This window comes from Echinops telfairi, unplaced genomic scaffold (genome assembly GCF_000313985.2).
Source record: "Echinops telfairi isolate 266 unplaced genomic scaffold, ASM31398v2 ScPeMD7_60;HRSCAF=208, whole genome shotgun sequence".
Classification (NCBI taxonomy): domain Eukaryota; kingdom Metazoa; phylum Chordata; class Mammalia; order Afrosoricida; family Tenrecidae; genus Echinops; species Echinops telfairi.
The window spans coordinates 14,284,516-14,356,604 of NW_022103958.1; the positions used below are offsets into that span (position 1 = coordinate 14,284,516).

General features: G+C 38.7%; 1 long non-coding RNA gene across 1 annotated transcript; it reads right to left on the minus strand.

Moving 5' to 3' along the window:
• Positions 1 to 9,277: 9,277 nt before the first annotated feature.
• LOC123521762 lies at positions 9,278 to 58,406 on the minus strand. Its single transcript, XR_006680111.1, has 2 exons — positions 58,338 to 58,406; positions 9,278 to 9,824 (listed from the first exon to the last, which is right to left on the minus strand). It is a non-coding gene; the product is annotated as an uncharacterized LOC123521762 (long non-coding RNA).
• Positions 58,407 to 72,089: the final 13,683 nt, after the last annotated feature.

The following is a 72,089-nucleotide window of genomic DNA, read 5'->3' on the forward strand; positions in this document are numbered from 1 at the left end:
TGTTTGCCCTCTTTCTCTGGTCGTCCTTTTATTGATCTCCAGCTTTATGGCATGGTTATACAAGCGGGACATCTGAGTAATCTCTATGTGTTTGTATTTACTCAAACTCAACTTCTGTCCCAGCATGTTATCTATTTTCTAGAATTGCCATATGCACATGAAAAGAAGGCTATTATTATTATTTTTTTTTTTTTTTGCATTAGGATGGAAAGCTCTACAAATGTCTATCAGGTCCAGTTGCCTAAATGTAGTACTTAGCTCTCTAGACTCCTTGCTGAGCTTCTTTCCAAGTGGTCTATCTTTGTCTGATAGCAGTGTATTAAAGTCACCTACTATGATTGTTGAAACTATTATTTTTTTTTTCATCTTTTGATGAATTTCACAGGTCTCTCATTAGGTGTGTATATATTTATTATGCTCACTGGTTCCTGGTCTACTGATTCTTTGAGTGTTATATAGTGCACCTCCTTGTCACTTGTTATGATTTGCACTTTGAGGTCAATTTTGTCAGAGATTAGGACTGCAATCCTTACATTTTTAAAGTGGCCATTTGCCTGGTAATTTTCCGCCAGCCTTTTAAACGTAGTCTATTTTTATCTGTGAGCTTAAAGTGTGTCTCCTGCAAGCAACAGATTGATGGTTTATGTATTCTGAAACAGTTTGCTAGCATTTGTCTTTTAATGGGTGAGTTGAGGCCATTGACATTCAGAGTTATCACCATCTATGAATTCATTGCTGTCATCTTGTACCTTTGGTGCTGGGTGTTTTCCTATCTCCCTTCATATCAGTGTGTTGTGTTTGTGTGTGGGGCTTCATTATTGCCTTTTGTTTCCCTTCTGAGCTAAGTTATCTTGTTCATTGTTTTCAGCACATTGACTTCTGGGTGGAGTTGGCCTATGGGGTGGTCTCCTGCTTTTGCTTGGTTGGCATTGGCCTTCTGACCATAGTGAGTTGGCAAGGATTTTCCTCAGAATTGGGTGTCTTATGGAGTATTCTTTGAGGTTTTCCTTTTCCTGGAAGACTCTTACCTCACAGTCTATCTTAATAAATAGTTTGGTAGTGTCGAGGATTCTCAGGCTGCAGTTTTTTTCTTTCATCTTTCTGAAGATGTTACTCCACTCTCTCCTCTTCATGCTATCTGGTGATAGGTATCAACATATTCTTACCTGAGCACCATTGTATGTGACTGCCTGTTTTTCTCTTGCTGCTCTTAAAATTTTCTCTTTTTTTCTCAAAGTTGGATAATTTAACTATTATGTGCCTGATGATTTCTTCAGGGGTTTATTATAAATGGTGCCCTCTCTGCTTTTTGTAGGGGTGTCTGATTCTCCTTAATTAAGGTAGGCAAGTTTGATTGCAGAAACTCCCTCACTAATTTAGCTATTGACTTCTTTGTCGTGTCTACTTCTATTAGACTAATTATTCAAATATTGTTCCTATTCATATAATCTGTCATTGATCCCAGGTTTCCTTCCGCCTCTTTAATGACTTGTTTGACTATCTTTCATGTTTGTTGTATTCTGCCTGATTGTCCTGGAGATCACTGGTATGAATCTCTGCCCCCTTTAACCTGTTCCTGAGATCTGTGATCTTGTGTTTAGCTTCTGTTACCTCAACCATTAGCTCCTGCATTTCTTTTTGGTGTGTGGACTTCATCCCCTCAATCGTGGACTTCATCTCCTCTATCATTGCATCCTTACTTTGTGTTGCTTCCCTCATTTTCTGTATTACTCCAAGAAATATTCTGAAAATTTCTTTTTGTGGAAGATCCACGTCTGATTCTTCTATGAGTGATGTTAGGTATATGACTTCCTCCACTGCTGAATTTTGTCTTTCTTGTTTTCTTGTTGAGGGTTTTCAGGTATGTTGCTGTTTGGGTGTCATTTTTGAAAGAGCTGGATGCCATGTGTCTGGCATGGCATTTTCTTTCTCTCTATGACTGGTAAGAGTGTTTTTGAGGACTACCTGTAACCTACTATGGTGGGAGGTTGGACTGCTATTTAGGCAGAGTACCTTGGTGATTTAGTGGCTGAGGGGGGGCTCAAATCTGGGCTGAGGCAGGCAACTTTAGGTTTGCCACTGGCTGGTTGGGGTGGGGCTGCAGTTTGGCATGGGCCTGGTCTGGAGTGTGAGGCCACAATTTGCTTCCTTTCAAAGATACTCTGTGGAGACCAAGGCCCAGAACCAGTTTTTGCCTTGGGCTGTTGGATTTTCCCATTTTATTTATGTTAAAATCCTAGAATGTGCTCTGGAGATTAGTGTTCTGGTTACCTTGCTATGTTAATGTTATGCTAATGGTTAGAGTTCTTCCAGTTTAAATCCAAAGTTACACAAAGGACCACAGCCTGTACTTGAAGGCATTTTTAATTTTTTATTGTTATCCTTTTTATATTGGCTATTTGAGGTGCCCTGGTTTCGGGGATGTGCCATACTGTCCCTCAGGGGAAGGAGATAAGCTTAGTGGAGTGTGTTTGGGGCCAACTGGATCTGTACTTGTCCCTGGCTGCACTTCTCTGTCACCCCTGGCTCTAACTGGTTGTGCTCTGGTGAATTGTTTCTTATCACAGGTAGGTATCCCAGTGACTCTTTAATTGCTGCAAATTATTTTCTAACTATCTATCATTACCTATGCTGGAAGGAATGAAGCTAGAGACAGCTGGGAAGGGGGTGCTAGATGTAGTCACTGTGTTGCTGGCTGGGGAGGGAGAGTTGAAAAGGTCTAGACTACAGGTTCAGGGTGGATGGCAGGTGGGGAAGTCTTGTGTGAGGTCCTATGGCTAGCTCTCAGAGGCACTCTGTGAGCCTGGTATTATGACCACTTTTAGACAGCAGCCAGGGGGAATGACTGCTCGATGCAGATTGAGGGTGATGGAAGATGTGGCAGACACTGTCCTGCTGGACCTGGCGAGGGGTTAGTGGAGCCTACATGCAGACACATTAAACATAGGGCATTTCAGCGAGTTCTAGAATCCCTTTGTGGGGGAAAGTCAAAGGGGGAAGTCTGAACCAGAGCCTAGTACATTGAAACTATTTTAGTGCCAGCCTTCCAGGACTGGCCTGCTTACTTATTAACTTTCTGGTCTAACAGCAGGAGCACTGGATAGGTGATTCTACCTCCACACCATCTTAACTCCCTCTGAAATCCATTTCTTCACCAACTTTTTGAAGCCCATTTTATACATTCTCCCTAGCTGTATAAGTGGGTGCTATTCACAGCTTACATATAAATAAATGGAGACTTGACAGACACTGTTAGTTGGCAACCACATAAGAATGCTAATCAAAGAAAACAATGGAATTCTTGATTGTAAATAAAGCCCAGCGAGTTTCTTATGCCAGTTGCCATGAGGTCAATTTAGAATCATGGCAACCTGAGTGGCACAAACAGTCTCCTGAGCAGAAAGGTTGCCAATCTGCTTCTGAACAACCTGGCTATGAAAATCCTGTGGTGTGCCACTCTATTGGGCAACACCAGCAGTTATCATCAATCATGATTAAATCAAAGATAATTGGTTTGGTTTGATTGCTAGTACATTCAAACTTAAATTTCTTTTTTTTTTTTTTTTATATTATTGAACTTTATGTACAAAATCATTTGATTTCAAATAAAACATTTAATGTAAAAACAAAAGTTCTTTTAAACTGAATTTTTTTTACAACTATTGTACCATTCAAATGCTTTATCATCTTACATGATTTCTTCAAAATCTCTTATCAAGGCTACATATAGAAAAGCATTTTTTTTTATAAATAGAAACAGATTTTTTTCCGTTTTTTTTATAAGATGACATAAAAAGTTTACTCAACAAAAGTAATTTCATTACTATTTGGGGGAGGGAATCACCAACTTTTTGTGCAAACAATGCTAGCCTTCTTTTAAGCATTAAGAGCATAACTGCTTAAGAAATGACATAAGCAATAATTCTACACCTACATCTCCCCTAAAAAAATCTATTTTTTGTTTGTTTTTTACAATATGTGCACAGCTTTAGCAAATTAAAGTCTGAAAGAAATTCTTGAGCTCTAATATCCAGAGACATAATTAGACTTTGCTGTAAGTCATCATTTGGAGAGCTTACCAATTCAAGGAGTCTGTAATGAAAGCTGCAGTTTCCCTCTTCCCTATTTTGAAACACAAAAATCAATGACTAGGAACTTAATACTGGATGACAAATCACATCCACATAATTAGTTAAATAGTCTCACAGTTAAACACATCTTAAAGACCAATCAGTATTTACATTTTATAAATTTCTGAAGACACCATTAGAAGGCTTATATATCCCTTCATTAAACAAAATAGGGAACTGCATCTGATGGTGATGGAATGAAATTAAAAAATTAAAAATACCTGTATTTACAGCAGCATTGATCCTTTATAAATAAAGAATATGAAAATGCAATATCTTTAAGGATAATAAAAAATTGAGGTGATTTTACTCAACCACAGTGCTTGGAGTTGGAATAAAAACCTATTGGTGGTGTGTTAATGTGCCAGTAGTGAAACCACTTTCTGTTGGAGAAAATCCAACTGCAAATATGTGCATTAAGCACATAGAACACAGGGCAAAATTGCTCAAAATTATTCAAGTCAGCTTATCTGTAATAGATATTAAATCGTAAAATACATTACAAAGACGTCCTTGCTAGAGAAAAGAAAAAACAAAAACAGGTGTGTGTGTGTGTGTGTGTGTGTGTGTATTTTCTGGTTATTTTTATTGAACATTTCCCCCTTGAAAGGGGCATCTTGAAAATCTAACTCATTCTCCTCTTGGTTTACAATCCTGTATAAAAGATGTGGACAGTTGAATTTTCCATGTGATTTACCAAATTAAAAAGAAAAGCCAGAAACAGAAACATGTTCAAGTTTAAAAGAGTATACTGGGTGAGCAATACACTATAATTATCCACATAAAAACAAATGGTCAGTAACTATATAAATCAATATGGGATTTCACTGTCAACAAATGTGAAAAATTAACATTTCAAACAGGCATACGACAAAGTGCTATTTTTAAATTGTAAAAAGAACTTATTTAATGTAAAATCATCTTACATTATAGTTTTTCAAACTTAAATTTCTAAGCATTTGTTTTGGGAAAAGTTGTGGTTGACAGTGGAAGCTCTAAATCCTTGTTGAGTCTTGACATAAATTCAGACATCATTTGGGTCCTCATTGTACCTCTCTTGTGTTTGATGCCCATTACAGCAGCAGCATGGTTATGTTTAGACAAGTTTGGGACAAGCCCAACAAGGGTATGATTGTTTATAGGCAGAGTGAGAGTTAAACTAAGTTAACCAGTTTGTAGACAGGGCTCTCAAGGAGAACTAGGGAATTTACCTGGACATTTACTGAAAGCAGCCAGTGAATGCATGTTTTCTAATTTTAGCTAAAAGCTGGAATCCCGCTGACTATGATGCAGGGTAGCCTAGTAATCAAAACTCCAGCATAAACCTTAGAATCTTCTTAATCCTGCAATTATTGACCTATCCCAATTAAGGTGTTAGTGTTAGGCTGAGTTTTTTTGAGAATCAAAATCACCACTGATACGCACACACACACACACACACAGTCATATACATATGAATGTGAAAGAGATTTATGTAAAGAAATATGTTTATGTCAAGGATGAGGTTAGTTCAGTCCAACTCAAGTCCATGGATCAGATACTCTCTGGAGTGTCACAGAGATTCACAAAGCTGCTAGTGGATGAAGCAGGAAAGGAATGTCAGAGCTGGGAGATCTCAGGCTGGTGGGTGCAGAGTCACGGGGATCCAACATCTATTACATATGGGAAGGAGTGGGCACCTTGGCACTCAGTAGGCCACATGGACTACTGTCCTAGATGTGAGATATGGGAACCTGTCAGGCAGGAAGGAAAGAGGCAAAAAAGAAAAAAGTTCTTCACAGCATGTCTAATAAAAAGGCCATATTCCCAAGGAGATGTCACCAGGCTGTGACCTGATTGGTAAGTTGGATTCCTCCCCTACCTTCATACAAGTACATCAAATTGACTTAAATCCTAGTCACTACACCAGTCATGGTCTTTTGTTCTTTGGTTCTTTGACAGTAATGAATTGACCTAACTCTATCATGATTTTCTGATGATTTCCTTTGTTCTTTATTGTATATAATGAAAACCATAGGTTACATTGACATATTCCTTTGGCTTCTGAAATTATATGCATATTGTTGCATATATTTGGGATGCCCTCATCTGGATGACTACATTTATTTTGTCTTTGTCCTATTCAAAGTACAAATTTATAGAAGAAATTTGAATCTGGGGTCTGTTTCCACTAGCCCAATAACTCCTCAGAACAACTGCAATACAGGCTATTCTCAGCATCATTGAGAAACAACTGGAAATCATAAAAGGAATATTCAATCAATCTAACCAAAAGACCAGTTAATTCAATCAATCCTCCTTAAACTAGAGCAAAGTCTATTTATTTAGTCTCTCATCTTGAATTATTAATCAGTCCTACCTAAAATGACAATTTGTGACACTGTATAACACAAGCACGGCATCATATTCTGACACAAGCAATATGGGGTTCAAGGTTTCTATAGTTAAAAAATAAAAGAGTCATGCCAGAGGATACTACAATATCACAATGAAAATTGTTAAATCAATAAGATAATAAATGAACAGCTGAGGTGATGAATAAAAGCAAAAAAATTAGCAGAAACTGGAATGTATAAGTGTATTGACAACATTTCTTTGAACACACAGGAATCTTGCAGTTTGAACTTCAAGGACCTACAGATAAAATTAACAGAAATGGAATTTGGAAGGTCATCAGTGTGTAAATAAGATCTCTAGTCACAGCACAAACTAAAATGACACCAAGCAGGATTGCCATTAGTTATGTAAATGTGGATGTCCAACCTGACAGCCTGATTGATGTAGGTTCAGAAGGGTAAACAAGAACCAATTCAAACATTGCAGACTCAGAAACAATAGCAGGTCTCAGTGCAGGTAGTCAGGAGCGGGGGACAAAGATAAATTATCATGTAGCAAATTAAACTCAGGAAATCCTGACTTTTGCTTCTCACAGGGTAACTCACAGGGAAATTAAGTTCCAGAAAACAGTACGTAGACCACCATAGTCTTTCAAGAGCCTGTGACTATAACTATAAACCATCTTATATATAATCTCTAAAACCTGTCTGTCAGTTTATCATACATTATATGGCTTACATATTGCTCAGATGCTAGAAATTAAGCCACTGGAATTTCAAATACTAACAATTCACCAATGGTGGTTTGATTTTAGTGGAGCTTCCAGAAAAAGGTAGACAAGGAGGAAAGACCTGGAGATGTACTTCTGACACCTCACCAGAGGAAATCTTATGGATCACAACAAAACCAGAAGGTTTGGGTAAAAGCATTTCACCAGAAGGGATTAATCCATGGAGGAGGACATCATGTTTGGGGAAGTCAAAGGTCAACAAGTGTTGGGGAGAGAATTGGCGTATTATCTAAGACAATGGACTTGAGCATGCCTGTGACTGTGAAGATGACATGGGTCTAGGGAGCATTGCAGATCTGATCACCTTGAGTCAGAGTTGATTCCATAGTGATAGGAGCCATCTATTTACCTCAGTATATGATCTAATTGATCAAACAGAAAAAAATTCAATCTTCAAATCAAGGCAAGCCCTCGTTTTAAATTGACCGGCAAACCCTGAAGCAGACTTTCTAAATGTATCAGCATAACATTAGTGAGAACAGAATGAGGAAAACTTCATATACATGAAATTCAGGTTTCTAAGGGACATTTAGGTCTGATTTGGCTGTTGAGCAGTTAAGCTGTTGAGCAGTAAGACTGTGAATAGAGAAAAGGGCAATTTAGAAACCCTTTGTTATGCCCAACAGGTCTACCTAGACCTTTACCAACTTGAAAATAAGTATAGAGAAATAAGCAGCAACATGGAGCCTGTTAAAATGCATATCAATACTCAAGGATAGCAGCCTTGCCTCAGAGCAAATACTAGAAAAAGGGCCTCCTTCAGTGCTCTCCATTTTCCTTTGTCATGTGATTTTCTCTTCCTATCACGAAGAGGAGGAGCATTTTCTTCTTCCCTTGAATCTAGACTGGTTCTGTGTCCTATTTTGATGCATAGAATATAGTTGGAGCAAGGCTTTGATAGTTCCAAGTCATAACTCAAAAATCATATCCACCAAACTGGAGACAATATTAGGACAAAGCAGAACTGCTCCATAGGGTTTCAGAGGAGGGGATGTTTACAGGATCAGACAGTCTGTCTCATCTGTCTCCTGTGGACCGAGTGACTGATGAATTTCCAACACTGATTTTGTGGATAGCAGCCAAGACTTAACCCACTTCATCACCAGGGTTCTTCTCAGTGAACTTGGCCAATGCAAAAATACCCCATGGAGAACAGGAGAAATTTCTGGCCTGTATTATTATGAGTTTAAATATTATTGTTTTTAATGATTACATTTTTAAGATTGTTTGTAGCATAGTTTAATTATACAAAAAAATTGACCATTTATAACAGAGTTTAAAAATTCTGCCACTTGAATGATGGCAGGTGCATTTGATAAAAGGGACCGTTCTTTGGGAACATTTCCTATCACTACAAATCATGCCTTGCATGGAGACAGTTGCCAGTAAACCCAACAAATTCCAATTCAGTTGAATCTATTCTAATTCACTGCAACTCTACAGGACAGAGTAGAATTGGTCCAATGGGAATGTTGTATACATTTTAAAGGAAGAAGATTGCTATGTTTTTGTCCTGTGTAATGACTCATGGGTTAGTACTGCCAACCTTTCAGTTAGCAGCCAAATACTTACCCACTGAGTCACCATTCTCCTCAGTTGTCATAGTTTGTCAAATCAGCCTGTAGGCATTTAACTAGTTTTATCTTTGGTGGATCTCAAAGTGGATCCTATAGATATCACATGTCTTCTACCCTGAATTTTGGACCAAAAGATATTTTATACAAAGGAATTATCATTTGTGGGAAACACATTTATTTACTAATAAGGATTATGTTAGATAAAATGACTTTTATGTATAGGAAAAGAAATTTCTCATAATTTATCCCAGGATTAATCAGATTTCCTGATAATCCTGGACCAGCATAGGACTGTCATAAAATTTTCTCGTCATAGGCTGGAATATATGATTGCTCCTAATAAAAGAGAGATGAAAGATAATGAGCATTTGTCCCATATTGGTATTTCTTTCCAAATTTATCAATTGTAAAAGTTACTACAAAGCTTTAGAAATGCACAGAAATAAAGAGAAGTTACACATTTTATTCCCTTAAGTTATAAGACAACCATTTATCCTCTTTAGAACATGGTTATTCTCCTCCAGAGGGGATCATCAGACTATTGAGACAGTCTTTATTCCATGTGCCTGCAACTACGAGTGTTCTTTTGGATATCATCATAGACCATGGACCAGTGAACTTCATTTTGGTGAGTTAGCATAGCCGATAACTGCTAAATGTCTCAATGTCTGAAGTCTTTGCTAAGGAGCTGGCATATATGCCTTGGACTGTTAATCTCAAAGTAAGCATTTCAAATCCATCAGGTGCTCCATGGGCAAAAACGAGGCTGTCTGTTCCGGAATAGTTTTTCAAAATGTTGGAAGAGGAACTATCAGTGAGAATTAACTCGATAGCAGTGGGTCTTATGTCTCTGCTGAATTTTGAGTTGTCCTAATTTCTTCTTCAAGCCTAAGAAACCCGATATCTTTTCTGAGGCAGGAGTGATTTCTCAGTATTGCTGAAGTCAGCTTCCCAGTCACTTAATTCTCACTGGCATGGGCAGCACTGTTTCTACAGAAAGAAAAAAAAAACAAACACATTAGCTGAGGACAAAACTTCTATAAGTTGTAATCAGGTCATCCATCAAGTTCAAAATACCCCAGGGCAAAATCCAAATCTCCTTTCTCAGCCTACAGTAATTAATAACAAACTTCACAACTATGAAATCCAAGTCTTGGTGGCCAATTAAAGCTTCCACAAGGACAAAGCAATAAATGATAAAATTCAAAAGCTAAATTAAGGTAGGTGGCCATACCAAAAGCCTCTATAGCATATATTTTCCTCCCCCAAATTCTCTTTCCCAATTATTTCTGAAGATTTGTCCCCCAGAATACATTATAATAACCCTAAATCAAGTTACTAGAATTTAATTTCACCAATTCGCAAGCCCTACCTTAACTTGGGATCAAGACCTACCTAAGTCAATATAAAACATGGAAAATAGATATATCCTGAAGATTAGCTGACTTCAAAACCAAAAAAGGAATATAGCTGTGCATATCTAATTTCTTCTCTTAAATCCAAGTAAATCACCATCACTCATCCCCACACAAGGAGACCCATAACACAGTTATTGGGTGATAAGGATATTACACTAATGAATATATATCCATGTGAGAAAAAATCTTGCTTTTCTCCTATTATTATTTTATATAATAGTTATTAAGTTAATCAGTCTAATTCCACACACCATGCTGTTTCATGCCTTTCAGTTTTGCCCATCCTGTTACATTTTTCTTCCCCGTTCTTGTCTCCATACCAGTGTTCATGGACACACTCTGACTCTTGACTCTTTCATAAGTAAGTTCTATTCATTATTCAAGACTTGGTTGTATATGAATATTTGAAGAAGCCTCAAATGCCCTCCAACTGAGCACTCTCATAGTTCTCTGGTCTGCTTGCTTTCCATACAATAACAACATGTATTAATGTCCATCCTTCAGAGCTAAAGCCAAAGCCCCTTTCTCAGCATGCAGTACTTAATAATATAAAGTCAAAGTTCTAATAAATCAATTGTTCTAGATTGATTAAAGTAAAAACTTGCAAGTGTATCTCTTCTGATCTCACAAATCACACTCACTAATTTTTAATTAAAATACGTGCTCTATTTTAAAAATTTGAACATTTTTATTGACATATGATTAACAAGTCATAAAATTCAAGGATTTAAGAATTTTAAAATGATTGTGCAATCAACATCACAACTATTTTTGAACATGTTCCTCATTATGGTACTAATTATTATTAGCTGCTTATTTCCCTATAACTTCCCTTGCCATAACCCTAAGAAACTATTAGTCCAATTACTGTCCTATAAGAACATCATACCCCAAAACCTACTTATAGTAATAAATAAAAAACACAAAATCATCACAGAAAACAATTAAAAATAGGCACAAATGTAAAATTAGTTAGAGAGGAAAAAACTATAAAGTGTATTTTAACTGTATTTGCATTAATCCACTTGTCAATGCACTCCATCTAATAGTAAGACTATTCACTACTCTGAACAATGATTAAAGGGAATTAACCAGAGACTTAATCCAGGTTATGGGGTCTCGGCAGAAGGATTTTAGTCTTTCACTGTCATCCATACCCTTATGAGAACCAGGTGCTCAGAATTTAAGCTCTAGTATAGTTCCCACCTCAAGTCTCAGATTTTTTAAAATTTACAATCTTTGTATCACACAGGTTATTGTGCTTCTTCCATGTGAATTTAGCTGACACCTCACTTGGCTGTTGTTTTAAGACATACTTTTAAAATTCTAAACTCTATATTGACAGCTGGGCAATTTGTAATTTCTTCCCCACACTTTTCTGTAGCACCCATATCTTCAGTGATATCTTTATAAGGGGAAGTATCAATTAGTGCCATGTATAAGAACTAATTATTCTTAGATTAGGGTTCATGATTATGCGCAAGGTCAAAATCCATTTTATATCAAGAGTTTATATATGTCCCTAATCCATTTCAGAAACATCATTATCATTTTAATCTAGAAAATTATAAATCATCCCGATAGTGCACTTTAGTTCTATTGATTTTATCATCAATTTAGCAGGTGGTATAGAATTTAAAATACTGTTGAGAAAGGTAAGTATACATGTATAAGATAGTACTTGATTACTGACTTGTACAGATTAAAACCTAAATGACTAGATAATATTTATGCAAATGAGAGATAGGGCAACAATTTTAAAATACACATCCACTAAGGCAGAACTATGCCCGCTGTATTTCTAGATATTTTGTCATTTCTTTTAAGTTATCAAACTAATTGGCGTATACTCTCTCATAGTAGTGTGTTCTTATTTCTATTTCATTTGGATATGTTTTGATGTCATCCTTTCCATCTGTAACCCTAGATATTTTCTTCTTGTTTCTTTTCTGTTGTTATGTTTGCCAGAGATTTGTCAATTGTGTTAATCCTTTCAAAGGAACAAGTTCTTGTCATGTTAATTTGTTTCTTCCTCTATTTTCTCATCTATTCCTGGTGCAATCTTTATGGTTTCTCCCGGTGGTTGAGGGCTCATCTGGTTACTCTTGTCCTAGCTGTTGGTGATGTTGTATTAATTTTGGATTTCTCCCCTTTTTTCATGTGTATATTGATTACTATTATTTGCCATTTAATAACAGCTTTTTCTGTGTTCAAAAACTTCTAGTATGTTGTGTTATGGTTACAATTTGCTTCACGGAATTTCTTAAGTTCATCCCCTTTTCCTCTATTATCTAGTAATATTTAAGTAAGGTGTTGCTCAGTTTCCATGTGTTTGGTTTTGTGTTTATGTTCTTCCTATGATTGATTTTTACTTTTATAGTATTTTGGTCTGAGAAAAAGGTTATAAGAGCTCAATTTTTGGTGGGGTTTTAGTTTTTTTGGTAGTTTTTTTTTTTAATTAAGGCTTGCCTTGTGGCCTAACATGTAATTTATTTTAGAGTGGGTACCATGTGCAAAGGAAGAGAATGTCCATTGGGAGAAGTGGTTGATTGTATTGTTTATATCTTCTACCTCTTTACTGAGTTTCTTTCCTGATGATCAGTCTTTTCTTGAGAATGATGTATAGAATTTTCCTATTATTGCAGAACTGTGTATTTCTCTCTTCAACTCTGGGAGAATTTGAATAATATGTTTTCAGGGTCTTTCATTGGGGTGGATATGTATTTGATATGGTTGTCTTCTTGTTTTATTGTTACTTTAACTACTATGCAGTGTGTACCATTGTTTTTCATTATGTCACTGCCTTGAGCCTATTTTGTCAAAGAATATATTGCCATTCCTACTTTTTTATGGTTGCCATTGGCTTGGAAAATTTTCACCATCGTCTGATTTTTAGTCTATTTTAGTCTTTGAGTTTAAGGTAGATCTCTTATAGATAGAGCATAGATGGATCTTGATTTCTCATCCAGTCTTGTACTCTGCCTCTTGATTGGCACATTTAATCCATTCCACGTGGTGAGTGATATGTAAGGATTCATTGTTGTCATTTTGCTGTGTGTGCATTTTTTATTTCTTTTTTGTGTTTTCCTTTCATTCTTTTCTGCACAGTTTCTGCAGAATAGACAGAGCCCATCCTTAACAGTTTTTCTTTGTAAGTGACTATTCTTTTTCCCTAGCTATTCTCATGAGTCTCTCATTTTCCTTGAAAATTGGAGAATTTGACTGCAATATGGCACAAAGTTTTCTTTTGAGATCTATCCTTTACTTATATGAAACATATCAGGAGCATGGATATTGTAATTTCAAAAACACAGAACACCCACATGTGTGTCAAATGTGTTATATAAGAGGTAATATTTTGGGAAGGATTCCATTTATATCCGTCAATAATGATTCACTAAGTAAATTGTTTTCAATTTTTGTGTGTTTCATATTCTCTTTGAAAGAATTTAACAATTGATACTGGGGAGATTCTGATTTGGTTGGTTCGGTGAAATATGAGAACATATTATATAAATTTATAATATGATTATTTTACATGTCAAATGAAAAAAGTCATTGAATAACCTTTGATTTAAAACACATTCATTTGTACACCAAGCCTGCTATTATTTATCAATTAACTTATAATAAAATGATGCTTAGAACTGAAGAAATCTCATTAGCAAACATCAAAGACTACAAATCAGAATGAAACACAAATCAGAAAAATAAAGTTTATTAAATAATGCAGCTATTTCTAAATACTCAAATTTATCTCCTCCCAAGGCAAAATTTGCAGATATGTAGCCTTGTTAATTAGACAGTAACAAACACTACCATTCCATTTATAATGAACAATCTCAAATATATTCTGGGCTTCATTTCTCTGGAGATCAAAAAGAATTCACCGTCCTTCTAAGTTCCTTATGCTGCTGTATCCAATTACCACAGACTTCATGGCTTAAGGTAGAAAATATTTATTCTTATAGAAATCTACAGGTCAAAAAATATAGGCATATAAATGCACAGCATATTGTTATTATTAATAAGTTTTAAAAGTTGAGCTTAATTGAATATTTCTTTTGTTTTTAATTTACTTTGGTGTGGGTGAAGGTTTACAGAGTCAAATATTTTTCTTTTTTTTTTTAACTATTGTGAGTTAGGCGAAGGTTTAAAAAGCAAATCAGAGACTTCTGGGAAGATCGAGACTGAGTAACACATAGTAGAGGGACTCCACAGAAATCAGCCCAGGAGAGTTTCTAAGAGGGAAATTCTACACTGCTGGATCGCAGAAGGAGCATCATAAAGATAAATAGGCACAGGTGCATTAGGTTTGAGGAGCTGGGGGACTCTGGCTTACCACAGTGGAGGCCAGATAGGGATTGACCGTAGCTCCACCACTGTCTCGGTCTGAACCAGGACCATTTGGAGCCCACACAGGGCTCTTTCTCAACACAGCCACAACTTGACACCTTCTAGGGGTAGGGATTAAACCCTTGTAGCCCCATGGGCAAGGCATGGGGCTTAGCTATATTGTTACTTTTGATTCCCTCTCTTTTCTCTATCCCCCACAGTCTCATCAGGCTTAGTTTTTCCCCCACCTATTTTCACTTCCCAGTTCTCTCAAACTCCACTGCCAACCTTCCAGATCTTAGCCTAGGGCATTTACGCTTGCCCCACACCCTGTTGGGTGAGCTCCACCCTCTTCAGTTAAGCCCAGTAGCCTATGGCTGTGGAAAGACAGGCTGACCTCCACCAGGGGTTACTCCTCCCAACGTATTACCAGGGAAATCCTTCCTGTGTGGCTGGGGGAGCTCCTATATTTCATCTGTTGACCCACGTGACTGAGGGAACTTCCTCCTGCCTACCTTAGTGCATTCACACAGCCAAAGGCAGCTCGGCCAACACTCGCCAACATTCCAAGCTGCTGCAGGAATCTATGACCAACCTCAGTGATGATCTACCTGGTCAAGGCAATTCTGCCCACCATTTGCGGTGTTCTACACCAAAGCAGGCAACCCACCAGCCTTGTGAGTCACAACCCTGAGAGGGAAGCCACAGGAGGATAAAGTGGTAGGCCAATTCCATAGTGAAATTAACTGTAGGTAGTTCAAAGAAGCATTCCTACAATTCTCCCTGAGAGAGGCAGTACTCTTCGACTCCCTATAAAATGGCACCTGGCTCCTATAAAACAACACCATGCAAACAGCCATCAGCCCCAACAACCTCAATGAAAAACAGAAGAAACAAAAGGCAATGTCAGAAGATGTCTTGAACCTAATGGCATGCATAGAAAAATCAGACATTCAGCTGCCACAGAAAGAAATTTTCAGAATGCTGTTTGGAGTCATACAGGATATGCGGAAACAAAACAGAAAAAGATGAAATGATAGAGTAGATAAAGTCCATATACCAAAGGAAATACAAGAGCTCAGGGAGGAGATAACAAAAACCAGTAGCAGACTCATGGACCTTGAGAATCAACTGGAGGAACAGAGAACTGCACCAGTGACTTTGAGGACAGCTAAGCAGACTTTAAAGAACGTGAACAAAAATCTAATTAGATAATCAGAGAAGCTAAAGAAAACCTAAGCGTTATGTTTGGTGCAATGAATAGGAACATCAGAATAATTGGATTACTGGAGGAAGACACAACAAAAAAGTCATCTGCAACAATTCTGAGAGAATTCTTGGAGGAAAACTTCCCTAGCTTAATAAAAAAAAAAAAAGGCAACCATCCAGGAGGCTTAAAAAACACCAGCTAAATTGAATCCAAAGAAGTCACCAAGCACATATAATATCCAACTTTGAGGAAAAGGAGAAAATCATGAGAGCAGCTAGGGAAAAACAAGCCATCACATAAAAAGGTTCCCAAATAAGAGTATGCTCAGACCTCTCAGCAGGAACAATGAAGAAGAGAACAGAGTGGAGTAATATATTCCAAAAATTGAAGGGAAACAATGCAAACCTCAGAATACTCTAGACAGCCAAATGATCAATCAAGATAGATGGAGAAGTAAGAGTCTTCCCAGACAAGGAAAAACTCAAAGAATACATTAGAAGAAACCTAACCTTACAAAAGGTCCTTGCCTACCCAGTATGTGTAGAAGAACTGCCCTCACAAAGCATAAATAAGAGATTGTCTGAGATAGTCTGGCCAACCTGGCCAATAAACACATGTGGGGTTAATGGAAGAGCGGAGGGATAAATGGTTCAGTGAGCCTCGCCTTTCTAGTTCTTGGGTTTCTTGATTTCTGACGGTAGGACCAGGGTGAAGTAGCCTTAGCCAGTTTCCTGTTTCAGCTGGCAAGGCTCATTTCCTGCAAGACATCCCTGAGGAGAAGCCACATGGACCTACCCCAATTCAGCCCTGGGTGCTGGAACAGCCGTGTGGGGACCACTGCCAGCACTGAGATGCTTACACATTAACTGACTCAGATTTCCTCCTGCATTTGGCATTATTGTGTCTGTTTTGTGAGTTAGAGAAGGATTTTATGGATTGGTGTTGGACATTTGTGCTAATGGGTTAATGTTGGACTTGTGGGTTTGGGCAGCATTGGGTTGGGATGTTTTCTTGATGAGCATTTAACCTTTATATAATACTCTCTCTTATACAAGAATTTCTGTGGATTTGCTTCTCTAATGTACCCAGACTAACATACTGCCAGATAATACAACCTCACCAAGAGGGTAGCAAAGAGAAAACAGACTCCAAGATAGCATTGGCTTAAGTGGAAAGAAGTCAAGAATGATAAACACACAGACACACACACACACACACGTACAACACACTAATAAGAGAGGAAGGTAGGAAAACATTCAACACAATAGGTATAAGATGACATCAGAGTCCTCAGATGGAGATAATAACCCTGAATATAAATGGCCTGAATGCAGACATTAAAAGATGGAGGATCCCAGACTGGCTTAGAAAACACAATCCATCAATCTGCTGCCTACAGCAGACACATCTCAGGACTACAAACAAAAATAGGCTGAGAATTAAAGGCTGGAGGAAGGCATACCAAGCAATCAGCAATTCAAAAAGGGCAGGGGTTGCAATCCTAATCTCAGATAAACTAAACCTCAAAGTGCAAACCACAAAAAGATAAGGAGAGACTCTATATAATTCTCAAGGGAACGCTAGACAAGGAACCACTAAGCATTGTAAACAAATATTCCCTGAATGAGAGACCTGCTGAACACTTCAACCAAACACTCCAAAAGATGAAATAAGAAATCATAGCCTCAACAATTATAGTGAGTGACTTCAATATACCACTCTCTGAGATAGATAGATCACAGGGAAAAAAACTCAAAAAGGAAGCTAGAGATCTAAATACTATAATTAGACAAATTGACCTGATAGATATTTACAGAGCTTTTCATCCAAATAAAAAGCAATTTACATTATTTTCAAGCCCGCATGGCACATATTCAAAGATAGACCACATGCTGGGGCACATCGCAAATCTACATACATTTAAGCACATTGATATAATACGGACCTCTGTTTTTGACCACTGTGACATAAGGCTGGAAATTAACCAATGGAAGATGAAGAAAATAAAAGCAAACAATTGGAGGACGAATAACTCTCTACTGCAAAAGGAGTGTATACTGGTACAGATCAGATATGAAATTATGAAATTTCTAGAAACCAATGAAAATGAGAACACGACATACAAAAACTGATGGGACACAGGAAAGGTAGTTACAGAGGAAGTTTCATGGCATTACATGCACCTGAGAAAGGAAGAGAGACTTATGACTGATATGCTGGCACAAAATTTACAACAACTAGATAAGAGTCAGAAGGACAATCCCACTCATAGCAAAAGTAAAGAAATAATAAAAATCAGGGCTGAGATTCAGGAGAGGGAAAATAAGAAAAATAGGGGAAAAATTAATGCTGCTAAAAGTTGGTTCTTTGAAAGGATAAACAGAATTGACAGACCGCTGGCAAACTTAACCAAAGAAAGGAGAGAAGCAATTTCAATAGCAAGAATAAGGGATGAAAGAGGGCACATTACAACAGACCCTAATGAAATCAAAAGGATAATTACACAGTACTACGAAGGATTGTACTCCAATGAATTCAACAACTTGGAAAACATGGACATATTCTTGGAAAAACAATCCCTCCCTAGACTATCCCCAAAGGACATAAAAAAAATCTCAACAGGCCATAACGATAGAAGAAATAACAAGGTTATCAAGGGATTACCAACAAAAAAGTCCCCTGGACCAGATGGCTTCACAGGAGAATTATATGAAGCATTTAGGAGAGAATTAACACCAATCCTACACAAACTCTTCCAGAGCATAGAAAAAGATGGCAAATTCCCAAATTTCTTCTATGAAGCTAATATAACTCTCATACCAAAACCGGCCAAGGATACCACAAGAATTGAGAACTACAGACCAATATACCTAATGAACATCGATGCAAAAATCCTTAAAAAATAATGGCCAATAGAATACAAAAGTATTTAAAACAAATAATTCACCATGACCAAGTGGGATTCATACCAGGGATGCAGGGATGGTTCAACATACGAAGGACCATTAGTATTATTCGTCACATTGACATGAAATACTATAAGAACCACATGATAATATCAATAGATGCAGAAAAAGCATTCAACAACATCCAACACCAATTCTTGTTTAAGACACTTGAGAAGATAGGAATGGAAGGAAAGTTCCTCAAGACAATACAAGCTATATATGAAAAACCAACAGCCAACGTGGTAGTCAATGGAGAAAAGACAAACACAGTCCCACTGAAAAATGGGGCCAGACAAGCATGCCCCCTGTCCCCACTATTATTTAACATCGTACTGGAGGTTTTAGCTAACAGCATAAGACAAAGAAAAGACATCAAAATATTCGTCTGGGGAAGGAAGAGGTGAAACTATCGTTATTTGCATATTATATGATTTTATATATGGAAACTCCCAAAAGCTCCACATGGGGAGTACTGGAAGCAATAGAGGAGTTTGGCAGAGTGGCAGGATACAAGATCAACAAACAGAAGTCCATCAGACTGCTGTACACATTGGATAAGATCACAGAAGAAGAGTCAAGAAGGCCATACCCTTTACAATAGCCAAGCACACATTGAAATATCTACGGATATACCTGACCAAAAGAACAAAAGATCTATATGAGGAAAACTACAGAACACTATTACAAGAAACCAAGAGTGACTTCAACAAATGGAAGAATAGACTATTCTCGTGGATTTGAAGACTCAATATAGTAAAGATGTCAGTTCTGCCCAAGGCACAATATAAATTTAATGCAATTCCAATACAATTACCCTCATCTTCTTCAAAGAAATGGAAAAACTGATTACCAACTTCATATGGAGAGAGAAAAAGCCCAGAATTAGCAGAGAACTCCTCAAGAAGAAGGACTCAGTGGGAGGGCTTGCTTTACCTTACTTGAGCATATATTTATACAGCTACAGTTGTCAAAACTTCATGATATTGGTATAAAGAGAGATATTCCAACCAGTGGAAAAGAAATCCAAGAAATAAAAGCATCAGCATACAAAATGGATATCTACCTGCAGAGAAATGAAGCAAGACCCTTACCTCACTCCATGTACAAGAATAAACTCAAGGTGGATCACAGACCTTGAAGTTAAACCCCAAACTATTAGGGCCATCAATGAGGGAATTGGGACCAACTTGAGAACTTTGGTACAGGAAATACATAGGCTATCAGAAATAGGGAAGGACACAAATATAGAGGAGGCACAAATTGACAAGTGGGATATACTGAAGATAAAACACCTGTGTATATTGAAAGAATTCACCAAGAGAGTAATAAGAGAGTCCATGGACTGGGAAAACATCTTTAGCAATCACACATCACACAAAGGCCTTATTACTAAAATCTACAATACTCTGCTAGCTTCCAAAAAGAAAAAAAGCTAATTGCCCCCTGAGGAGCTTGTCAAAGGATTTGAACAGAAGTTTCACAAGGATAGAAATCTGAGTGGCCCACAAACATATGAGAAAATGTTCCCAATCTTTAGCATAAGAGAAATGCAAATTAAAACAACAATGAGGCACTACCTAACACCCTCAAAGATAGCCCAATTAAAAAAATCAGAAAGCAACAAGTGTTGGAGGGGCTGTGGGGAGACAGGAACTCATCCACTGTTGGTGGACCTTTAAGCATGTACAGCCACTATGGAAATCGATCTGGCGATATCTAAAACAGATGGAAATTGAGCTAACATATGACCCAGCAATCCCCCTAATGGGCATATATCCAGAAGAGGCAAGAAACAAACCAATGCCAGACATCTGTAATCCAATGTTCATTGCAGCACAGTTCACAATTTCAAGGCGTTGGAAACAACCCAAATTTCCATCAAAAACTGTGGTACATACAAACAATGGAGTACTACGCATTGCTAAAAAGCAGTGATGAACGTATGAAGCACAATGCTGCATGGGAAGAACTGGAGGAATCATGCTAAGTGAAGTAAGTCAAGCACAAAAGGACAAGTACAACATAAGTCCACTGAGGTAAGCTTTAAAAAAAAATACAAAAGGGGCATAGGGAAAAAGCGACTGTATACAAACATTCCTGGGGTGAGGACCAGGTAGTATGGCAGGGGAGAGACTAAATCAAAGGAAGCATATGGTAGCCAACTAAAAAGCAGGGGGGAAGGGGGAAAATATAAATAAATAAACAAACAAACAAATAAATAAATAAATAAATGGGTCAGGGGTGGGGTGTGGGGTAGAAAGGGCACTAACCCACCTAAGGGGAGGGTATTGTTTATATCTCCACAGGGAAAGAAGGACCAGACTTCCACCCAGTGCTCCAAGATGTGAATGCCACATGCCAGCATGGAGTAGGGAACCAGTAGAGAGGTCTGAGGGGCTGGCCCCAATCCCAATTACATGGACCCCTGCCCCTCCCCCCAGAAGAATTTATTTCACAGAACAGCACTGAATCTGCAGCTCTGGGAGAGAGACATGTCTGATCAGAGCACACAGGAGCAAATGAAGTGGGGGAAGAGAGAGTGGAGCACATCCTGCCCAGCAAGCCCTGAGGGTTATATTACTGCTCACAGCAGCCAATCCACAGAGAAGACCACACGGCTCACCCCACTATGAGACACGAAATCCCTCATGGACCCTACAGGGGACAACACTGGAGACACAGCATGGGAATTCCGCCTGATCTGATCCCACCACACCGAGGCAAAACACTAAGGGCGTGGAACAGAACAGCAAGGGGAACAGAGCAACGACGTCCCAAGGGAATACCCAAAATAGACTTGGCGCCCAAACAGACTCGACTGGAAAATACTCCTAAAGGCCAACAAACAGTCCTTGAACTAATTATAAGCTTTTCTTTCTTGTTGTGTTTTGTGTTTTGTTATTTTTTTTGTCATTGGATTGCTGTTGTTGTTTTGTTTTATTATGTTGTTTGGTTTTTCTGTCTTGCTTTTGTGCATGTGATTATCTCCACAGGTCTGTCTAAATAAGATACGCTGGATGAACAATCTGGAGGAGAAAACAATGGGACTGACAGTTCCAGGGGGACATGGGAGAGGGGGAGGTGGGGGGAAAGAAGTGGTGTTAACAAACCCAGGGACAAGGAGACAAAAAGTGATCCTAATCAGTGGTGAGGATGGTGCAGGAGGCCTGGTAGGGCATGGCCAAGGGTAATGTAACTGAAACCCAAATGAAGGCTGATAATGAATATAATAATGGAACAAGACGAAAGTCACAGGAAACAGAGGAAAGAGCTAGGAGGCAAAGGGCATTAATAGAGGTCTAAATAAAGGCATGTACATATGTAAAGATATTTATATATGAGGATGTGGAAATAGATCTGTGTGCATATATGTATAGGTATAGTATTAAGGTAGCAGATGGACATTGGGCCTCCACTCATGTACTCCCTCAATGCAAGAATACTTTGTTCTATTAAACTGGCATTTCATGATGCTCACCTTCTCTACACGATCGCTGAAGACAAAGCAAGTGCCTAAGCAAATGTGGTGAAGAAAGCTGATGGTGCCTGGCTATCAAAATATATAGCATCTGATGTCTTAAAGGCTTGAAGGTAAACAAGCAGCCATCTAGCTCAGAAGCAACAAAGCCCACATGGAAGAAGCACACCAGCCTGTGCAATCACGAGGTGTCGAAGGGATCAGGTATCAGGCATTATCAGAACAAAAAATCACATCATTGTGAATAATGGGGAGTGTGGAGTGGAGACCCAAAGCCCATCTGTAGGCAGCAGGATATCCCCGTATGGAAGAGTCATGGGAAGGAGACGAGCCTGCCAGGGTGCAGTGCAGCAACGATGAAACATACAATTTTCCTCTAGTTCCTAAATGCTTCCTCCCCACCGACTATCATGATCCCAATTCTACCTTATAAATCTGGCTAGACCAGAGGATGTACACTGGTACAGATAGGAACTGGAAACACAGGGAATCCAGGACAGATGATCCCTTCAGGACCAGTGGTGAGAATGGCGATACTGGGAGAGTGGAGGTGGGTGGGGTGGAAAAGGAGAAATGATTACAAGGATCTACATAAAACCTTCTCCCTGGGGACAGACAACAGAAAAGTGTATGAAGGGAGACATCGGACAGTGTAGGATTTGACAAAATAATAATTTATAAATTATCAAGTGTTCAAGAGGGAGTGTGGAGCAGGGAGGAAGGAGAAAAATGAGAGCTGATGCCAGGGACTTAAGTGGAGAGCAAATGTTTTGAGAATGATGAGGGAAAAAATGTACCAATGTGCTTGACACAATTGATGTATGTATGGATTGTGATAAGTTGTATGAGCCCCTAATAAAATGATTTGTAAAACATGAAAGCAAGTCAATTTTCTAATCAATAATTCATAGACATTCATGCTATTGATTGTGATCCCTACAATGAAAGCTCACTTGTCTCACTTCCTCTTTGTGTCCCATTCCCATTCCTTCTTCTTCCTGAACCCCTCTGAACAAGGGTCTTGAGCAAATGCTGCTCTTTTGAGATGTGCGTCCTTCTCAAGTGTTTTCGTTCTTGTATCAGACCTTATTGTTTAGCTGAAAATTGAGATATGGAATTGAGTTCGTTTCCAGACCTGAAGGTTGACTGAGGTCAAAGATTTAGGCTTTCATCAGACTCTATTTGTCCAGATATAATTTTGATTTCTTCCACATTTTCCCCATTCCATGCAAGATCATGTTCTTTTTTTAATAACAAATTTTTACCATGAATCATCAACTTTGTTTAAACCAATACATCATTCAATAGTTTAAAATAGTAATCCCCTCTGAGAGTTTTCCATTCTTTGGCTCTTTGATTTTTCTCCACCCTGTTGTTAATTGACTCACTGTCAACAAGTCAATTCTGACTCCTAGTGACCCAATGGACAGTCAGGTGAGACCTGCTCCGGTGGGATGCTGACACTGTAACTTTTTATGGCAGTAAAGAGCATCACTTTTCTTCTGAGGAGTGGCTGCAGGTTTCAAACTTTTGACCTTGTGGTTTCAGTCACATGCATAACCCATTATACCACCAAGGCTCCATCGCTTGTGGACTACTATCATTCGTTTTACCTAACTTGACAATCATCAACAGTCTAGCCCATTGCTCTATCTTTCTTTCTTTATCTTCTGACCTGGAAATCCCCCAAATTTGTTTCCTTATATATGAAAGGTTTTATCTTATTTTTTATTTTTGTTTTCTTTTAATTTGATCCTTTTCAGAGCAGTGGTAGTGGTAGCCTATCACCATCTAGTAGTTATTTTGGTCTACCAGTCATAGAGGCCGTGGTTTGTGTAGTTCATTATTCCTTTAGATTGTTTCCTGAAGTCTATGATTTTATTCACTTTTTTAAATTCCAATTGGGGGGGGACCAACAGCTGCATCTTAGACGACTGCTTGCTAGTTTCTAAGATTTCAATCACTGTTCGCCACCATTGGATGTACAATATTATTATTATAAATAATACTATGACAGTTAATCTAGATTTTCCTTGGGACTGTCACCCTAAGTTCCCAATTCCAATGACTCATTTCCTCAAAGTGTTGGTTATGGCTAAGAAAATCCCATAACCTTGTTTTGTATTTGCTCTATTATTTACATAGGTGTACACTTACCTATATCTAAATATGCACATAGAAATGTCCTCTGCCATACCTGTATAGCTTTTATGTCTGACTACTTATCCACTTATAGATTGTTACTTGCCTTATCAATTATTGCAGGGCTGTGTACTTCATAGTACTTAATTATCACAAACTGGCTTCATGAAACAAATGCTTATTTTTGAACAATTCTAGAGGTCAGAATTCTAAAATCACAGTGTGGGTAGAGCTACATTGTTTGTCGAGACTACAGGGGGATTAACTTCCAACCTTTCATTCATCTCTGAGCTGAGTGTCACTTTCTATCATCCAGTGAGTCCAGACACATAGAGGACTCACCTTGCATCCAGGATAATGGTGAGGCAGACATCTTTCCTTCCATGAAGAAGCATACAGACAGACAGACACACAGAGCAAGTGCCTTCCAGGGATGATTTCCTTGTAGATTCGATCTGGGCATAGTTGTACTTCAGAAGTGCTTTCTTTCATGAACTGGTGTTTCTGTTCCTTTCTGTCTGTCTGTCTCTGAGAGTGGAGGCACATACACATATGCTTGCACATTTTACCCAGAGAAAGGGAAATTCCATTTGAGCCATAAACACACTCTGAATGACATTCAAGGAGTTTAAATTGCTCAAGCTTTCTTCTGTGCCTTCCTGCATGAGAGACTCTTACAGGGTAGATAATGAGATTTTCATCTTAAGGGTCAAAAGTTGCCTTGTTATTTGCTTCAGTGTGAAGAGAAAAGTGGTGTGTTCTGAGTGTAGCTAACACCTTTGGGAGGTGAGATGGCAGCACCCCCTCAGACACGGGAAAGGACCAGAACTTTCCCTGGTGGCTCACTGAATTTCAATGCTCCTTTAGAGTGCAGTTGCAAGCCAGGAGGCACAATGGGTCCCTGGAAGGAGATGCCCCATTTCTTGTTTACTTTGAATGACCACCATCCGGCAATATAGAGATATAAACATATCAGGCTAAATAAGAAGATCTGGAGCTGGGAAATGCATGGCAAAAGTAAGGTTCAAAATAGGCAGATGAAAATGAGGAAGACAAAAACAAAACAAAAAAAACAGAAAATGAGGAAGACAGGGGGTGTCCAGACCAGTAAAGCCAGTCAAAACATCGTAAGAATTTCAGAAACGACTGTTTACGTAAAAACCTTTAGTACTTCAAAGACTGCAGTATGATTAGCAGTTTCAATCATTTGTTTTGGTGATAAGATTTAAGTAAACAAAGGAATTGATTTAAATTTTATTTGTTTCTCATTCCTTTGTTTATTTTCATCTTATTGTCATGTTAAGGGAAAAAGAGAAACTCTGGCAATTTCTTTTTCCATGCCAGAAGGTCAATAAAACTTTTGAGTGTTGGATTCTTTATTCCAACGGAGAATTGGAAAGTCTTCGCCTCACTGAAATTAAGATAAGCTAAAGAAATATGCAGTTGCTGCCTGGGGCCTTACTTAGTGGTTGACTACTACCTGAAAAACTAGCAGTTTCCATACAAAAGAGATCCATAAGCAATGTGAAAATAATTCTGGTCCCAAATTACCAAAGCCTTAAAAATAATTCACTTATCTGAATCAAGGTAGTTTATCCTGGTGGGGTAGCAGTTATCCACTGGACTGCTAACCACGAAGTCCAAAGTTAGGAACTAACAGCTACTCCGAAGGAAAAAGAGGAGGCTTTCTACTGTCCCAGGGGGGCAGCCTTGGAAAACCACAGAGGCAGCCATTCCCTATCCTGCAGGGTTGCTATGAGTTGGAATTGACCCTATGGCAGTGAACTTTCTGCTATTTTAAGTCTGCTATTGGTTGGATCAGAAAGAAAAATGTACTGAGAAAGAGATGGCATTGACTCCTGCCTCCACTCCAAATAGCAGAAACAGTGCCAGGAAGAAAAACAAAGTGGGCTCTCTTCCTAATGTAGAGGAATCGATTTCCAGGGGAGTGGGTGCTCTAGAAAGAACAGAGCATGAAGTGGACAGGTGCCTCTCCAAAGAAGTGGGCAGGGAAGCCTGAGTGAATTCAAAACATATCTTTGCAGTAATTAAGTATTTATGAATCTCACCACTAATCTGAATGCTTAAAGTGTGACTTTGTTTAAAACACCTGAAGAGTGATCAGACACTAACATTGATTTAACTAACCATTGTCATTTTAAAGGACTTTTTAAAAAAGTTTTTCTTTTTGCTTGAGGTTTCACTCTGTTTCATTTTGCTATTGTTTGGGGGTTTGTTTTGGTAGATCTTTCTGCAGATGAAATGCAGGCTGCATCAATGGTGCTCTGCCGGAGCACTTGTGAGGATGGCACAGGACCAAAGATTGTTTCGTTCTGTGGCGCACAGGTTCACTGTGCATCTGAGCTGGCCCCACGTCACCTAACAACAGCAAATCTATAGAAAGAGTAACTGCAGTTCCTTAGGGGAATGGGAAGCGGGGGAGGGAAGGAGCTAGAATGGGGATCTAACAATAATGAGTACAAGAAGGAAGAAAATGTTCATCGTTTGATTTTGATGATGATTTCACAACTTCTTTTATGTTAAGACTGAAGTATTGAATTGTATGATATGTGCATTATATGTCAATGAAACTTTTTAAAAACTTTCCTTTTATTTTTTGATCTCTGACTGATTTACTTATGTTAAAATCTTTGTTGAATAAGTTGATTAGTTTTTTGACAACTAAAAGTTTAATCACTTTTCATGACCATTTTAAAGAATTTTTAAATAATTACCCTAGGTTGTTGGGTAAAGTAATTTATAGGGTTAAAATTATTGAAATTTGAAGTCCTTTATCCCCACACATAGTGTGGGCACTTAGAAAGCAAACTGTGTCTGCTTACAGAGCTTACATTTTTTAGTTTGGCGTTGTTACCAATTAATTTTGGTCTAAGGAAGGTGCCTTCTTTGTCAGGTGAAGAAGACACTGAAGTGAGGAAGATGAAGGCAGCTGCTACAGGGAGCATGTCGAGGCGAGCTTAGACAGGTCACTGTGAAGCCCAGAAATGGAATGTTTCTGTTAAAGGATAAGACAAGCCACTATTGGCAGAAAAATTATGAGGCTGTCTTGAATGGCATAAGATTTACAGCCTCAGAAATCCTATACAGAGTCACTATGAGTCAGAATCAATTTGATAGTAATGGATTTGTTTGCTTATTTGCTTTTGTTTTTTTTTAGGGTAGATTTATAGTTGTATGTGTTAGGATAGATGAACTAGAGAAACAAATTCATTTTGTTCCCTGAGCTCAAAATTTACATTCATCACATCTATTTTCACCATTTCAAAAAGGGATAACCAAAGACAACAATGAAGAAAAAGAATCAAAATTTTAACATCCCACGTTTTTTGCAGAAAATAAGCCAGTATACCGCATGGCTCTCAAAGAAGACAAACTGCCATAAAGCAGAGGTCAGACAAGCATCCATTCTCCATCTTCATGATTTGCACCATAATGTGTTAGGCCTGGTTGACTAGAGAAGCAAATCCAGAGGCACATACCTACGTGGAAGAAAGAGCTTTATGTCAAGAAGTAATTGTATATCAGGAGAATATCCCAGCCCAGTCCAGATCAAGGACGTAAGTCCAATGATAGTCCATAAGTCTGATACTAGTCCATAAGTCCCTCTTCAGACTCCCGCAGCCACACACAACGATGCAGAATGCAGGAACATCACCAGCAGATGGGTGAAAAGTCTTGAGGATCTACTGAGGGTGGTGGCATCACGGGGCTCTGCCTGTCATCAGTGTGGCTCAGAATGGCTCTTCAACAGGAATGTGAAGCAGAGAGAGAGAGAGAGAGAGAGAGAGAGAGAGAGAGAGAGAGAGAGAGAGAGAGAGAGAGAGAGAGAGAGAGAGAGAGAGAGAGAGAGGAGGTTCCCAGGATCTGCTTTATGAGAAGGCCACACCCACAAGGTGGTACCATCAGGCTATGATCTGATTGACAGGCTAGACTCCACCCCTACAAAATTTTAAATATCAAGTTGACATGAAACTGTCTAACCACTACAGACCATTCCTTGTCAACTTGACACTTTTAAAAAAATTCATTTTATTAGGGGCTCATACAACTCTTATCACAATCCATACATACATCAATTGTGTAAAGCACATTTGTACATTCATTGCCCTCATCATTCTCAAAACATTTGCTCTCCACTTAAGGCCCTGGCATCAGGTCCTCATTTTTCTGATTAATTTTAATTTTGATTACTTCAAGCAGTCCCCTAATGATAATTTATCAAACTGGCATATGCAAATTACCTAGCAGAGAATAGTACACAGCTAGTGACATTTTATCTTGGTTTCCCTCAAGTTTTCAGTACTCAGACCAGAACCATCCAGTCTCTTCTGAGTAGAACTGTTCTCCGTAGAGTTTTCAAAGACTCTTTTTTTTTTTTTTGCCCCAGAAGATTGCCAGGTCGGTCGTCCCAGAGCCTCTGAGTGAACTTGAGCCTCCAACTTTCTGTTGCCATGTGAACTGTTGGGGCCATCCATGGACTGTCATCCCCCTAATAATCTCCCCAACCAAAGCAAACCTGTCCCACCAAGTCATTCTGTCTCACAGTGATCCTACTTCAAAAGAAAAAAAAACCTCACTCAATAGAGCTATGTATTAAGTGACATACTTTATATTATGCTATGGTAATAAATGTCCCTAAACCTCAGTGACTTAAAATGACAAATGTTTACTCCTTACTCATATTGCATATCTATTTGGGGTTATCCTTCATATAGGGACCAAAGTTGATGAGGCAACCTCTAGAAAGAGCATTCCTGGTTACTGTGGCAGAACTTGATAATGCACACACTGGTGGTAAAAATTGCCATTCCCATTTTGTTAACGATGCCGGCCATCGGAGTAGTTTTTGTTTCATTTTCAGTGTTCTTTGTGTCAACTCATGTATGTGGCGTACAGTTGCACTCTATGGTGTTCTCAAGGCTGTGGCCTTTGGGAAGCAGATCAACAGGTCTTTGTTCTGAGATGCCTCTAAGTTTCACTTTAAATCTCCCGCTTAGCAGTCAAGCACAAAACCATGTGTGTCACTCAAGGGATACTTAGCAATAGGGCTGTTATTGTAGATTCCAACTCAGAGAAACCCAGCAGAATTATCCTGTGGTTTCCTAGAATAGGCTCTTTCTGTGAGCAGATAAACAGTAATTTCTCCTACCAGTTCACAGGAGACTTTGAATTACAAATTGTCCAGATGGCAGCCAAGGCTTTAACCATCACACCACCAGTGCTCTGCCTCAGTAGGGTGATCCAAACCTAAAGGCACTGACATCAAGTTCATTCCAACTCATGACAACCCTAGGCAGAATTTCCAGGACAGCAAACCAGCCTCATCTTTCTCCTTCAGAGCAATTGGTGGGTTTAAACTGTTGACAGCCCAGAGCCCAACCCACAGCACCTAGGCTATACTCCTTCCCCAGAAATAGAAAGTACATATTTGGGAACAAAAATGTGGTCTACCCAATACAGATATGACTTCTTGTCTGTAAATTGTTCCTAACAACCAAGTCCCATTGTTCCCATCCAGTCACAAAAGGATTTATTCTGTACAAGTGAATAATCCAGTTATGGCAATATGTAGTTAGCCTAGATGGGCCCCAAATCCCTCTCTCAACAATGTTTAGAAAAATTAGTACCAGGGGCTAATTGTGGTAGTTACATAATCTCTTGTCAACTGAGGGTATTAAGAGTGAATGGGGTGGAGTTTAACCTGTCAGTCAGGTAGCAGTTTGATTGGAGGCCAACCAAGATAAATGGCTCTCTGGAGGCTGGTCTCCCTCTCCCTCAGCCTTCACCTTCCTGGTGACAAGCCACAGGGAAACTTGCTGAGACCTAGGAGAACCACTCTTTGTCCTTCACCTTCCTGTTGAAGAGCCATGCTCAGAGAGCTGGAGGAGCCACTTGGAGACCTGTGCCAGCACTGAGATGCTTCCACTGCCATCAGATCCACAAGACTTCGTACCCACACTGACCTGTGATCTTCCTGCATTTTGCATCATCGAGTATGACTGTATAACTCTAAAGAGGAATTTAGGGACTAGTATAAAACTTGTGGGTGAATATCAGACTTCTGGACTTGATGTGGACTGGGCTGGGATGTTTATTTGATATATGATTACTCTTTGATATAAAGCTTTCTCTTACATATATGAGTGTCCCTGAATTTGTTTCTCTAGTCAACCTGGCCTAATACACTAATCAATGACAATATTAATGGAACATCTTTCTGCTCCAGGGAGATGATCAATAATGTTCTCTACCATAAATTAACCAGGAGGTCTCTTAAGGGAGCCAAAGACAGATAAAAACAAAACAAAAAAAACACATAGATCCAGGAGTGGATTGGGGGCTCCCTTTTGTGACTTGATTCCCACCCCCACCACTCCACCCTGATACACGGTGGGTCTAATTTAGTTTTCAGCATTTTCTGTGGGATTATTTTTCCATATTGGGGGTTATCCCTGATATATTTTGTCATTGGGGATAGCCCTCTTGAAGTTTTGTTATGTTTTTCTGTTCTTCGATAAATGAAACCCAGGGTTGATGAACTTATAGAAATGAGTCAAATAAGTGTTCCGGGGTGGTGGGGTGGGGGACAGTGAGGGAAGAGAGCTAAAGGGGAGCTGATATCAAGGAGCACCAGAAAGAAGAGAATGCTTTGAAACTGATTGTGGTAGCATTTCTACAATACAGCTTGATGTGATTGAACTAGGGAATGATATGGTATCTGTATTAGCTCCAGCAAAAATGTGTTTTTTTTAAATGACAGATATTTTAGAATACTGAAAGCCAAAAAGAAAGAGATGTGTTTTCATGGGTGCTATGAGTTATAGTACTAATCTAAAGTTGAGATCTGTGGCAAACATTTTCACGTCTATCTTAGTTGAGGAGATATTTGCTCAAGCCCTGATATGAATCAATAAGAGACAAAGAGTAAATCAAGGTTCAACAGAGGAGTTCAGTGATCCTATTCCTTAACAAAGTAAATTTGACAAAAATAAAAAATTTCTGAAGAATGTAGTGGATGCGTCCTTTGTGTGAACCCATCAATCTCTGGTTTGGGCCCATTCATCTTTGTTAGCGCAGAAAAGCAACCAGTCTGGCAAAGGCACCCCTTGAAAATCTATTGAACCATCTTCCCCGGACTTTTCTAATGACAAAGAGCTAATGATTTCAGATCATTGAATACGTATACGATTTGGGGGTAATTTGCCAAAAGCTTTCAGAGGTGATTATTTTGTTCTTTAATATCCTATAATTCTTTGAGGGAGGAAAGGGGACAAAAAAGTAACTGTCCCTTTTGTAGGTACACAATTCTTCAATAAGAAGAAATAGCTAAAAAGAATGAAGCAACTTCATTCACCTAGTTTCAAATCTTATTTTGTTTTTGTTAATGTTAATTTAATTCCTTAGTGCCCTTTCTCTTTGTAAATAGGGATGGAGCTTATAAAATAGCGATGGGCTCCCTTCAGAAAGCAAATTAGTTCAATATGAGTTTTGTTTAGAAAATTCTGAGGAGGGAAGAAAAATATTAGAAAAGCACTTTTTCTCCTGTTTTTGATACATTGTACAGTTGAATACCCAACCCGATCAAACCAAACCACTGGACAGTCCCTTATCATTAAAATGCCTAAATCTATTGATTCAGGGACCATAAAAAGTGGCAACTTGATATGAAGTTTTGGGGTTTACCTGGTATATTTGTCACCAAACTGTTCACTCACGGATATTCAGAAAGTCTTAACGTGTAAAATTCATGTCAGAGTTCTCTTGGCACATAAGCTACTCCTCCTGTTACACATATCAGAATTGTCTTCCAAAAGAAAACCCTGCTTCCAGAGAGTGGATTCTGACTTGCAGTGACCTTCTGTCAGGTTTCGCAGGCTAGAAACCATTGCGGGGCAGAGAGCCTCGTGGTCTTAGGGAGGTTTAAATAAAGTGCTCTTCCATTACCCACTACCATTCATCGAAAGTTACCACCCATAGAAACCATGTGGAACAGACCCAAAATGCCCAAACAGCTTCCAGAAGAGCCTTGGTGTCACAGCAGGTATATCACTGGCCTACACACTGCAGGTGGGTGGTTCAAATCAACCAGTTGCTCCTTGGGAAAAGGATGAGTTAGTCTGCTCCCCCCAAATGCACAGCATTGGAAATCCTTCAGAGTGGCTGTGAGGAGGCATGGGCTTGGTGGAAGAGGGGTTTGTGGGGCAGGAAATCCAAAACTGTAATCTCTAAAGAAACAGACTGCCATAACTGTCTCACACGGGGTGCCTGGGGAGTTAGAATTGCCCATCTTTCTGTTAGCAACCCAGTCTTTATCTATTATCAAGAGTCCCTAAAAAACAATGTTGGAGGGTCGTGAAACTAAAGAAAGTTGTACTGAAATTTCAATCTGTTACCAGAAGAAAAGAGATGGGCTGCAATACATTAAGAGCCACTGGTTTTCCTTAGAGCAGAAGTCTATTTTATTGATTGCCTTTTGACGTGACCTCAAGTAGGAGAATTTGTTCTAGAAGGGTCAAATAAACTGGAACTGGATAAATAAAATTGATATGGTAATTACTCTTACATGGCTCATCATGCCGACAAACATCATAAACAAGAGTAATGTGATGAATTACAAGCGTTCTATCACAGGGAGGCTGGGTAGATTAGCTTCACAGGCTTATTTAAAATGTGTTGCTCTAACAAAGTGGAAAGGAACAAGTGAATAAAAATTCTCCCTGGAAGCCATCATACATAATTCATGTAAAATATTTTAAAAATTGGTACAAAATTCAATTTAAATTGGTTGTGATTTTTCTTTCTTTTTTTTTTCCACCACCCTCTCTATTCCCTGAGAGAGTCTATATTCTAGGATGACATTAAGTGTTCTAGGATCTGAAAGTCCATAAAATAGTGCTGTTTCTAGATGAACGGCAACTCTCCTAGTGAGAACTTTGGGTTTGAAGGACTTTATTACCTACATGTGGCAGAGGAGGTAGCTCTTATTCTATGCCTTCATCGTTAAAATGGCATTCGTGTTTCACCAAGGGAGGCTACCCTCCCATCATATCTGTCAGCCTGTCTCCCCTCCAGTGCAGCCTGATTTGGTTGACTAGGTCTTAACCTAGTAATGCTTATCTACGTACCTCCAACCCACAGGTCAGGGTAGCACTGCCCCTGTGGGCGTCTGAGGTTATAGAATCGGAATCAACTTGATGGCAGTGGGTTTGAATGTTTGAAGCAGTAGTCAAAACACACAGGTTCTGATCAAAGTTTGGAGGGTCAAATCAACCTAGAGGCTGCTTAGAAAGAGGATCAGACAGTTTATTTCTGAAAAGTCAGTCCTTGAAAACCCTAGGGAGCCCAACTCTAATCTGCAAACAGGAGGCCAGCACAAGTTGAAGCAACTCAAGGGCGATCCATTTAAGAATGAGAATTCAGATTTGAGTTCAGCTCCTATAATCCAGTCATTTTTCTTTCCATGGAGTCTTAATCCGTACTGAAGGGTGCAATTGTTGAATTTCTTCAGCAAGCGCTTCAAATCCTCCACACTTTTGGGAAGACCCACAACAAGGTAGACGGACCAAGTGGCTGCAATAACGGCTCAGCAGCAGCAGCACAGGAACAATTCTGAGAATGGTGCAGGGTAGTGCAGTTTCATTCCGTTGCACTTAGGGTCACTATGAGTTAGAACCTACTTGACAAGAACAAACAAAAATCTAGTCATCGGAGCCCTGGTGGCAGCTAGGTGGTGACTACAAGTTGAGCTGTCATGTGCAAGGTCATCGTTTTGAAACCACCAGCTGCTCTAAGGGAGCACAATGGGACTTTCTGCGCCGATGAAGAGTGAACAGTAACAGAAGCTCACAGGGGCAGCTCTACCCTGTCCTATTGGTGACTATGAGACAGCATCTGCTATATGGCATTGAAGGGAATCTAGTCATACAACTTTCAGCCAAGTACACGAAACTATCAGAGTTTCATTTCTCCCTTGATTAAATACAAGAGAAGATTTCTTTCAACTCGGGTGCTCTGTAATTAATATTGCACATAAAACTCAGCTATCTTTCCAGATACAGTAAAGAAAACACATAACCGGCAGTATTATAACCTATACCATCTTGCCATTGCTGTGCTAACCAAATGCCTAAACGATTCTTCTTCTGCAGGTTCTTAGAATTCAAACTCGATGCTTCTTTCTTTCCCAGGACTATGGTGATAGCCATAAACAGTCTATAGCCAGGAGGGAGGGTTTTTTTTAGAATAGAAAAAAATCCTCTTGATTGGACATCATTTATTTTTAAAAGAGAGAACAACTAGGCTGTGTATGATGTGATTTGAAGCTAATTACACAGCATGTGGCCACATTAAGTTTGGGGAAATTTTAAGAAATAAAAGCACTTTCAGAAAGAAGCCAAGGCCTCAGTCTGTTATTAGGGGTTTTGTAGTCCTTGCGTCATTATTAGGGAGGGAAGACAGTTACGTAAAATTGACTTTCAATCTTTTTGTAAGGCTACTTTAGGTTACCTCAAGATAATTTTATTCATTTATATTTTAGTATTTTGGTTTTATCTCTGTGTCTAAAAGACCGGTGACATTTTTACTGTAAACTTGAAACCTTAAGAACATCACAGCTCATTTCCATGTGTCTTCCCTTTCTTTGGGCCTTAAAATCAAGATCTTACAATCTTTCATAAATAACTCATTTGTCTTTATACTGACCAAGGTTAATTGCTATCTTTTACAACAAAAATTAAATTTAAAATTGCTGTCTTTTAAATCGTTAGTGAAATAAGGCAGAAATCAGAGACTCTGATAGGTAAACATTTTCACTGCAAGGCACAGTACAAAGCTTTCAAAAATGATGAGGCTCTTAACTTTTAGAAATCCAAACCATAAGCTGCCATTGGGATTTACCTTTCTTTTCTGAAATTAAGATGACAATCTCATTAAAAAACAAGAAACCTTCTCAGTTGGTTGACTGTGTAAAACGATCACAGTTTTAACCTTAAACATTTAATGGAATATGGAATAAAATATTCCAGATAATAATTTATTTTCAATGAAATCAGTGGTTCTCAATGCAGTTGAAGGGGGGAAGGGCTTGTTTCCCAGGGATAATTGGCAATTGGAGAACTTTTAGGATTTTACATCTAGTTAGATGTTGCTGGAATCTGTTGGGCAAGAGGCCAAGGCTGAACAATATTCCTTACCTGGCCCAAAATATCAATATTGATAAGGGTAAGAGTTCCTGTTTTACATAAGTACGTCTGGCTCCTTTCGTCTATACCCATTGCCAGCTAATGGGTTCTGACTCACATCATAGTGATACCATATAGAGTTTCTGAGACTGTAAATCTTCATGGGAGCACATAGCCTCATATTTCTGTTGCAGAGTATCTGGTGGGTTTGAACCACCAACCTTGAAGTCAGTCCAATGCTTAACCCACAGCACCACCAGGACTGCTTCTTTGGGTAAATAAACTGATGCAAAATTGTTGCTATGTTTGAACTATATTAGAAAGTGAGTTCTGACAACTTATACAGCTAAGGTTGCAAAGTTGTTTGGTTTTGTTTTGTTAATTGTGTGTGTGTGTTTTGTTGTTGTTGTAGGAAATCAGAAACAAAACGAACTTTCTTGTTAAGATCAATCATAAGCAGATATGAATTCACTTATACACTGAGCCAAATGACATTTCATCAGCTAGTAATTTCAGTTCTAGGCCTTCACACTGTGTTCAAAAAACAAACAGTTAAAACCAACCCAAAATTTAGTCATGGAAGTTGAATCGGTAGTGTAAAACTGTATGCTTTACATCTGTGTGAAACAAGGTATACTTCAACAGAGAAACACAGCTAATAACACCAAATTTCCACTTAGCAAATTCAATAGAAATACAGAAGGGTCAAAGAGTGAGTTTGGTTATACTTTGGAGAGTTGTGGCTTACCTTCTAAAGCCATATTGCTGAATAAATAAACAATTTGGGTCATTAGTTGAGTGAGCTTCTGTCTAAATGAAAAATTAAATTGATAGACCTGCTGGCATGATGAAAAGTATGAGGCATTTTTCCCCTAAAATGCAAATCTAAAATGTTACCCCATACTCCACACTGTTTGTTTAAATAAAAACTCATCACTAAATAACTCCAAATAACATTTAGAGGTGTAGCTAACTCTCACTCTTGTTTATCTAATCCAATCACAAATGTATGTTGACCCCTCAGCTGTTTACTGAGGGGCAGATACCCTTTCAAGACTGCTTGCCATTTGATAGCCTTGTATGAAATGTCATCTTGTCCTAAGCAATTTGGATCCCAAGTTTCTTCTCATACACCTATTGTTTGAAAAAGCATTCCAAAGTTCTTCTCTTTTGAACTTTTGAATGCACTGACTCATGCATTCTTTGAATTAAAAAGAAAAAAAACTGTTTAACTTGGTCCATTATACAAAATTGGTGAGATAGTTAAGGTTTATTGTGCCAACCTGGCTGATAAACACATGGGATTAATTGAAGGGCCGAGAGATAAATGACTCCGTGAGCCTTACCTTTCTTGTTCTCTGGTCTCTTATTCTCTGATGGTCAGACCAGTGTGTGGCTGCCTTAGCTGGTAAGGCTCACTTCCTGTGAGACATCCCTGAGGAGAAACCACATGGGCCTACTCTGATGCAGTCCTGGGTGCTAGAGCTGACGTGCCAGTGCTGGGATGCTTACATGTTCACTGATTTGGCTTTCCTCCTGGAGTCGGCATCATTGCATGTGTTTTGTGAGATGGAGGAGGACTTTGTGGATTGGTGTTGGAACCATGGGCTAATGTTGGACTTACGGGCTTGGGCAGCACTGGGTTGGGATGCTTTTTGAACGCACACTTCCCCTATATATAAAACTCTCTCTTATAATATATGAGTTTCTGTGGATTTGTTTCTCTAGTATACCCAGACTAACACAGTTGGTATTGTAAGAAGCATGCACATATTCTTGATTGATCTTATTCAGTGTTGTGTCTTTAGCATGATTCTACTACTCTTTTTCTGTGTGTCAGTGATTTGATTTAGATACAGAGACACTATAGGATAGGCTACAATTGTCCCATGGAGTTTTCTAGGCTGAAGTCTTTATGAGAACAAATCTACATCTTTTCTCCTGTGGTGTCAAATATACTGTATTTGATAAATATCTGCATATGTAAACATATTATTTTTGTTGCAAGAATTTCAATTTCCATAGACTTTTTAATAATATGTCCGTAAAGTCAATAGACATAAATTAGCAATAAATAATGAAAATCTAATTAAACCATTAAATGAATGTATGACTGTTAATAACAATAGTGAAAATAAATTGTTAAACTAAGACATGCTGACTACCGGGTCATTCTGAGAGTAGTAAGCATGGTCCTGGACCTTAAGAAGCCTGCCAAAAACAAGACAAACCCATTGCCGTTGAGTTGATCACGACTCACAGTGGTCTTACACAGTCTGATTTAAAAACACACAAAAATGTGGAGATATTGAGGTAATATAGAGGTTCTTGGGATAGTACGTTTATGAATTCCTCCAGGGGCTCACTGCTGGTGAATTGAATGGAGATGGCTGTGTCCAGGATAGTAAATACAAGTGAACAAAACAATCCAAAGTGAGTATTGTTTCCTGGCATGTATTAGTACTCACTGAATATCATCCTGTCCATGAGAATAATAGTGGTAATGAATAGATTGTTCTTAAAATACCCAAGCGGCCCTTCTACTCCATTCTTGGGGTTGCTGTGAGTCATCCTGGACCTGATGCTATGTAGTACAAACAAGTCAAGATGCTATGTGTCCGATTCCTTGATAAGACATTAACATTCTTTTAGGTCTTAAAAAGTATAGATTATCCAAGAAAAACAAATATGGCAAATGTGCATGGAAAGAAACATAAATTAATCGTTGGACAATTGACAGGGAAAAAAATGTTTGAAGAGAGTTGGCCTATGAAGACAGACATAGAATGAAACCATTTTGCATTCGATGAGAAAGAAAAAGGCCATTGTAAGAAAATTCAGTCGTTTAAGGAAAGGTAGGGAGAGGTAGATAAAGGTTAGATTGTAGAATATTTTAAACAGCTTGACTCAAAATATGATGTTTATTCTGAATGTTATCATATAACATCAGAAGTTTATAAATAGGAAGGATGACATTGACAGACTATGCTTGGAATAAGCCTGTGTCTGGGCTTGGAGAGAGGTCAGGAGAGGGGTCAAGTTGGAGAGCCAGAGCCCATCTGAGGATAATTAGACGTTCCAGCACAGAGGGGCTGCACGGAGGACAAAATGCATCGGGGGGCAGTTTAGCACCAACAAAACACAACACTCCTCTAGTTCTTTAATCCTTCCTCCCCCCACTATTATGATCTCAGTCCTACCTTGAAAATCCTGCTAGACTGGTGGACATGCTGCAGCACAGACAAGAGCTTTATAACATACAGAATTCAGGAACTTCAGGAAAGACAAACCCCCTCAGAATCAGTAATGGGAGTAACAATATGCCAGAATAACCCCCCTCGAGGGGGATGGATTCCAGGAGAGTTGGTGAAGGGATTGAATGGACGGTGTAAGATGTGTATAAATAATAATAACAATGCATAATATATTAAGGGTTTTGGGGGGGAAGGTAGAGGAGCTGATATCAAAGGGCTCAAGAAGAAAGATAATGTTTAGAAATTGTTGATGCCAACAATTACACATGTGTGCTGGACATAAGGATGTATGGGTTATTATAATAAATGTAAGAGTCTCAGTAAAATGATTCATTTTGAATAAAGGAAAAGTGAGCCGTTTAAGTAAGAAAACTACTTAAATATGGAGTAAGTATTGCAATTGTTGAGGAAATATCGCAAACCTTTGGCAATGACTTCAGTGAAAGAAAACTGTTAATATACAAGGGTGGTTTCCAAAAGTTCATGAAAAAGAAGGAATGAAAAGGCACTGTTATTTTCCCACAGACTTCTTGTAGTGCCCTTGTATGGCCAGTTTCCTGAAGGGTCTGCAATTCTTCTGAGAGAAAGATACTTAAACACAAGCAATAGACCTGGATCGATAAAGAAGAGAGGATAGCTGTGTACTTAACTAAGTGGAACATGTAATAATGTGGAACAAATGAGAGAAAGAAAACAGAAGTCGTTGGAGAAAGTTTCGTTTAAATTACTTCTAGAAATAAGCGTGACATTTAAGTGGGCAAAAAAGAAGGAGGGGGAAGATATTGTGAAGGGAAACAGGAAAGTGTAGACCTATGAATGAGTATAGTGTTTGCATGGGATAATAATTTAAAAAAATAATTAATAGTTGGTGCATCCATGATAAGGGAAAGGTAGATACATAATTTCTAATTAGAAGTTGTCCAAATGAAGTATTAGATCACTATGTGTTCATTATCTAATTAGCTACTTACAGCAAGGTATTTCTCTAAAATTTCCAGATGGTGGTATTTTAATACTCATAAAAACCATAAGGAAGTAGGAAGTGGGTAATATCCCTATACTGCAGATGCAGAGAATGAAGCTTCTTAAGCTTAAGTTTTAAGCTTAAATTGCCACCGTGTGCCAATAAGTGAAATCACGATTACAGCTAGGATTTGAATCCAAATCTCTCACTTCATAACCCCTGCTATCTCACTGCCCCATATCACCTCTACCCTCTGGTAACCTGAAGTCCATTAGACTTGAATAAGGGAGTGGCAAGTGAAAACCATGGTTGAAATTCAAGAACACCCTGAGTATTGCAACTCCAGGTTGCCTAAAGCCTGCTTTCAAGTCATTGTTAGCATTGTCATCCCTTTTATCGCATCCTTTAAAAACATCTTTCCTAGTCATAAAGAAGTAGTTTCTAAAACCGAAGTGATAAATGGGGCCATAAGCCAATGCTTTGCAATTCAGATGAAATCGTTAGAAGGCAGCACAGACATTCTGCCTTAGACTCCTCCTGCGGTGGATGGCTCAGGCTCCACAGGGTACAAACCTGAGCTGAGACACTTCAGAAAGAGCAAGATAGTAAGGTTACATTACAATGGGTTCAGAGGGAAAAAAAAGTTTAGAAAACATATATTTTATCTCAGAGCTATCAGTAGAAAACTATAATAGGCTTAAATTAGATTTAAATTAACTGGACATATGCTTGCAGTGACAATTATAAAGACCTTCAAGCTAACAAGAAAATTAGGCCAGAGAATGAGCTAATTCTAAAAGTTCCTAACAAAAATGTCTCTCTCTATAGATATAGATAGATATATCCATATATATATGCATGTTATGAACATAGCAGATATATATATCCATATATCCATATATATGCATGTTATGAACATAGCAGAAAACAAAATTTCATAGTCACATACTGTTCTCTTAATTCGGCCATCACGAAAAAATGAGGTTTGAGCAAAACTGCTTTCATGAAAAAATTCACTATGACCAGAGAGAAACTTCCCAGGCGATATCACTAGGTGCATTAACTCAGAGTAGATTGATCAATGCTCACCTAGTGAGGAAAATGTGTATCGCGAAAGCCCCACCCAGTGGAACTTTTTTCCTGTTTTGGGGGTGCCCTCTTGTATATGTAGCCATTTTTTATAGGAATCTGTATCCATAAATCTCTATTTTGAGAGAGAGAGATAGTTGCCTATAGGGTTATTCTACTACAATAATAATTAAAAGAAATATATCTTACAGGAAAACAATCTTGAAATGCAGATGCTACTGAAATTTGTCCATTGGTACCATCTTAACATGCTCAGGAGCTAACCAAAAAGTTGGAGGATCAAGCGCATGAGGGGTGCAGTAGAAGACAGGGCTGGTGTTCTGCTGTAGAAAAATTCATCACTGAAAGCTCCATGGAGCGTCATTCTACTCTGACACACATGGTGTCTTCGAGTTGATTCCACAGCAACTGAAATCTGACCAAATGAATTAATGATTCCCAGTACAACCACAGAATCTTTCAAAAGGCTCTTGTTAGTGGAGCTGCTGTCGAGTCTGCTAGTCATAGTCATCTGTTCTGTGTCAGAGTGGCACTCGGCTTCACAAGGATTTCTCCGGCTCTTTTGCTGGAAGTAGACCACCAGGCCTCTCTTCTAATGGAAGTCTGGGTTAGCAGTTGAGTGTTCAACACCCTGAGATTCATTGGGGTCTTGCGGAACCCTTCAGTACATAACTCCAAAACTCACTGCCATTGAGTTGACGCCAACTCATAGTGATCCCACAGGGCTAGAGAGAACTGCCTCTGAGAGTTCCCCAAAGTGTAACGATTTATGAATACACCACCAGGACTCCGTTCTTCAGTACATAGTAGGTATTTATTAGGCATTTTTATACATTTCCTAATATGTAATACTGACTCATTATTAAATTCAATGTACTGAGAAATGTCTCATTTTGTTCCTATTACCACGATTTAATGGAGAAGAAAAATATATGAGACATTAGAAAATATGCTCAAAGTCATTACCACCATACTCCTTCCTCCCTATCTTCCTATCCTTTCAAACCTGGATCAATGGCCTGTGGGGAATGACACAATTATCCCAAGGTCTTGCCCTGCGTCTGTGGATGAGTCTGAAGGGCAGACTCTGATTCTCTAATCCTTTCCTGCTGACTCCCACCCTCACCGCACCGCATGCAGCGTTCTGGCAGTCATGTGATTGATCCTCTGCTTTGTAACAGCAACAAAAATGGCGTAGATCTCATGAAGGATACTCTCCTAAAGATTAGTGGAAACCCAAGCCCTGATGTGAACATAAATATCATGGGAGCTAGAGCTACTAAAGAACCACAAGCGACATGCTGACGTAATCATTCTGTGTGGGAAAATGTAAGTTGCCACTATTATAGAGTTTTTCTTGGTTCTTTCTGTCACTTCCAGTCTCACCCTGCAAAAGTCCCAGAATTCCTGGGCAGCATTCCATCGGAAAAGAATGTCTTATTTTTACACCACAACTGTTAAGGATCCCTGTGGAATCACAGCTGGTGCAAACTCTGCTTCCCAATGAGCACCTGGAGGTTAGGTGATTCATTATTGCCTTAGTCTGGCTAGCACTGTCCCAGTTCTCAGGAACGTTTGCCTTCAGTACTGTGTTCCAGTTTCTTTTCACCATGTAGCCTCTGGTTCCAAGCCTGATGATCCATCGGTAACTGAGAATCTGCAATCCAGACACCACCGCCTGTAAATTAAGCACTAATCTTTCAAATGGATAATGTCACTAAGACTATGCTAATAATACTTTACCACTGGTAGAGGACTGAAATTCACAAACAACAGTTATTTATTTCCTACTATGGGCTCACCTTGATATGATGGAGTACAGTTAGCCCAATGCTTGACACACAGCATCCGCAGAGCTCCTAGACAAAGGAAACCCACGATCTGCTGACTATAGTAAAAGTCTTTCTAGGAAGTTCTTCCCCTTTCCTCTTATATTATGACGAAATGTGTCCTGGCATTGGTAAGCATACAATCCTTTGACAATGACTAAGTAAAGCCATCTAACACTCAGAAACATCACAGATTCCAGTCAGTCCTAACATGTTGTTAAAGCAATGACCTTTGCAACATGACAGGGATAACTGTTCTAGATGAAATAGCGAGAAGGGTGCCCACAACTCTGGCAATACCTCCTGGAGGACTTGGAAAAATATGTAACTCTTGTGGAAAATGATAGCATAATTTTCAGTTATTGAGCACTGTTTTGATAGTTTTCCATGCCATTGCATTTGCTTTGTTTAGCTTTTGCTGACTTTCCAGTTATAAAACGGGAAGAAAAATACTTATGCTGAATGGTTATAAAATTCAGGAAGAGTTTTGCAAGTTTAATGGCAATTAAAAAAGGAAAGTAAAATCAAATCTTGATTTCTTCTATATTGGATAAATGTTAGGACAGACATGTATGTCCATGATGTCTTTTGGATAAGTTAGTAGGGACCTATTCCAGGGATGGTTCTTCATACCAGTCATTCAGTGGATGAGTGGAGAAAGGAAAGAAGTTTGGGAATTTTACATGAACACTGAACATTGAACAACAAGGGTAAAAGGTAAAATTTTATTTCAGGGGCAGAGGGAACTCTACTGTTGGGTTAAGCTGTCATCTCTTTGTTGAAGAACTGTTTCAGGCCCAAAGAATCCCATGCAACCAGCTCCTATAAAGATCTCTGTTGCCTTTAGGCTTACAAACTGCATAAACGATTGTAGGTGCACACTTACCGAGGGACCAGTCCGCAATGTTCGGGATTGAAAACACTAGTGTTCTTATGACTATTCGTTCAGCAATTAGTGTGGTGGCTAGGATGGAAATGAGACCACGTCAAATCTCCTCAAAGCCAGAGAAAGATTGTATATGTGGCTAATTGAGACAGGTAAATCTTTACGACAATATCCCCAGCTAATGTTCCCCTAAGCCTATAGAAATAACTGAGGTTAGAGGGGAAAAGACAGGGTGCTGATGAATAGATGTCCTATGTTCTAAGGAAGACATAGCCAGCCAGATGGCTCTTGCTTTATAGCTTCTCTGTAAGGAGAGGACTCAGTTTAATTCTGGAGTCCATTTATTGGGAATGACTCCATTATTGAACTAAACAAGGGGAAATATATTTATTCTACATTCCTTATTCCTTGGTCTGGAAAGCAATTCAGGACAAAATACTAATATAGAGAATAAATATATAGAAACAACTAATAAAAATCTCATTCACTGCAAATTTATGATAGTGTCGATCTGGACTGATTGGATTTTGAGTTACGTTATATAATTAATATAAAACCTACATTACTTTTTGATAATATTTCAGATAACACCTTAAATGCAATGCATTTAATCTGATAGTAACAGCACAAGAAAGCCTACTTTTGGCGGAAGAGAAATGATAACACTTTTTGTAATAATTGAAATGTGATCACAATTAATAGAGGCAGTAATAGACAATGAGACTTGTTTAATACCCAAAGTTTATAGAGGAAAATGTGACCCATAATCCTGCAGATTTGGGTTCAGATTGCAGTTCTAAATTTATGAAGTTTGTAAATAAGACACATGGTTGAATCCGAGTCAATTTACTCATGGGAAATTGGAAATCACAGAGAATTCTCAAAAAACTTAGGATAACATGACTTTAACATTGGTAAAGCGGGACACCATTGATAAAACTCATATCCTGGTGAAATAGCCACATGGCAGCCAAAAACCGGATACCCTAGCTTGTCGTGCATTTTTTCCAAAAATCGGGACTTTTAAAAAATGCTGTGGGACACGGGAAAATTTGTTAAAAATCGGGACTGTCCCGCCAAAAGCGGGACGTCTGGTCACCTTAGCTTAGCAAAGTGTTTGCACATACTAGGCAGCCTATGTTTTCTGTTTGCCCCCTTAGTCTCTCACAACTTTGGTATGTTTTGGAAGATGGAGGGATTGAAAAGAATGGCTAGGGCGTCACCATATATAATACCCATTGGTGTTCAAATCAAAGTTTATATATTGAAAGTAAATATTAGGTAACTTTTTCAAACACTAGCTGCAAGGACCATAAAACTACATTCTTTTCACTTCTTTAGCAATAAGTAGCCTCTCAAATATAGCCACTTTCCTGAAAACAGCTGCTCTGAGGTAGATCATTTAAAAATAACTAGAGGCACAGAAGAAGAAAAGTTTTACAATTTTTAAAAAAGGAAAATGAGCTATTCACTAATGATATTGTGTCAGGTAGTGGTCTGAAAATTTTGTTAACTTGAAGTCCTAATGCTAAAAGAAGATGAGAATCTAACTTTTGTCTCTGTATGTCTCACAGTGCAGAAAACTTACACATCAAGTCTCAGCCAATTGCCAATAGAAAAGAATAAAACTAAATTATATATTTCTCCCATGTAGGAACTTAGACGGACTCATTCTGGGATTCTAATCAGGGTTACATGACAAGGTTTTTCTGTTCCTTTTTTGGTTTCTCAATTCATTGACCATTTTAATAGTCTTCTTTGTTTCCTTCTGACATGTTTGATAGCAATGACTTAGGTGCAGGAAGGGGAAAATATGAGACTCTCATATCATCCGTAACTATCCAAATTAGTCATTCTACTTAAAGATCTAGACGACTTCCCTAACAATATCTCTTAATGTAATCCTAAAAGCCTAGCCAATTGCTTTAATGAACTTCTACCAGGTATGGAAAATAAAATGTCTTTTATGACTAACTTAATGGTCAGAGATAAAGTTGAATCTCTCTCCTGAACTGATGAGCAGCCACCATCATCTTCACACCTTCACATAATGAGGGGGGAAATTGAATAAAACTTGAGAGCCTTGAGCCATTATAGTGGCTAAATCATATTTCTCTATTTTTAAGCGAAGGATCTATATTTTTGCTATATAATAGCGTGAGAACTCAGGAAAAGGACAGCTAATAAACGAAGGACTATATTGTAAGATAATAACTACAATTCTCGTTAAAGGTCATCTATATGAGAAAGTATGATGCCTTCTTAATACTGCTTGTCATTTTCTGGCTCAGCATAATTTTCTTATAGAAATGAAAGCCTCCCCGTGACACTTTGGATCTCACACACAAAAAATAGATTAACAGTTGACAAAGTATTAATCGCAAGAAATTCCCTCCCTTGTAATGAGCTTTCAAAAGGAAAAAAATATATACTGAATGAAGGAAAGAGTTGCCAAATTCATCTCACTGATGTTTCTTTGTTTTTTTCTGGGTTGCCCAATCTGCAAAGGATTGTTGTCAGGTCTTTACATCATAAAGCAGCTGTGGAAACACTGCTCTGCCCTTGCTCATAGTACAAATGAGAGTCAAATCAATATGCCTTTTAGAAGTCATACAGATGAAAATTCCATAAAATCTAACATATTTACAATATGCATATTTGACATTTAATTTATTATTTTAAAATTTCATTACCTGGTATAAAATTGATATTTAATAAATATTTTGAAGGAAGAAATTAGTAGATTGTCAGGATATTTTTCTTTCAGATATGTAAATTACATCAGTCCCTAGTGGTCCAAAAGTTAAGCACACAACTATTAAATGAAAAGTTCCAGTTTGAACCAACAAAGCACCCTTTCAGGTGCAAAAATTGGTGATCTGCTCCCACCAAGATTGCAGAGTAATTTTGCTATTCTACTGTGTCCGATGGGGGTCAGTGTGAGTTGAAAACCTGCTTGATGGCATGCAAAAACAACATTTACAATAATTCGGGCAAGTAAAATGCCAAAGATCATTAATCATTTCTATTAGAGTAGTGTCCTAGCATCATTGGTCTTTGTGAGCCTGGGCTAGACTAATTGTAACCTAAGTTTCTCTGACTTCTTAGTAATATCCATAAATTCTGTCTTCCAAGGATTAGGATTTGAACACTATTGCTTGGCTCGGTGTAGACACTCAAAATAATGCTTCCTTCAAAGACTCATCTGAATCAATTTTGCATGCAAACTAATGAAAATACTCAGAAGGCCAGGCATGGATTAACAAAGTTGTGAATATTGTTTCATTCATTACACAATAGTATTGAATGGAGTAGAATGTATGTTTAATTCTACTTTATCACTGAAACTCACTGCCATTGAGTCAATGCTGACTCATAGTGACCCTCTGTTAGTGCGGCAGAAACATAATCTGTCAATTTGGAGTTTAATCTGTTAATCAGGTCCCAGCTTGATGACCCCATTTGGATGCATAAAGGACATAAAACCTCACTGAAGGTAGGACACAGACACTCCCAGTGAGACATTCCTGTTGACAAGCCACATGGAGACACACTGATGGAGCCAGAGCCCAGGAGCTGGAGGAGGCACAAGATTCTTCCAGTGCCACTGGATCTACAAGATTCTTCACACACTGGCCTGTGACTTTCTTGAATTCGGCATTATTGCATGGCTGTGTGAGTCTAAAGAGGCATTTATGGACTAGTATTGGACATATGAGCTAATATTAGATTTATGGATTTAATCTGGACTGGGGTGGCATATTTTCTTAATGTATAATTGTTCTTTGATATAAAGTTCTCTCTTACACACATATGAATCTCCCTGGATTTGTTTCTCTAGTCTCCCGGGACTAACACAGTTGGTTTTCGAGACTATAATTGTTTACAGGAGTAGAGAGCTCAGTCTTTCTCCCATGGAATATAAATGAGAAAATAGACACTCTAGGAGGTTCACTATCACTATCCTGTTAGATCACAGAGGTAATACTGGAGCTGGACTTTGAGCTCAGGTATGTTGTTGTGTGTCAAATCCATTCTGACTCATTGCAACCATATAGGATTGAATGAACTCTGACTGCCCCAAAAGAGTTTCCTTAGCTATATTATTTATGGGAGCAAATATAAAAGTTTTTCTTTTTTTGAACAGCCATTTGGTTCATACAGCCGCTCTTTGGGGTAGTGCCCTACATGTAATTGGGCCACTGGGGCTCTTGAACACATACATGGCAGATACTAAAGTCTATTATTAATGATGGTGTTGTCTGACTACCCAAGGACACCTCAGAGAGAAAAACACTGGTTTATAGAGAGAAGCTTTTATAATCCAGAAAGAATGAGTTATAGATGGCACAGTCTGAATTGTGCTGAGATTGAATGTCAATCCTGAGTTTGCTGGAGAGGAATGTCAAAAGTAGCATGGACTGCTAAAAGGACAAACAAATTTGTCTTGGAAGAAATATGACCAGAGTGCTCCTTAGAGGCAAGGATGGCAAGACTTTATCTTGTATACTGAGTTGATATTATCAGGAGAGACCAGTTCTTGGAGAAGGACATCACTTTTGATATTCTTGCTCAGAGCAGACAACACACAGAGAGGACCATAGGGCCAGCCCCACCATGGGACAGAGCATCCCTCATTAAACCATATTGCTGTGGGGGACAACACTGGAGACACAGTGTGGGAATTGTGCACAGACTGACCCCATCATGCTGGGGTGAAACACTAAGGGTATGCAATAGAGCAGCAAGGAGGGCAAAGTGATGAAAACCCCGAGAAATACCAAAAACGGATTTTGGAGACAAAGTGTGCACCCCATCAGATGCCATTGGAAAACACTCGTAAAGGCCAACAAACAGACCTTGAACTATTTATAGGCCTTTCCATTTTTGTCAGTGGCTTTCTTTTTGTTTTTGTTGTTGTTTTGCTGTTTGTTGGTCTTGACTTCCTTCATTGTTTCATTTGGCTTTGCCTGGTTTTTGTGCTTATTGATGTATCTGGATGCTTCTTTAGTTTAGATAGGTGGGACAAAGAATTTGGAGATGAATAGAATGGGACCAATGGTTCCAGAGGGATACGGGGGAAGGGAGGTAGGAGAAAGGAAAGGGCAGTGGGGAACCAACCCAGGGACAAGGGAACAACAAGTGAACTAAAATCAATGGAGAGAAGGGCATAGGATGCCTAGTGAGGCTTAATCAAGGGCAATGTAGCAGTGAGGAATTACTAAACCTGAATAAAGACCGAACATCATGGTGGGACAAGAGGAAAGTAAAAGGAAATAAAGGAAAGAACCAGGAGGCAAAGGGACATTTATAGAGGTCTAAATACAGGCATGTATATATGTAAATATATTTATGTATAACCAGAGGGGAATAGATCTATGTACTTATCTCTATATGTTAAGAATTAAGGCTTCAGATGGACATTGGGCCTTGACTTGAGTACTCCCTCATCATAAGAACACTTTATTCTAACAATCTGGCATTCTGTGATGCTCACCTTCCCACCACAATCGCTGAAGACAAAAAATTGCATAAGCAAATGTAGTGAAGAAAGCTGATGGTGCCTGGTTATCAAAAGATATAGTATTTGGGGTCTTAAAAGCTTGAAGATAAACAAGTGACCATCTAGCTGAGAAGCAACAAAGACCATATGGAAGAAGCACACCAACCTGTGTGATCATGAGGTGTCAATGGGATCAGGTGTCAGACATGTAAGACCCAGAACAAAATTATACCCAATGTGAATGGAGGAGGGGAGCATGGAGTGGATACCCAATACTCATCTGTAGACAATTGGACATCCTTCACAGAGGGGTCACAGGGAAGAGATGAGCCAGTCAGGGTGCAGTGTAGCACTGATGAAACATACAACTTTCCTCTAGTTCTTTGGTGCTTCCTTCCCCCCACTATAATGACCTCAATTCTACCTTACAAATTAGATTAAATCAGAACAATGCACACTGCTACAGATAAGAGCTTGATGCCCAGGGAATCCCATATAGATAAATCCCTCAGGACCAACAATGAGAGTAGAAATACCAGGAGGATTAGGGGAGGCCGGAGTGAGGGAGAGAAAGAGGGAATCGATCACAAGGATCAACCTATACCCCTCTCCCAGCGGGATGGACATTGGAAGCAGGTGAGGGGTGATGTAGGACAATCTAGGATATGCAAATAATAATCTATGACTTATCAAGGGTTCATTAGGGAGGGTGGGTGGGGGAGTCGTGGAAAGAAATGGGGAGCTTATATCAGGGGCTCATGTGGCAAGAGAATGCTTTGAAAATGGTGATGGCAGCATATGTGCAAATGTGCTTGACGCTCTGGATAAATGTATGGATTATGATAAGAGATGTAAGAGCCCCCAATAAAAGTATTAAAAAAAGTAACGGGGCAGCAAAAAAAGAGGAAGGCCCTCAACTAAATGAATTGATGCAGTGGCTACAACAACCTTGGACTTGAAAACGATGGTGAAGATGGCACAGGACCATGGGGGGTTTCCTATTGTGCACAGGATCACGATGGATCAGAACTTATGTGATGGCATCTTATAACAATTTGAGCTCCGGAACTTTATTCCTACAGCAGAGAAGATCTTCATTCATATCCAGAAATGAAGGAATGACTTATGCATCACATAAATGACCAAAGTCAACTAATAAACTGCTAAGTCCAACTTCTCATCTGTAATCAGACCAAGCTCACTGCCACTGAGTCAATGCCGACTCACAGGGCTCGTCTAAGACAGAGTAGAACTTCCGCTATGAGTTTCTGACAATGAAACTCTTTCCCACTATGCCACCAGGGCTCCTCCATCTGCAACTGTCTCCTAAAAATTCCCTGGTGTCCTCCATCCCCCACTGAGGAGCCAAGATAATATTTGAAGAAAGTGCAGTTGAATACATTTTAGTTTCCCAGAGCTACCCAACAAAATGTGATGAGACAGATGACTTGAAGGAACAGAAAATGCTTTCTTACAGTGGTGGAGGTTGACATCTCCTGTCACTGGGTTCGATTCTCTCTCTGAGTCAGACCCAGGGGTGCATCTCTGTCTCTTTTGGTATCTGTAGCACAGGCCTTGTTTCACAATCCTTGGCTACTATGTCATCCTCCTATGTGTGTCTATGTATGCACTCCCATTTATAGGACACCACACAGAAAAGACTACGTCTAGGGACCATGTTACTCAATAGTAACCTCTTTACAATGGTTGTATTCTAAGCAGGAGCACATCAATACCCAAACCAGACAGAATCCACTTCCTTTGAGCTTATTCTGACTCCAAGCATCCTTATTGAACAGGGTAAAACTGCTGCATAGGGTTGCCCAGACTGAGATTTTTAAAGAGAGCATATAGTATCATCTGTCTCTGGTGGCTTTGCACCGGTGACCTGGAAATTATCATTACAAGATTTAGCCCATTCTACTGCACTACCAGGGCTCTTTATTCACAGATACAGTAGTTAGAATCCCTACATATACTTTCTGAGATACAGTCCAATCCTTAGTGGACCTTGTTAGCCCTCTACCTACATGCTTAGTGGTGGTGACCCATTCTCCCTGAGTCAATGGCTACTCACAGTAACGCAGTATAACAGAGTGGAACTGCTCCATAGACTCCTGAGAATGTAAATATTTACAGTGGCAGACACTATCATCTTTTTCTGTGGAGTGACAGGTGCATTTGAACTACAGTGTTTAACCACCATATACACCAGGGCTCTTTAGTGGTCCTTCACTATATTTAAATTAAAACTTGAATTCCTTACTTACTGCAGATTGAAAGAGTCTCCCTGATCTACATATCCAACATCATCTCTATTTTCATTTGTTTCATCCAAACCTTTTATATTTTCAATTTCTCCCACTTAAAATGCTCTCACCCCAAGTTTTGCATGGCAGCCTCCTCACTACTTGAGTCTCACATCAAATAGAACCTTCACTAGACAAACTAACTGGAAGTTTCCCTAATACATTCTCCCATATTTCATTATTTATTTTCCTCTTAGCAGTGAAAAATAACTCAAATCCCTATTTGTTTCTTAATCTAGTACCATTCTCTTACTTGAGTTTGAAGAAAACATTAGAGAGAAAACGAACGTAAAGCATAAGATAATACAGGTGAAAAGTGTACCTAGATTCACATCAATGGACAAAGCAGTATGTTTTGTTTCATTTTTTAATGCATCCCTTTGCAAATAGTTCACAGATGGAGCAGTGAAAGAATAACCGTGGCTCTATGAATAAAACATTTAGCTACAAAAATAAAGCTTTGTTATACTTCTATTGTACTTTGATTTCTGGAGCAGGGTCACAGTGCAGACAGAAACATGATCTTGTCATTTGTCCAGAGCACATTTACATACAAGTCTCCAATTTAGGATTAAAAGAAACCATACAGGTCATTTAGCTCAATTATCTCTCTTTAGCAAATTACATGAGATGTATGGTAGGTGAGCATAATAATTACACATACGACATCAGTTTATGATTGACCCTGCTCCTTGAGGGTCCTTCCTTTGTGCTCTACTGTGCTGATCGCCCACTTGAGGAACACAGGAGAGGGAGGAAAGCTGCCAACCATGGGAGCAAATTACAAAGTGGGCGATATGCATCTCAGTTAACTCCATCACTCAGTAGAATGGCTCTTCTGAGTGATTTATTTTGAGTTGCTCATTTTGAAAACACACTTTTAATTTCAGTCCTTAGTTTTATCTTCAAAAAAGACAAAGTGTCAAAGCCCCCTTTTACTCATATCTTTGAAGTAAAATCCAATTACATGTACTTGAGTAGACTACTTCAGAGTCCTTCTATGGAAAGTCAAGTCACATTATTTGTTACTAGAGGTAATATGATTCAGAGGATGCTAGGAGATCAATTCTTTTCTCCAAGATCTAATGGGAGAGCTGTGATTTTTTTGTCATATGTCATATTCTTCTAAAAATGAAGTAGTGAAATACCAGTAATTCAGTTTTGAGGGTTCTGTTAATTTAGATACCGCTCTAATTTTAAAGTTATCATTGTAGAAACCTAAGCTCTTTTCTCCTGATACAAACTTATATTCATTTGTAGAAATTATGTGTATACCAAAGAGGAAGGAGAAGGTGTGGGGAGAAAGGGGGAACCAAACACAATGATCTACATATAACCCCCTCCCAGGCGAACGGACAACAGAAAAATGGGGGAAGGCTGACATCAGTCACTGTTATGACAGGAAAAAAACAAAAAGAAAAATTATCAAGGGTTCATAAGAGAGGGAGAGTGAGAGATGGGGGAAATGAGATAAAACCTAGGGCTCAAGTAGAAAGAAAATGTTTTGAAAACGATGATGGCAACATATGTACAAATGTGCTTGAAAAATGGATGGATGTATGGATTGTGATGAGATATACAAGCCCCGAATAAACTGATTAAAAAAGCAAACCTTCATGGAGGTTCTGTTGACAAATAAATTGCTTTATATTTTTTTTGAAAAAGAAATATTTTGTTGCCTCCTCTGGCATCTGTTTCAGCTCTTTACTGCATAGCTAACATAGGATTTCCATTAGGCTGACCTTCTTCTTCCTTCCAGGTTGATCCTCATATTAAAGGTAATATATCAGTTTGACTCTCCTTTTGTCATAGTGATTAACCCAGTATGAGCAGCAATCATAACCTAAGTTAGATGACTAGAAAGGACTGTTATGATCTAAACTCAGGTAAAGTGCCTAGGTGTGCAGCTGCATGGCCTAAATGTCAGTGGTCCTAACCCTTCATAAAGCAAGGCTTTGGGAGGTGCCCAAAAGGACATTAAGATGGGTGCCCAAAAGGAGGCTGAGCTGAGAAGCATAAGAAATGGAATTGTGATGAAATTTTGCCAGAAGGTAATATTTCTGAGGTTTGATATTTCAGGAGGCAATAGACGATTAGTATTTTTAAGTCAGTCTAAATTATTATTGGGTTTTTTGGTTGATTTGTTGCTAATTGCAATCTGAAATGACACAATCTGTAATCCTTTTTTTGTAGTTACACAAAATCTCATGTCAACCTGAGGATATTAAGAGTGAAAGGATGGAGTTTAGCTTGTCAATCAGGTCAGAGCCTGATGTTGCCTCCTTGTGGGTGTGGCCTTCTCATGAGGACTCTTCCTCTCTTCCTCCCTGCAGGCTGGACAAACTGTGTGCTTCACCTTCCTGTTGACAAGTCACATGGCACCACGCTGATGGCAGCCAGAACCCTGGAAATGCATCCACCATCACTGGATCCACAAGCTTTTCCACTCACCAGCCTTGATCTTCCTGCATTTAGCATCATTGCAAGTGGCTACATTAGTCTGAAGAGGAATTTATGGACTAGTATTGGCTTATAGGCTAATATAGGAATTGTGGACCTTATCTGAACTGACTGGAATGTTTTCTTAATATACAATTACTCTTTGATATGAAGCTCTCTCATACATATATGAATGTCTCTGAATTCATTTCTCTATTAAAACCAGACTAGTACTCAAACTGTGAGCAGTTTGACTTTTGAGATTCCAATCCTCTGTGTGTGAGAAAGAGAAAGAGTTAAAACCATTTTAAAGAAAGTTAGAAGTCAATAATATATACAGTTTTGTAGGAGATTACTTCCATGAGTCTATGAATATATTCACATGTCATTAAAATAAATTTAAATCACATTTTAATGACTTCATGCTCTTCTCCTATTTGCTTGTGTCATAATTTATTAAGTCTTACCTTTTTATTTGGACATTTAGGTTACTTCTAATTTCTTGCTGTCTAAACTGAAGATACATTTTGTCTGATCAATGCTTACTAATTCTAAATAAATATCTAGATCTGTGATAATTATAGCATCAAATATTATGCATAAATCTAAGGATTTTTATTGTCATTTCTAATTTATCCTTCAAAAAAGGCAATGCCATCTTAAAAAAAAAAGGTATGTGTTTCCCATTTTGAAAGTCCCATCATACCTGTGCATGAACCAAAAAAGAACAATGGGTGGTTTAAATCAGGACAGGTGTGCAAAAGACTTGTATCTTCTCAATATACTTATTTCATCTGTGTGCTGAGCAGATACTATGAGGAGCCGGACTTTATGAAGAGGAAAGCAGCATAAGAATTAGAGGAAGTCTTGTTAACAATCTTCGAGATGCAGGTGACACAACCTCGCTTGCTGACAGTGAGGAGGACTTGAAGCATTTGCTGATGAAGATCAAAGACTTGGGTCTTCTGTATGGATTGAATGTTAATGTAAAGGAAACTAAAATCTTCATTGGACCAATAGATGATAACATGACAAAAAGAGTTGAGATTGAAATGGTCAAGGATTTCATTTTGCTTAGACTCACAGTCAATGCTCATGGAAGCAGCAGAAAAGAGATAGAACAACACATCGCATTGGATAAATCTGCTGCACAAGACCTCTTTCAAGTGTTGCAAAATGTTACTTTGAGGACTAGGCGCACCTGATGCAGGTCATGGTGCTGTCAGTCTTCTCGTACGCATGTTAAAGTTGGACATTGACTAGGAAGATCACAAAAGAATGAATGCATTTGTATTTTGATGCCGGCAAAGAATATTGAAAGTATCATAGACTGCCAGAAGAATAAACAGATTTTTTCTTGGAAGAGGTATAACCAGAATGCTTCTTGGGAGCGAATATGGTGAGGCTTTGTCTCAGTTACTTTGGGCAGGTTACAGGAGAGACCATGCCCTGTAAAAGGACATCATGCTTGCTGAAGTAGAGGGTCACTGAAAAAGAGGAAAACCATCAAGGGGGTGGATTGCCGTAGCGGCCACCACAATCACATCAAACATCACAAGAATTCTGAGGGTGGCGTAGGGACCCATCAGTGCTTCCTTCTGTCCGGCAGAGGGTCAGAATGAGTCATAACCAACTCTGGGGACCTAACAGCAGCACCCTCACCTTCATACAACACTCCTTGATAGTCAGATATGGGCACAACTTCTTCAAAAGCATGAACACTATAACTACACACATTAATGGATATTATCATCACTATTCCTAATATTTCTAGTCGGAATATTATTTGAACAATTAATTTTATTCCATTCACGTTCATGTTCTTCCTAACTTAATTTTTATAATATTTCCAAGAGACAGATATTTTAGTAATTCCATTTTAGGTAGGTAAAGATAAACCTACAATGCAAATAACTTGCCTGAAATAACATGACTAATAAATTGGAGAACAACTAAATGTGTCAATTGTCCAACCTAAGAATCTGAGGATTAAAAAGCACAATGGTAACACGTTTTATCAGGGTGAATTCCTCACTCATTCTATTGCTCTAATATTTAACTCAGATTAGCCTTAGTGTAATAAAAGCCCCATTGTTAATAAGTTACTATTGATTTTTCCTTGAAATAGACCAGGATGATTATCATCAACCTTTGTTTTCTTTCAGTCAATGAGATGCCATTATCTATAACCAGTGACCACATGGCTGACTCCAATCCAGGACAACACTATGTGTGCTAGAGAACTGTGCTCCACAGAGCTTTCAGTGGAAGCTGATGGCCAGGCCTTTCTTCCGTGGTGCCTCAGGATTTATACAGACTCCTAATTTTTTTAGTTAGCAGCAAAGTGCTTCATTTTGCATCCTCCACTTCTGCACGGGTACACATGGGATTGTCAGGAATCAGGAAAATATTTAAATTAAAAGAAAAATTTAACAAATTAGATGGGCACTTGACCCAAGGAAATATTTCAGTCTCCCTAAAAAACCTCATAGTTTCAGTATGGCCGATGAGTTCTGTGTGTCCGTTGCAGTGAATTGGCAAACGCAACAAAGAAGAGGGCTGCGGCCAGGATGGATGGTGTCATTTGGTCTCAGAACAACTTGAAGAAAGGTGGAGGGTGGGGCCAGATGTCTGATCGCTGCCTTGGGGCAGTGGACCTCAGAGTGGTGTGGTGTTGGATTGTCCTCTCTACTAAAATGAGAGGAAGGTACACATAGCCCTCTATCATTTTTCTTCAAATATTAATAATATATTAAGAATTATTAAAATTAGCAAAAAAAATAACAAAACTGATCAAAGAGAATGAAATTTAACCAAATTTAAATGTTCTGGTTATTTCTTTTGATGTTCATTTTTCCTTGCAGAAAAAAATGTTTATTGTGTTCTAACATAGCAATACATCATTTAAAGGTTATAAGCAATTTTTGTTTCATAAAATTATTTAAATGGAGGTCAAGCAGTTACACATTGAGCTGATAACCACCTATGTAATGTTTATTTTTGGTATAACAAAATCAATTTATTGGTCAGGCATACTCAAATAAATATAATTGAAATAATTTTTGTGTTTTCCAAAGTTTCTTACCTTGAATGATAAATTATATGACTGCTTTAATAAAAAGGGACTATTTCCATTTATTATTCAAAAGTCACTGCAGGTTAGTAAAATAAGTGCAATTCTCATAGGGTTGTCAGCCTTGAGAATCAAATCTCCTTTGGGGTTTTTAAGACACAATTAAAAAAATAAATCCCTGTATGGCAGTTCCTTAGTCCTATGATTTGTGCATCTGATCAGAAAGCTTACCAGAAATTTTTGTTTTGTTTTTTAATTTGCAACTTTACAATAGGTAACATATTCAAACTCTTAGTAGCAGATACTGGCCATTGTCATGTTGGGAGGTAGCAATTGCTTTTTCACTACTCTCACTCTTACCCTGATGCCTCATCCATCTGCTTCTGATCCATGGGCTTCCAAAGAGCCCTGCAAGTGTTCTAGAGACTCAATCACATTAGTACAATCAGATGGCAGGATCTGGGTAGTCTTTGAAGTAGGCCAAACGTTTTCAGTTCTAGTCAGCTCTACAAAATGTAGAAAAGATTTCCATACTTCTTCTACAGACTGTACCAAATTAGGTGCCTTGCAATTCAAATTACGTTCATTATCTACGTCCCCATTTAAAACTTCAAACAGTCAGATGGCCTGTGGAGCAGAGAAATGGTAACGAGCTGGCGCCTGCCAAAGAGAGGGTAGTAATGACTTTGAGGTCATGATCTGGCAGAATGCAGAAGGAGAAATAGCTGGCAAATATCAAAGATGCAGAAGAAGAAAATGAATCCCAAGGATTTTTTGAAACACTGCCACTACGAGAATATAAGTAGTTTTGAAAGAGTATATTAGAGTTATGCATAAGAGAAAATGCTACTTTTTAAATGAGTTTCATGACTAAGTAAACCTGAATGATCCTACAGCTAATGTGAAATGAAGAATAGAGTGAAAAGGGCAGAGAAGGATGTGTCCTCCCTCTGTTAGATACACAAAGACATGTCCAGAGCTCATCACACCTGTGCGTAGGAAGCCCTCTTATTTTTAATTTACAATTCAGAGGAGAATCAGCTAATAATATGCAACAAAAGGCATTATTCAGATATTTCTGAGTTTTTGGTTTGAACCAAACACTTGTGGAGACACTGGCAATTTAGTAAGGAACAAAACAAGCCCTAACCTTGTGAAGTATATATTTTAGTAGACGCCAGGCAAATAAATTGGTTCAAAGATGAGACTCTCCACTTATGCAAATAATTACAGACTCAGAAACCCAGAGAGGCTGCTCCACTCTATCCTGAAGGGTTGTTGGTAGTAAATAATGAGTAGGCCACAAAAATAATGTGCTGTCACATATATAAAGTCAAAGGTTAACAAATAACAAATTCTATTTTGCAGTGATGGTAGGAGAAGATAGTTGGGTAAGAGTCCATAGGAAGTGAGGTTGGTAAATACCTGGGGAAGGAGTTCCAACCATTCATTGCAAAGGCCCTGCACCAGTAACAGGCTTGTCTGAGTGAGGACCACCAGAGTACAGGTTGCCCTGGGTTGGACTGAAGAAAAACAAGGGGGATGGGAAAGGAGGTTAGATTTAACCAGATTCAAGACTATTACAAAACACAAAAAAACGTTAACTCAGTTGCTGAACTAAGATCTGAGTGTGAAAGTCAATGCGTTATATATTGTCAAAGCTCTCATCACACTGGAATGCAAATTTACCTTTTCAGATACGTACATACGCTCACATAGATGACGTCTTTGGTTTTCTCAATGGTCTGTTCTCTCCTTCAGCCAGAGTTTCCTTTTCAAACCTACCACGAAAGGTGTCACATGGACTCAGAGCCCCCGCATATGCAGACGTTCTTCAGGACCCCTCTTTGTCTAGCAACCCCGTTCCTCCATCCATAAGAGACAACTAGCCAAAATCTCTCTCTCTGCAAAGCTTTCTGGGACCTGCTTCATGGCTTTACAAACACAATCACATGTCTCTTTTGGGTTCACTCTATATACTCTAGTCTCACTACAGGTCTGGAATTGTTCACACTCAAACACACACACACACACACACACACACACACCAGCACCATTACCCAAACACACATACATGCATGCACTTCGTTGTTCCAAAAAAATGAAGCAATTGGTTATTCAAAAACAGCCAAATAGTTAACTTTGATGACAACATTGTAAACAGAACCCCATGGACATACATTATTTATTGACCGTCTTTACTGACCTTTCCTGATGACCCTTAAAAACATGTTAAAAACACAACGAAATAAAAAAACCTCACTGGACAAGATCAGCCAATAGGTATTATTTGGTTATCTTAATTTAAAAAAAAAGAACTTCTATAGTTTTATTTCTTTCTGGATTACATCAAGCGAATTTCCATGAAAACAAAGCCCAGTAAAGGTTAAATTAGTGAAAACCACCTTGCACTGTATTCTTGTTCACCTCACCCCTTAAAATATCACTTATTCATAGAGTTCTTCCTGAAACGTCCACATAAGAAAGTGACCCTCAGAGGTCCTGTTCTTACTAACAGACAGAATATTTTCATCTGATTCTTAAGTGCCCTTTCTCTCAGAGAGAAGTGGAGAAAATCCTCTAGAAGTAATCTGGTTCCAGCAATTAAAACTGAGACAAACAGATAGGACACATGAACCAGTATTTCCAAGCAGAATGGGCCAATCCACACCCAGAAACATAGAGTGAATTTCCAAGAGGCTAGGTCTCAATTCTCTGCAGAGGCTGTTGGAGTCCAGCTTCATCTTCTTTCAAGTTATTAATAAAGGCACCAAATAGCACCACTTCCTATCTCCACCCCAGGGCCCCCCATTAACCTTACTCCATTCAAACAGAACATACCCCTTTCTGGGAGCTTAACCGGCTTTTAATCTGTGACAAGATGTTACTCCCTCCCCCATGGTTATTTATTTCTATAGTAACTCATATATGGAAGCCCTTATCAAGAGCTGAACACAAAAAAAGAAAGATAAAAGTTATATTTAAAAATGGTCATTAACAACACTTTTATTAATCCATTCTTTCACTAAAAATCCCCACAGGTTAGAAATACCACAAGTTTCAGGGGCAGCCGTGAGGTCTTATCTTATCAAATAATGCTTACTTTGAGAATTACAAAGTTGGAATTGTAAATACCCATGCTGATATTCCTTAATTAAGCTCCTCGTTATATTCAAAAGCCTAAATCAAGAATCCTGCCTTGAAATGGCTGAACTCTCTTTTGAAAGGAAGTGATTTCATTAAAAGGCAATGCTGAGATACATGTAGAACTCTCATGAATCCCTATACCCAGGCGAGCCCAGTTCCGTAATTTTGTGTTCCAGGAGAAAAAAATTAAGCCCTAAGTTATATCCAATTGCTATGATACTTAAATATTGTTTAGTCTTCTTGTAACCTATTTCTTCTATGAAGTATCACTTGATGGATTTCCATTCTCTGCATGGTGCAATGGTTAAATGCTTGACTAATACAGAAAGTCTAGTGATTTTTTTGTATCTCAGTTTTCCTTCAGCTTCAGCAAGGCCCTGGAGTTTGCTTCTGGTAGTTGCTCTCGTAGTTTGAGATTGGGCTAGTGCAGAGCACTAGTATCAGTAAGAAAACTCACTGAACAGATCCCCCCAAATAAGAGTTCAATCTCTTACAGTTTTTTAAAAGTGGTTTCAATTATGAATATTTTTTGGAGAAAACCATTTTTTCCAGAAGTTCATTACACAGAAAAAAATAGCTAAGATATTACATTAGAAACGTAGACAATTAAAAAAGCTTTAATTTAGAATTGAAATTAAAACATGTTCAGTTGACGATAGTATATAATTCTTTGAGACTGCACAGCCAAATTCAATTGTATTCCTTTTTAAAGTCTTTTCATCCATTCTCGCTCTCTTTTCCCCAGCTTTTCTCTTTCTCACTACACACACACACACACACACACACACACACACATACACATCCTTCTTGAAAAACCTGTTCTCCCCATGTGTCCATGACCTATTGTTTTTGGTTCTCATCCTGTCTCTGTTATTTCAAATAATCAGAGGATATGCCAATCTGAGTGTTTCAATGGAATCCTAAAACAGCATGACAGAAATTGAACTCAGTTTTTATCCCTTGGCCGGATGCTACGTCTGTGTTCTTTAGTCCAATTTGTAGTCACGTGATGTTCCTTAGGACCAGATTTCAAATGTTCTATATTTAGCTGGTTGCTCTCTCATGTCCCCCAGTTTATAATCATTTACACATTTTAAATGCTGTCCAACAATAGCTTATGCATGCATGTCTTCTGTCTTGTGTACTCAAAACTGCCCCCCACGCCATCCTCAAATCTATTTGAACATTTCTCTAAAATGTTTGAGTAGTTTATTCCTAAGCATTCTCCTGTCTTTACGCTTCTTTCACCCATTGTATACTCTGGAGCATCACTAATCATTCTTACTCTTCTAAGGGAATTATTTCCTTTGTTCACTAGTTTCCCTGGAACACGGGAGAAGAATAAAAGTGATAATGAACTGTGTAAGGGGAAATCCCAGGACAACATAGATCAGACTACAATAAGGTGGAAAATCACAATAAATTATGTCTGAAGGAGGAAACAAAATGCATTTTCAAGTAATACTGAATATTGCCACGGATATAACACAAACTGTGATAACTCAAGTTCAAGAGTTCTAAAAGGACAACTGAAGTCAACCTAAAGAGGAAAAGTTGTCTCACTATAAGGGCAATATAAGGATAAGTAAAAAGTATTGCTACAAAATCAGAGAAGCATTGATTCAACAAAAATATCAAAATGTGAAGCTATTGTTTCTTAATGTATCCTCTATATGGGAATACACTACAGGTAGTCTTTCCATTTGAACAATACTCTCCTGAGAATTCTGCACTCTGATTTGGACCAGGTCAAAATGTCTATTTGGTCAACCTCCAAGGACTAAAACTGTGCTTTTAAAAAAATGTTCTTTAAATTTAGGGAGCAAAACCGGAAAAATCTGAAGGGAAAGATCAGGAATGTAGGTTGGATGAGATAAAGTTTACCAATGAAATTCTCAAAGGGCAGCCCTAGCTCTCATTGAAGAATGAGGGGATGCATTGTTTTAGTGGGGGTGTGGGGGGGGATGACCCCACTAAGGATTTCTGGCTTTTTTCTCACCACTGTAGTCTTCACTTAAAAAAACAAAAACAAAGTGCTTCATTAATAAACCTGAATGATTGTCCTGTGTGCTTTAGAAGGAATACCATTTTGGAAACAACAATAAAAAATGAATAAATAAAAACAAAAACCTGTCTTGAACTGAATGAGCCCACTACATCGTCTTTCTTAAAATGTACTGTTTTGATTGAATCCTTTTGAAAAACCCTAAAAAGACTAAGACAAGAGTATTAATGAAAGACATATCTTGACTGAACACAGAGATATGCTTAAATATATTTTTGAAATAAATCAATTTATTTATGAATTAGAACACTGGTAGGAATATTCTCTGACTTATCCCCATGTCGTTTTTGCTGTTGTCAGATGGAGCTGAATCCTTTCCGACTCAAAGTGACTTTATGTACAACAAATAGAAACACAGCCCTGTCCTGTATCATCTTCAAAATGATTGTTCTAGTCCATCATTGCAGTCACTGTTTCAATCCATCGTGTCTTGGGTCTTCTTCTTTTTCATTGTCCCCTACATTAAAAAGCATGTTGTTCTTTTCCAAGGACTGCTTGATCTCGCTAGCATGTCGAAAGTATGTGAGATGATGTTTCACCATCCTTGTTTCTAAAGAGCATTCTGGGTGCACTTCATATAGACATTTATTTGTATTGTTGGCAGTCCATAGTACTTGCAATAACTGTGTTAGTCTGGGTTGACCAGAGAAACAAATCCAGAGACACTGATATGTGTATAAGCAGGAACTTTATTTCAGAGAGTAATTGTATATAAAGAAAACAGCCCAGCCCAGTCCAGATCAAGTCCATAAGTTTGATATTAGCCCACATGTCTGATACCAGTCTATAAATTCCTCTTAGGCTCACACAACACATGCAATGACACCAAATTCTGGAAGATCACAGGCCAGTGGGTGGAAAGTCTTGTGGATCCAGTGGTTGTGGAAGCATCTCAGCGCTGGCTTGGGTCTCCACATGGCTCCTCCAGCTCCAGGATTCTGGTTCCATCAGTGTAGCTCCATTTGGCTTGTCAACAGGAATGTCAAGCAGAGAGTGTGTATCTGGCCTGTGTCATCCCTCCGAATGAGGTCATGAAGCTGCCATCTGATCGACAAGCTAAACTCCACCCCTTGCTCAAGTTGAGATAGATTATGTAACTGCCACAATATCCTTCACCAACTTCATAATCTAAATGTGATTCTTCTTCAGTCTTCAGATTCAATGCCCAACTTTCACATGCATATTGAGATGATTGAAAGTATCATGGCTTGGGTCAGGCACAGTTAATCTTCAAAATAACACTACTTTTTAACACTTGAAAGACATTCTATGCTGAATGCAATGCGTCCATTGATCTGTTAGCTGCTGCTTCCATGAGCACTGATTGTGGAGCCAAGCAAAATGAAATCCTTGACAAATTCATATTTTGCTCCATCCATTATAATATTATCCTTTGGTAAAACAAACAAACAACTCACTGCCCTCAAATCAAAGCCTACTCATGGCAATGCTATAGAACAAGGTATAAAGGTCCCTGAGAGTTTCTTATACTGTAACTCTTTCTCAGAATAGAAAGCCCTCTTCTCCTGGGAAGCATCTGATGCTTTCCATCTGCTGACCTAGCACTTGGTAGCCTAAACTTGAAACCATTACATAACTAGGGCTCCTCACCTCTTGGTCGAATAGTGAGGAAATTCATTTTCTTTACATTAAGTTGAAATCCCTATTGAAGGTTGTAATTCTTGATCTTCATGGGGAAATGTGTCAAGTCCCCCTCACTTTCAGCAAAGTTGTGTTGTTTGCATATCACAGGCTGCTAATAAGCTTTCTTTTTATCTTGATACTACCTTCTTCATATAGTTCAACTTTATGATTATTTGCTCACTGTAGAATAAATACGGTAAGTGGATATATCCCTGACACCCACCTTTCCTGGTTTTACAACTTGCAGTAAGTAGTCCCATGTTCCATCTGTGCAATTGCTTCTGTGTCCATGTCCATGTCCTCCCCCTCCTCTGATCATAATGAAGTGTTCTGGAATTCCCATTGTTCTCAAGACAGAGTTTGTTATGGTCACATGCCAAATAGCTTTGCACAGTCAATTAAACACAGGTAATCATCTTTTTAGTGCTCCACATTAGTCCAAGATCTATCTGCCACCAGCAATGAGACCCCTTTTTCCACATCATTTCCAGAATCAGAATCCAACAGGAATTTCTGGCAACTCCCTGTCAATGTCGAATGATCTTCAGCAAAACATTCCTTGCTTGTGACATTAGTGATATTGTTCTGTAAGCTTCAAATTCGGAGAGGGGGAGTCCTTTTCCTATGGAATGGTACAAATATAGATTTCTTCTAGTCGCTTGGCCATGTAGCTTCCTTCTAAATCTCTTGGGATAGACCAGTGAGTCCTTCCAGTACTCTCATCAGCTTGTTGAACATTTCTATTGGGATTCTGTCAATTCCTGGAGGCTTATTTTTGGTTAATGATTTCCATGTGATTTGTTTCTCTTCCTTCAGTACCATTGGTTATTGATAATATGTTATCACTTGAAATGTTTAAATGCCAAGTTATACTTTTTGGTACAATGACTCTGTATATTCTTTCCATCATCTTTTGATGCTTTCTGCAATATTCAATATTTTGTCCACAGAATCTTTCAGTATTTCAAATTGAGGATTTCTTGAGTTGTTTCAGTGTAAAATATGCCAAGGTTATTCATTCTTTTTGGTTTTCTAAACCAAAGGGGAACCCATCACAATGTTGGATATATATCCCACCACCCCAGGGGGATGAATAACAGAAATATGGGTGAAGGGAGACAATGGACAGTGTAAGAAACAAAATAACAACAATAATATATAGTAGATCAAGGATTCATGAAGGTGGGAGGGTAGGTGAGGGAGAGAAAAAAGGAGGAGTTGATACCAAGGGCTCATGGAGGAAAAAACATGGTTTGGAAATGTTGATAGCCACATGTGGACAAGGGTGCTTAATACAATTGAATGACGGATTGTTATAAGATTTGTAAGAGCCCCCAATAAAGTGATTAATAAAAAAGAAAAAATAATGAAATAAAGTTCCAATTATTAGTAGATGTTTGAAGATGTTTCTGCTCAATTCAAGCGATGTCTCATGAGGGAATGAAGGTGCTGAAAACTCTCACTCCCTCCACATCATCAGAGTCAAGTGACAGGAAGAAATCCCGATTGGTAGCCATTCCACGGAAAGGGGACGCATCCCTGAACTTGAAGTACCAACAGCATTATTTACTGAACTAGGGAAACTAACGATGACTTTTACTTGAAAAGGAAAGAATTCCTGAATAACCAACAAAAATACTGCAGAAGTACAATATAGTAGGAGTCCAAAAAAGCTCTGATATTAAAATATACTGCATGTCCAATGTACTCCAAGCAGCCTATGATGGACACATAGGCCAGTGGGATTGAGAACTCAAAACTAAATCCAGTCACCTATAGACAACTGATTCTTGACAAGGGGTCAAAATTCATTCAACAGGGCAGAAACAATTTCTTTAATAAATGGTCTTGGCAAAACGGGATATCGGCCTGAAGAAAAATGAAACAAAGCTTATACCTTTCACTCTCCACAAATACTCACAATAGTTCTTCCAAGACCTCAACAGTAAGTGTAAAACTGTAAAATTTCTGGACAAAAATTATAGACCCTAATCTTTTGTGGAAATTGTACAACAGATATTACAACAAATGTACAAACAAAAGACAAAATAGATAAATTAGATCTCACAACAAATTGAAATGTGCTCATCAAGAGATTTTATCAAAAGAGAGAATAGAAAAGTGATAGACTAGGAAACATCTTTAAGGATGATGTATCAAATAACTGTCTAATGGCTAAAATCCACAACAATTAAAAGACTAACACTCAGATCACCAAAAAGGCAACAGAAATGAACATAGTGTTAACCAAAGAAGACTTCTAAGCAGTCAACAAACATAGGAAAACATGTTCACGATCCTTCCAAACCAAACCAACCCAAAGTCACTGTCATCTCGTCTACTAAGAATCATGGCTACCCAACAGGGCGGAGTAGACGGTCTCATAGATTTTCCAAGACTATAAATATGCATGGAAGCAGACTGCTATTTCTTTCTCCCACAAAGTCATCGTTGGATTTAAACCACCAACCTTTCAGTTTGCAGCTGAGAACTTAACCACTGCACCCAGGTTAGACAGGTGTAAAACACCTGGCATCTTACCCTGGCAAAATGATCCTAATTTTTAAAAAATTAACAAGTAATCTTGGAAAAAATGTGGGAAGTTTGAAATCTTTATCTATTGCTGATGGAACTGTAAAAATGTTTTCTGTGGCTATAATAGGCCCAAGAATAGAAACACTTGTGAGGATGGCTGAGGACAGGGCAGTGTTTCACTCTGTTATGCATTAGGTCGCTATAGGTCAAGGCTGCCTCTTTGGCAACTAACAAAAACAACATAAGTACATGTTAATACAAATATATAGATTATGGCACATATACTTCTTGAAAACACAAATACAGGTATTCCTGAGATATACATAGGTAAACACATTCCAAGATTGGTTTTCTGGCTCTGAAGGCTTATGATCAGAATGTCATGGTACAATTTAGTCAACTATCATAAGTTAACAAAAACCATGAAGCTAGTAAAGTGAGTAGTGTGTGTGCTCGTAGTGTGGTGGTGGGGGAGGGGGGCGTGTCTTAAAAACTTGTGAGCAGTCATCTAAACACAATGACAGATATCTGCTCATCAGGACCAAAGCAGTAAGATTGTAACCAAAAGCTTAGAGAGACACGAGTCCACATGATGTAGCACCTCATCTACTGTCATCCCTCATCTAAAAGAACTAGATGGTACCTGGTTGCAACTACTCTGACTGAGGTCATAATAATTGGCCCAGATAGAATGTAAGAAAATTTTGTGAGGGAATTGTCACTTGGGGACCTGACTTGCTATGTAATCTTTATGGCTTTAACCGGTTTAAACTAATTCTGCCAGGGCCATTAAAAGGAAAATCGTAACAGACCCAACTGTTTAAAATGTGCTTGAAGTGGGATGATAACAGGATGAAGAATACTTATAGCTTGAAGCCACAGAATGGGGGATACAGAAAAGGTGTGATGGAGCCTTCTAGGAGGCTAATGTTGGAGACTGGCTCACAGCGAGGGTTGCGCAGAGGCCACATTCAAGGGAGTAGGGCTGACTACCAGGGTTGAGCAGCTCCACTAGTCAAGAGATGTGCTTGTTAGCTTTGCAACACACATGCGGCCTTTATTTCAAAGAGAGAGAGATTGAAAATGAGTAGCACGGTGCTGATTTGTACTGTTTCTTGCTTCAGTTCTGGTTCTGGTTCAGCTGCATGTTACACATTGGGTCTGCTCTCTTTTGGTTTAATTGGCTATGACTGAACTGGGAAGTAGTTCAAGGTCCTGGTAAACTTTCACAGATACCCCATAAATGTTTATTTTAAACAAACATAAACAAAATAAAAGCTATTAATATATCTAAAATATGTATCCTCTTCTAAACCCCAAGGTCCAAAAACTCTCTTAATACTGAGAAGGAGAAAAACAAAAAAAAGAGAGAGAGAGAAAATATATTTTGAGGGCTGAATATTTTTTTAAGGAATATCCTGCTAATGAATTATAAAAAGAGATAGACGATCAATTTGGTAGTATGGAATCATGCCTAACCCTATGATACTGGTTTAAAAATCACGTATGAACATTTATCAGTTCATTTTGTCATATGATTGTGCCTTCATTCACCTTCTAATTACAGTTGTAAAACCACTCAACATTTGCGTTTGTATGCCTTGTGGTCCTTGCTGGAGTCTAGACAGCAGGGGAAGAACTCTACTTAGTAATCAAGACACCTAATGTAAAGCTTGCCTCACTTCCACAGCTGGATAACAATCATAAATAGTGGTAATGATAACATCGGCGATGTTGGAAGTATTTGAAAGGTCATTTGTCTTGCCTGAGCAATAGCTAGAATTTGGGGGGTGGGGAGAAAAGATTTACATTTTCGTAAGTAGGCTATTCTAATCCTCTTCATTCTTCAATCAGGCTGTAACCTGCTGAATTGAAAATATGTCAGTTCCTCTTAATTTAACAACACATATTTTGGCATCTCACTAGATAGAACAAAACTTTAGTTTCTATGGATTCCAGTAATATGGGCCTCCTGTTATTCAGCCCACAGCAACGAGACAAAGGGGAAAAAATCCATTTTTTAGCTGCTGGCTTTTTAACACAGAACATAAAGGAATACCAATGAATGCAGCCTTGGTGCATGGCTGCTATCCCCAGGAGCCTGATAGAGTTCAATGAATCCTTCCAATGCTAAGGAATGTCCTTTCAAGACAATGCCACTGGCAGGTTCATGCAGGAAGGACAAGGAGGTTCAAATGGAACGAATGCTTTCATGCCTTTCATTTAAATGGACTACAGCTTCACCTGGGAGTACGTGGACTCTGAGCTCATCCTCTGCTTCACTCCCGGAGAGCAACATGAAATAACTTCACCAACAGTCACACCAGTAGAAATGTAAAGACTTGCAAGGCCAGCTTGGAATTGGCCATATACTCAGGAACAAAAAAAATTAAGTCATTTCACAAAGCTCACAGTGTAGACTGATCTTGCAGAATCCATGTAGTATGTCTCGAATTAATGAGCTCCTGGAGGGCAGAACCCACGTGTCTTTTCTTTTATCTTTGTGTCTCTAACATTAAGCATAATGCCTGGCCCATAGTAGTGATGTTTAGGGGGAACAAAACGTATCGGAGGAATTAAGCGTGGTTGCCTCTATACAAGATGCAATAATGCCCACTGCTTGCCAGCAGTATATTGCTCTTAATAGTTGAAATATTATAATGAACAATGATCAGAGAAACTTAATGGAAGCAGAAGTAGATTGCAGAATTTAAGGTGCTTCAGAAAACAGGCAGAAGCCAATAAACACCTTGTATGAGCCTATTGTATTTTGGGAAATGCACGTAGAAGGCTGTGGAAGGATATGGAGGGATTTGCAACTAAATTAACTGCTGAAGTTTAGAGGCTCAACACATTAATACACTGTGGTAAAAATTGCATTCCTAAAAACATGTAATGTTAATGTAGATTATACTAATTATCATAAATAAATCAGCATATATATGCTTATGACCATACATATTGTGTATTTATAAGAGAGAGGAGAGAAACTTTTTCATTTGGTTTCTACTTTCAACTATATTCAACTTTAAAAAAAAGCTCTTCTATTACCATGCGCTGGCAAGTCACCTCTGACTTACATATAACAGAAGGAAAGCTAACCATGTCCTGTGTCATTGTATGAATGTTGGTTATATAAGGCTGTTGTGACATCTATTATGTACTCACAAGCTCAGACTCGCTGCCATTGAGTCAATTCTGACTCAAAGCTGCCCTCCCCATAGGGCAGGGTGGAATTGCCCCTGTGGGTTTCTGAGCCTAAAAACTGTTTATGGGAATAGAGCTCCTCCTCTTCTCCTCCCCCACACCCCCATGGAGCAGCTGGTGGTTTCAAACTGCTGACCTTGTGGTTAGCAGTCCAATGAGTAACCACTCGCCTCTAAGGCCCCTTGCTTTCCAACCTCAATCGAGGGGCTGGTCTTCCAGTACTATATTAGACAACATCCTGTTGTGATTCATATGGCTTTCTCCAGGCCCTTCTTCCTAATCTGGAAGCTCTGCTGAAATCTGGCACCATAGATGATCCTGCTGGTATGTCAAATACAGCGGACGAGTTTTCAGCATCAAAGCCAAATGCAAGCCACTCTAGTACAACAACCTGACAGTCAAGTAGTTAGAAACGTCTAAATTATTATAATTCACTATATTGAAGAACGTATGTTCACTATGTTGAGAGAAAGCTGTTTGCTAATTCCTAAAGGGAAACATGTATAAAAGAGTGCTTTAATAAGTTTGTGGGAAAATGAAGTTTAAAAAATTGTCTACAAATTTAACTCTCCTTAGCAGACATAGAAACGTTTAAAGTAGGACTGTACCTAATTTGCAGGGAGCCCTGGTGGTGTAGTGACTGTGCGTTGGGCTGCTAACCACGAAGTTGGCAGTTTGAAACCACTAGCCGCTTGGCAGGTAAAAAGAGGAGGCATTTTACTCTCATAAAGAATTACAGTCTCAGAACCTACAACAGTAGTCCTATCTACCTGATAGGGTGGCTCTGAGCCACAATCTACTCAATGGCCGTGAGTCTGAGTTATTATCTAATTCAAGGAGCCCTAGTGGCTGATCACTGATAGGTCATCTCTTAGGTGCCATCAGCTTTGGGACCAAGACGTGGCAGTGGGCTTCTGTGAGGATTCAGAGCCATGGGAATCCTTGGGACAGCTCTGCACTGTCCTGTAGAGAAGCCCCATGTCAGATTCGACTTGGTGGCAATGGGTTTGATTGTGAGTACCTTGTTCATAGGAATATACACCTCAGTTCCATCCCTTCCAACACAGAGTGAATTTTCTTTCAGACTTAAAAAGAGCTGTAGGTATGCATCTAAGATGTGTAATAATCTGGAAATAGAAAAGAATTGGTGTAAGAAATGTCATGGAGACAACATCTGCCTTCCTCTGGCTTCACAAGGGGGAGGAAAATTACAGGCACCATCTTCCCAAAGCCAAGTGCAGGTCAGAGATAGCTGTATCCTGAAACTTTCTTTCCTAATTTTGATACCAACCATTCCTCCCAACGCAGTCTCTACTTCTCGGCACATTTGATAAGATTCATTGCAAGGCGGGCTTACCGTCAGTTCTCATGAGAATGGGGTTTACTAGAAAAGTTAACAGGTTACAATTCAGGATCAGAAATCTTCAGGACAAAGTTTTTAGGACAATATATTTTCAGCCATTCCCACAGGCGGGCCTCTCTCTGGTTCTTGGCCTCTCAACATTAGGGTCCCTTGACTTCTGCCCTGTTTGGATCATATTACAAAACATTTTAAGCACTATTGTTAAATATACAAAGGGCACACCATTCTGCCATATGCCTCAGCCTTAAAGCGTTCAGCAAACCTAGCTCCCCAATTAAGTGCCTGAGGCAGCCCACACTCCAAGCAAGTATCCTCCTCAAAGACACTTACCTTTAGTCACTCGGTGGGTCAGGAAACCTACCTCAGTCACCTGCTTTTGGTGTCACTGCCTCTGCTGCCTCTGTTTCTATTGTATCATGGAACTCTGTCTCCTGGATCAAGCAGGTTCAACATGCAGGTAGTCTGAGATCCAAAGGCTTCTCCACTCCACACCTGACTCTTCTTGCTTGATGGTATAAAGCTCCACCCCCACATCCTACACACACTTCTTGCTTTCGAGATGGCATACTTTCTACCCAATGGGATGGCAAATTGAAGTGGCTAGGAGAGCCATATCAAATAAATCATTGTACCAAAACTGGAATTCCAAATGATTGAGGGTCTTCACATATGTCATTATCTGATATTTATCCAATAATGGGTATTTTCACCTAAGCTTCAACAAGTACAAAATGATGGGTTAATTAATTTTAATAATAAATGACTAGAGGACTGAATTAACTTTATCAGAAAATTGTTATTGATACATAGAGGCAACATTTGAAAACTCAGAAATGAGAACTCAATATATTCTACATGCAAAATTTTTATAAAATGTCTGGTTCTGTTGTTGAATCATTAGTATTTAGGTGTTCAGCATTCCAATTTAATTTTTATTGAAGATGTTGACCTTTTTTCTATAGGCATAAAATATTTCATGAGCTAACCAAGAAGTAAAATTGTTCTGTTCAGTGCCTTTATTTCAGAACTCTTTGAAGCTCAACTAACCGTTGAGGAAGTCTAAGTTACTCTAATGTGATTTGAAATTAACAAAATACATATTCAATTACATTACCTTTAATTGTACTATGATTGAATACCAGATCTCTCTAAAGCACTCCTGTAGGCATTCAGAGACTCTCTACCTCTATTGAGTTTCAAATTGTATGTCAAGGTA